Below are 72,089 nucleotides of genomic sequence, written 5' to 3'. Positions count from 1 at the left end.
ACATAAGAAATGGTAAAAGTAATGGAATATAGCACCATATTTCATAATTATATTCACTTGATGCTATTTTTATGTGAACAAATATAAATACATTCATTTGTTTCAATGAAAAATCATTATTAGTTTTACATATGGTCATATAACACCATAACATATGAAGATTTTATGGCACTTGTACCTTAAATTAATCTACTAACAGTTACTCAAAAATAAGTGTTTATGTAATTTTATAATAATAAAGAGTTCTAAGTAGATTGATGTGAGCAGAAGAATTAAAAATCTAAATAAAACCAATAGGGCTGTATATAAGGAAATATGTGTGGAAATGTGAACAGGAGGAACCTGATGTTGTTAGAAGTTAAGCACAGGTTAAGAAGTTGGCTTGGTCCAATAAAAGCTTACCTTTAATTAAAAAAAAACACTTGTATTTGATCCTCACAAACCATATAGAGGCAGCCTGGAGTGGATAGTTGATTGCTTGTAGTCCCTTTATATGGGAAGTAGATACAGGGATTCTTGGAACATTCTGACCAGTCAAGATAGGCCAAGTTTTAAGTTCCAAATCAGTTAGAGACCTTGCATCAAAAAAAGTTAAAAGTACCTTAGTTTGTCCTCCGGAATCCCATGCATCTGCCCACATGTGTATACATGTACAATCACTCAAATGTTCAATGCATATGAAGAAATTATCATGGCATATATTTCTAAAGTATTTGTAAGTAACCAGGTATTAAACAACATGTTTTCTATCTTACTTGTCTATGCTTTATAAAATTTTTAATATGACCTATTTGAAATGCATTAATTTTGTTAGGAGCCATATTATTTATTATTCTAGCATGTAAAAGACCTAATATAATTGATATAAGAACCTGCCTATGTTTTACATACCCAGAAGAATAAAATTGAGTGAAGCTGCATCATTGAAAATAACTTCACACATGAAATATTACCCATTCAGAAATTAATATGTTTAAGTTTGTGTTAAACATTTTATTAATTTTTTTATACTTTTTTTCGATATATTCTTTATTTCCATTTCAAATGATTTCCCCTTTCCTTGATCCCCCCTCCCTGCAACTCTCATAAGCCCACTTCCTTCCCCCTGTTCCGCCATCCACCCCTTCCCACTTCTCTGTTCTGGCATTCCCTTACACTGCTGCACTGAGCTTTTCCAGGACCAGGGGCCACTCCTTCCTTCTTCTTGGACATCATTTGATTTGTGGATTGTGTTTTGGGTATTCCATGCTTCTAGGCTAATATCTGTTTATCTGTGAGTGCATACCATTAGTGTCCTTTTGAGACTTAGTTACCTCACTTAGGATGATGTTCTCCAGCTTCATCCATTTGTCTAAGAATTTCATGAATTTATTGTTTCTAATGGGTGAATAGTACTCTGCATGTATATATACCACATTTTCTGTATCCATTCCTCCATTGAGGGACATCTGGGTTCTTTCCAGCTTCTGGCTATTTTGTTAATTTTTAATACAATATAATCTGATTATAGATTTTCTTCTTCCAACTCCTCTCATACTATGTCCAGTGTCCCACCTACCTAAATCCACACTTTTGGTCTCTCTTCTTAGAATAAAAATTCACCTAAAATAATGATAAATAAAAAAAATCATGTCACACAAAACCAAACAATCCATAAGAGGACAAAACAAAAAGGAGAAAAGCTATTCTTTTATACTTTATTTCTTTAGATATTTATAAGTGTGCCTGTTATGGGGAGGAAGTACTGACAGTAAACATTAAAGCTGAATGTCTAGGACAACTTGCAGTGTTTTCTCTCCTTTTATCACTTATGTTCTTAGATGAAATTCTTGTTGTCAGACTTAGTAGAAAGAGTCCTCCCTCTCAGCCATCATGATAACCAGTGTATGGGTTCTTTACACTCAAATCTATATTCTAATACTGAGAGAGGGCTTTTGTTGATTCTTTCTCAACTTGGTGTTTCTCCAGAGAACAAAGTCTTTTTGATCCAATGTATATATAATGCCTGCTAAAATTATCCGCTTTCTAATGTTCACACATATTGTACCACTGCCAGGTCTAGATGGGGAGCCTTTCTGTGATGAGCATTACATGCTGCCCTTCTGCCTTTGAGTGGGTGAGACTATTTTTTGTCTTTCATATATGCTCATTTTGTACCAAATTTCATTGTTAACTACTCTAGAGTGAGATACGTTTGTAATCACTATTTTCAATGACATCATACAAGATATTATCGTATACATATAAATATAATAGTTCGTGAGTTTAAATGGATTTCCTTAATTTGTTCCTCAAAGTGACCATTTTAAATCAAGCCTGGAGGTTGGTAATTTTAAAAGAGTTTCATTTCTGCTTATTCCAAAACCATGTCATACTATGAATGATGTTCAACATCTTAAGTTCTAAGAGAGGGCTTTTGCTTACTGCCACAGGATATTTGCCATGACTATAACCTTAATGGCATCCTGACACATTCTTCTTTGCTATAGTTCACAGGCATCCTATCAAGTTGAGCTTGTTGGCTGCCTCCCTGCTTTGGAAGCTTGCCTTTGGCCTTCTTATACCATGACATCTAGACTGACATGAGGAGCATTCTACTCATTTCCAGCTCAATAGCCTCTGGGACCTTTGTCTGAACTGGATGGTGTTTGCATCAATAAGGACACACCTAGGAGCATTGCCAGTTCCAGATGAGACATTTTAAAATCTAATGTATGTACATGTATACTCAAACATAAGACCTACTAAACTAATGGGAAGTTATGCCTGGTATTAGAAACCTAGCCAACTGTCCAGGTCTACTGAAGTCTTGAACCATCACTTTGCTAAACCTTAACATTATTATACATAATTGCGTACTCCATATTTGTCTCTATACTCGATAAAAATATAGTCTTCACACCTAATCAGGAAACTTTCTTTGCACTAGACAAAAGCTTCAGCAAACAATTAACAAGTGATCAAAATGCAGATTTATGGGGAACCCCAGTCACAATGAATACATCCAAAGAACTACTGCCACTCCAAATATTCAGGAAACAATGAATGAGAGGGTAGAGAAAAATAATATCCAGAGACTCAGGGAGTATGCTGTAAAATTGTGTATCCTGGTATATTCACAGAATACACATATGAAATCTCACCAACATGACTGCTTAAGCATGAGCTGAACAAGGCCAATGAAAATAGACATGCAATATGAAAAGGATAAAGACCATTATGCCCTACATATTGGACCAAAGGATCAAATGCTTAGAATAGGAGAAATAGTCCTACCTATGGAAGAGCACACTGATTGGTTTTCTAATATCAATTGATCTAAACTGAAAACATACGTATGAGTAACATTATACAGAGTGAGCAGTATATACATGTATGCATGTAATAACAATTAATTTAAAAGAGAGCCCTTGATTTTGAATGAGAGGAAAGAAGCCAAAGAAGAGTGTATTAGAGGCTTTATAGGAATGAAAGAGAAGAGGAAAATAATGTAATTATGTTATGATTTCAGAAATTTAAGAAATAATAAAAACAATGAAGACTACACAATGAGCAGATCTAAAGAATAATTTTGAAAGTGACACAGGGCATAGTATACCCAATTGTAATTATGGCTGAAATTAGCAACAATTGTGAAACACTTTCCCTTTAAAATTTTATGTACCACAAATTATTTGTCCCATTTTTCCTGTAGTTTAATTTCCTAAGTTATAGTATTGTTAGATGTGCCTTATGCCATGGCATCTGTGAGGAGTACAGCTGACAGATACCATTTGGACATTCGCTACAGAAGAAGGCAAATATGTCAGAGTTGCGATGCTGCTACTCTTTGCTAACACAATATAATCATAAGAATACAGTAAATTGCATAAATAAAGGATAGAATTTTCATGTCTTCTGCATTACAAATTAAACTAAGAAGCAGGAGAAATTAAAATTAATAAAAACATGTCCAAGAAAACTTAATTTTCTGAGTATGGATGTTTTATATGTAATTTTAGTGATTATATTAGTATATTTCATATATAAGTATCAGAATACACATGATACAATTCACAGACCACATGAAGCTCAAGGAGAAGGAAGGCCATAGTGTAGATACTTCAGTCCTTCTTAGAAGATGGATCAAAATACCCATGGGAGCAAATATAGACACAAAGTGTGGAAAAGAGACTTAAGGAAAAGCCATCTAGAGACTGTGCCACCTGAGTATCCTTCCCACTTGCTGTTACCAAACCTGGGCACTATTGTGGATGCCAAATAATGCATGCTGATAGGAGCCTGCTATAGCTGTCTCCTGAGATGCTCTGCAAATGCCTGACAAATACAGAAGTTGATGTTCACAACTATCCATTGTACTAAACACAAGGTGCCCAATGGAGGAGCTAAAGAAAGGACCCAAGGTATAGCCCCTTAGGACAAGCAACAATATGAATGAACTAAACCACCACACATGAGTATACATGGAGGGACCTATGGCTCCAGCTACATATATAGCAGAGGATGGTCTTGTCAGACATCAATGAAAGGAGAGGCCCTTGGTATTGAGAAGGCTTGATGCCCCATTATAGGGGAATGCCGGGCAGGGAAGCAGGAGTGGGTAGACTAGTGTACAGGGGGAGGGGGGATGGGATAGATGGTTTTCAGAGGTGAAACAAGGAAAAAAGATAACATTTGAAATGTAAATAAAGAAAATATCTAATAAAAATGAATTAAAAAACACAATTACATACAAATTGAAAATTTGAAATTTAGAATAACAACCTCAGGATTTTGGCCTAAATCTTGTCTTAGCTTTTTCCATTTCTGACTTAATCTAAAGTAGCTATAAAGGAAGTAGTGGCATGTAGTAAGGGAGTGTTCAATATTTGTTCCATTTAGTTCTATCACTATTTAGTCTGAAATTGGTGTCATTTTACCTGAGTTGTTCAATGGCAGAAAATGGTATTTGTGACCTGTGGAGGTGGAAGTTTCTGGATGTGTCATGTGATGTAGACTCACATGATGTTTGGCAAAGGCAGACAAATGTGGTGGTTTCCAGAGGGCCCAACAGACAGTGCTGGCAGTCTTACATAGCTAGCTACATATCGCATTGTTCTCCCACCTTCGCTAAACTTCAGTTCTTTGAGAGGAGGCACTGATGAGAAATCATGGCATCTGGTCTGGTTCTGCTAGCTCCTTGTTGTGATTCAACAGAGGACTGATTGTTTCTTCTGGATCATGCTGCCATTGCAGATTCTTGTTTAGTGAACCTTTTGAACTTGACTGTATTCTGACACATGGATATTGCAATTGCTCTAAGGAACTTTTTCTAAACAGGTCCACATCCCTTTGTCCTCTTTACCATCTTTTCTCCCCTACCATTGGATAGCAGTCTAGAAGTGGGGTATCAAAATATTTGAGACACCTTAATAAAGTAAGTTTTTAAAAATCTAAGCCTACATAATAGTTTGCATTTTTTAATTTATTTTGTATCCTTCCCATCATCATGTCATAGGAAACCTCAAGATTCTTTCAGTAAGGATAACATATATCTTTCAACCAGATCAATGCCAAAACTGAAGGTAGATATATAAATTTTATCATTATAGAAAGAATAAATCTTAAACATGGGATGTAAGTTGTATATGATATATAAATATTAACAAACATATTTTATTTATTTTGCACAATTTGTTTTGAAATAGGGTTTATCATTTATAATACACATCTTATAAATACATTGGTATTATGATCATTGATTTTTTAATTAAAAACTTTTATGTTTTATTGGTTATTTAATTTATTTACATTTCAAATGTTAATCCCCCATCCCAGTTTCCCCTCCACATACCACCTTTCCCACACCCCTGCACACTGCTTCTATGAGGATGTTCCCCCACCCAATCACTCATGGAATTTTTTACAAATTGAGACTGATACTGCTTTCACACAAGTGAAACAAGGCTTATCTGGTTTTCACCTACCCTCACACACTAAGCAATAGCTCTATCTGCATCGTTTTTCCTTTAGGTACCAAGCAGTGTTCAAAACCAAGTTGAAGTAATCTTGTACACCTCTTTTTCCAGATAAAAATGTATTGTCTGAAGATCATGTTAGGATTTCTGCCTAACTGGAGGCAGACATGTTCAAAAGGAATAAAATAATTATTGAATCTGGTGTTCTTATTTCTTTTCTTGTCTGATAACAGTTCCTAGCTGGACTAATAACTTTGAATGTACAGCTTCCTCTTCTAGAAGAGATTGCTTGCAAGGTCTAAAAGAACATTGGACTTACTTGAACATGCAAAAATGTTCCTTACAGTATGCTAATCTGTTACCAGTAAAAAAAACTCTTGGAGTCCATTAAATTATGAGTTTATAGATGGATTTAAGGTTCCACTCCCGGTTCACTAAATAGGAACCTAGAAATTTCATATATATGAAATTAACACTCCAGATTTTATCTCCCTACAGGTCTTCCCTATTACTGTTCCACATCCCATATCTCCTCACCTCCACCTCCCCATCTCCACAAGGATGTCAACTTGCCCCCACAAACCTACCTCATTAGACCTCTCCACTCCTTGGGGCCTCCAGTCTCTTGAGAATCAGGTGCATCTTCTCTGAGTAAACCCAGACTTGGTAACCCTCTGCTGTATATGTGTTTGGAGCCTCATATTAGCTGGCATATACTGCCTGGTTGGTGGTCCAGTCTCTGAAAAATTTCAAGGGTCCAGGCTAAATGTGACTGCTTATCCTCCTAAAGGGTTGCTCTTCTCCTTAGCTTCTTCTAGCTTTTCCCTAATTTAACAACAGGGGTCACCAGTTGCAGGCCAACGCTTGGGTGTAAATATCTTCATCTGACTATTTCAACTGCTTGTTAGGTATTTCAGAGAACAGTATTGGTAGTTTCTGTTCTTGTGAGCTCTCCATAGCCTCAGTATCAGTGTCAGGTCTTGTGGCCTCCCTCCAAGCAGTATAGCACTTTGGGTCTATCTCTGAGCCTCATTTTATTCCTCAGGCTCTTCTCCATTTTTCCCCTGAAGTTCTTTCAGACAGAAACGATTATGGGTCAGAGTTTTAACTGTTGGATGGCAACCCCATTTCTCACTTGACACCTGTCTTTCTGCTGGAGGTAAGATTTACACCTTCCCTCTCCTCACTGTAGGGCATTTTATCTAAAGTCCCTCACTGTGAGTCATGAGAGTCTCTAACCTCCCAGGCCTCTGGAACATTCTAGAGTGTCCCCACTCCTATCTCCTGAGGTTTCCTGTTCCTATTCTTTCTGCTCTCCCTCAGGGCTTCAGTAGTTTTCCCAACCCAATACCTGATCATGATCTCCTCTTCCCCTCCCTGTCCTCTTTACCACCCATGACCCTTCCTCCCCTCTCTTTTTATTGCTTTCTTCTCCATCCCAAGTGGGATTAAGGCATACTCACTTGAGGCCTTCAGCTTGCTAACCTGTTTTAGTTCCGTGGACTCTATCTTGATTATTCTGTACTTTACATTGGATAATATTGACTTAATTACATTTAATGTGCTTAAACTCTGGTAAAAGAATTGCTATTTTACCTAAGAATTTAATATTTACAAAAGTAAATTTCAATTTTCCACAGTGAACTCTTTTAATTTCTCTGATATAAATTTGAAAGGTTTATAGCATAAGTGATAGAATTTGAGATCAGACATGAATCATATATTTTATATGAAACCCAAATGACTAATAAGAATCAACACAGGAGATGATTCTTTGAGAAAATCAACAAGATATAAACCCATAGCCAGACTAAACAGAGGGCACAGAGATATTGTCCAAATTAATAAAATCAGAAATGAAAAGGGAAACATTACAACAGAATGCATGGAAATTCAAAAAAATATCAAATCCTACTACAATATATTATACTTAACAAAAATGAAAAAGTTTTAATGAAATGGACAAATTTCTAGATACATACTAGGTGCCAAAGTTAACACAGGATTAGAAAAACCATTTAAACAGTACCATAACTCCTAGAGAAATAGAAGTTGTCATTAAAAGTCCCCCAACCAAATAAAACACCCAGAACCAGATCGGTTCAGTGGAGAATTTTATCAGACCTTCAAGAAAGACTCTCCAAACTATTCCAAAAATAAGAACAAAAGGAACAGTACTCAATTCATTCTACAGGGCCACAATCACACATATAACTAAACTACACAAAGACCAAACAAAAAAAGAAAACATCAGAACAATTTTCTTCCCTTAAGAGCAGAACTTCTCTGAGAATCAGTATCCAAGACCTCAAACATTACTACAGAGCAATAGTGATAAAAACTGCATAATATTGGTATAATGCCAGGCAAGTGGATCAATGGAATAGGATTGAAGACCCAGAAATAAACCCACACACCTATGGTATCTTGATCTTCGACAAAGGAGCTGGAAGCATCCAGTGGAAAAAAGATAGCCTTTTCAGCAAATGGTGCTGGTTCAAATCGAGGGCAGCATGCAGAAGAAAGTGAATTGATCCATTCTTATCTCCTTGTACTAAGCTCAACACCAAGTGGATCAAGGACCTCCACATAAAACCTGACACACTGACACTAATAGAAAAGAAACTGGGGAAGACCATTGAGGACATGGGCACAGGGGAAAGTTCCTGAACAGAACACCAATAGCTTATGCTCTAAGATCAAGAATTGACAAATGGGACCTCATAAAACTACAAAGTTTCTGAAAGGCAAAGAACACTGTCAAAAGGACAAAACGTCAACCAACAGATTGGGAAAGGATCTTAACCAACCCTAAAGCTGACAGAAGGCTAATATCTAATGCATACAAAGAACTCAAGAAGGTAGACCCCAGAGAAACAAATAACCCTATTAAATAGTGGGGTCCAGAGCTAAACAAAGAATTTTCACATGAAGAACTTTGGATGGCTGAGAAGCAACTTAAGAAATGTTCAACATCATCAATCATTAGGGAAATGCAAATCAAACAACCCTGAGATTTCACCTCACACCAGTCAGAATGGCTAAGATTAAAAAGTCAGGAGACAGCAGGTGTTGGCAAGGATGTGGAGAAAGAGGAACACTCCTCCACTGCTGGTGGGATTGCAAGATGGTACAACCACTTTGGAAATCAGTCTGGCATTTCCTCAGAAATCTGGGCATGACACTTCCAGAGGACCCTGCTATACCGAAACTCCTGGGAATATATCCAGAGGATTCCCCAGCATGCAATAAAGACACATGCTCCACTATGTTCATAGCAGCCCTGTTTGTAATAGCCAGAAGCTGGAAAGAACCCAGGTGTCCCTCAGCGGAGGAATGGATACAAAAAATATTTCTTTAGGCATTATGGGACTGTTTAGATGGTCTAGTTGGTCCTGAGTTACTTTTGGTATTTGGTATCTGTCAAGGAAATTGTCCATTTCCTCCAGATTCTCCAGTTGTGTTGAGTATAGGCTCTTGTAGTAGGATCTGATGATTTTTTGGATTTCCTCAGTTTCCGTTGTTATATCTCCCTTTTCATTTTTAAGTTTGTTAATTTGGATACTTTCTCTGTGCCCTTTGGTCAGTCTGGCTAAGGGTTTATCTATCTTGTTGATTTTCTCAAAGAACCAGCTCCTGGTATTGTTGATTTTTTTGTATGGTTCTCTTTGTTTCTACTTGATTGATTTCGGCCCTGAGTTTGATGATTTCCTGCCTTCTACTCCTCCTGGGCGAAATAGCTTCTTTATGGTATATTTACACAATAGATTACTATTGAGCCATTAAAAACAATGAATTCATGAAATTCTTAGACAAATGGATGGAGCTGGAGAACATCATACTAAGTGAGGTAACCCAGTCTCAAAAGATCAGTCATGGTATGCACTCACTGATAAGTGGATATTAGCCTAGAAACTTTGAGTACCCCAAACATAATCCACATATTAAATGATGTCCAAGAAGAACGGAGGAGTGGTCCCTGGTTCTGGAAAGACTCAGTGCAACAGTATAGGGGATTTCCAGAACAGGGAAGTGGGAAGGGGTAGATGGGGAAATAGAGGGAGGCAAGAGGTTTAATGGGACTTTCTGTGAGTGGGAAAGGGGGAACCATTAGAAATGTAAATAAAGAATATATTGAATAAAAAAATTCATCTGGAAATGAATTTTTCATCTCAAATTCATCTGGAAAAACAAAAAACCCAGAATAGCTAAAAATATTCTCAACAGTAAAAGAACTTCTTGGGGGAATCAGTATCCCCGACCTCAAGTAGTTAAAAAAAAAAAAAAAGAGCATTGTTTAAAAAAATACTCAATAAAATTCATGCCAAAGAAATCCAAGAACAAAATGATTATTCACCACATTCAAGGAGCCTTCATCCCAGGTATGTAGGGATGATGCCATCAATGTAATCCACTACATAAACAAACTCATAGAAAAATAAAACTACATGATCATTTCATTAGATATTGAAAAAGCATTTGACAAAATTCATCATCCCTTTATTTGAAAAGTCTTGGAAAGATCACAATTCATGGCCAATATTGAAATATGGTAAAAGCAATATACAGCAAACCAGTAGCTAACATCTTGCTAAATTGAAAGAAACTTGAAATAATCCAACTAAAATGAAGAACTAAACAAGTCTACCACTCTCCCCCTATCTCTTCAATATACTACTTGAAGTTTTAGCTATAGTAATTAGACAACTAAAGAAGGTCAAATGGATCCAAATTGGAAAGAAAGAATTCAAAATATCACTATTTGCAGATGATATGATTGTATAATCAAATGATCCCAAAAATTCCACCAAAGAACCCCTAAATCTGATAAACAACTACAGCAAAGTGGCTAGATATAAAATTAACTCAAACAAATCAGTAGCCTTCCTATACTCAAAGGATACATAGGCTGAGAAAGAAATTAGGTAAATGACACCCTTCACAGTAGTCACAAATATTATAAAATACATATAGACTCTAACTAAGCAAGTGAAAAATCTGTATGACAAAAACTTCAAGTCTCTGAAGAGAGAAATTGAAGATCTCAGAAGATGGAAAGATCTCGTATGCACATATATTGGCAGGATTAGTATAATAAAGATAGCTATCTTGCCAAAAGTAATCTATAGATTTAATGCAGTCCCTATTAAAATTCCAAATCAATTCTTCATATAGTTAAGAAGAGCAATTTTCTGGAATAACAAATTATCCAGGATGACAAAAGCTATTCTCAAAAACAGAGTCAGCATCCTAGACCTCAAGTTGTACTACTTACAGAGCAACAGTGATAAAAACTGTATGGTACTGGTACAGAGACAGGCAGGAAGATCAGTGGAATAGAACTGAAGACCCAGAAATCACCCACACACCTATGGTTTCTTGATATTTGAGAAAGGAACTAAAAACTGTCCGGTGGATAAATGACAACATTTTTAACAAATGGTGATGGTTCAACTGACAGTTAGCATGTAGACAATTTCAAATTGGACCTTTCTTATCTCTTTATACAAAGCTCAAATCTAATGTGTGGAGGATCAAGGACTTCCACATAAAAACAGATACACAGAAACTTATAGAGGAGTTAGTAGGGAAACGATTGAAATGCATGGGCACAGGAAAAAAGTTCCTGGACAGAACACCAATGTCTTATGCTATCAGATCAAGAATCAACAAATGGGACCTCATAAAATTGCAAAGTTTCTGTAATGCAAAGGATGTTGTCAATTGGAAAAAAAAAACAGCAACCAACAGATTGGGAAAAAACCTGTAACTATCCTCTATCAGATAGAGGGCCAATATTCAACATACATGAAGAACTCCAGGAATTAGACTCCAGAGAATCAAATCACCCTCTTCCATGGATTGGCAGGATTAATATAGTTAAAATGGCCATCTTGCCAAAAGCAATCCACAGATTCAACACAATCCCTATAAAATTCCCAACTCAGTTCTTCATTGAGTTAGAAAGAGCAATTCTCAAATTCATCTTGAATAACAAAAAACCCAGGATAGCTAAAACTATTCTCAACAATAAAAGAACTTCTGGGGGAATCAGTATCCCAGACCTCAAACATTACTGCAGAGCAATAGTGATAAAAACTGCATGGTATTGGTACAATGTCAGGCAAGTGGATCAATGGAATAGGATTGAAGACCAAGAAATGAACCCACACACCAATGGTCACTTGATCTTCAACAAAGGAACTGAAAACATCCAGTGGAAAAAAGATAGCCTTTTCAACAAATGGTGCTGGTTCAATCGGAGGTCAGCATGCAGAAGAATCAAATCGATCCATTTTTATCTCCTTGTACTAAGCTCAACTCCAAGTAGATCAAGGACCTCCACAAAAAACCTGACACACTGAAACTAATAGCAAAGAAACTGGGGAAGACCCTTGAGGACATGGGCACAGGGGAAAAGTTCCTGAACAGAACACCAATAGCTTATGCTCTAAGATCAAGAATTGACAAATGGTACCTCATAAAACTACAAAGTTTCTATAAGGCAAAGGATACTGTCAACCAACAGATTGGGAAAGGATCTTCACCAACCCTAAATCCGACAGAGGGCTAATATCTAATATATACAAAGAACTCAATAGGGTAGACCCCAAAGAACCTAATAAAAAGTGGGGTCTAGAGCTAAACAAAGAATTTTCAGATGAAGAACTTCAGATGGCTGAGAAGCAACTTAAGAAATGTTCAACATCATTAGTCATTAGGGAAATGCAAATCAAAACAATCCTGATATTTCACCCCACACAAGTCAGAATGGCTAAGGTTAAAAAGTCAGGAGACAGCAGATGTTGGCAAGGATGTAGAGGAACAGGAACACTCCTCCACTGCTGGTGGGATTGCAAGATGGTACAACCACTTTGGAAATCAGTCTGGCATTTCCTCAGAAATCTGGGCATGACACTTTCGGAAGACCCTGCTATACCACTCCTGGGCATATGCCCAGAGGATTCCCAAGCATGCAATAAGGACACATGCTCCACTATGTTCATAGCAGCCCTGTTTGTAATAGCCAGAAGCTGGAAAGAACCCAGGTGTCCCTCAATGGAGGAATGGATACAAAAATGTGGTAAACTTACACAATTGAGTACTATTCAGCCATCAGAAACAATGAATTCATGAAGTTTCTAGACAAATGGATGGAGCTGTAGAACATCATACTATGTGAGGCAACCCAGTCTCATAAGATCAATCTTGGTATGCACTCACTGATAAGTGGATATTAGCCTAGAAACATGGAATACCCAAGACATAATCCACATATTAAATGATGTCCAAGAGGAACCGAGGAGTGGCCCCTGGTTCTGGAAAGACTCAGTGCAGCAGTAGAGAAATACCAGAACAGGGACCTGGGAATTGGTGGATGGGGGAATAGGAAGAGGGAAGAGTGCTTATGGAACTTTCAGGGAGAGGGGAGCCAGAAAATGGGAAATCATTTGAAATGTAAATAAAAAAGATATTGAATAAGAAAAAAAAAGCCTTCTGCTGATCAGGATGTTTAAATATTTGGTTGGTTTAGAGTAATTCACACAGCGTTAGACAAAATTCCAGTGGATTTAGAATCTAACAGAAAACAAGTTTTGATTGTGGATAGATTTCAAAATACAGCTATTTTGTTCTAACTCTCAATGAACTTTTATGGCACATTCAAAAATTTGGATGAAGTGCTAAACAAAGAATTTCTCAGTGCTAAACTCAGGAAATTAAAAAGTTTGAGAAGTACTTAAAGAAATGTTCAATATCCTTAGTCATCATGGAAATGCAAATCAAAGCAACCCTGAGATTCTACCTCATACCAGTCACAATGGCTAAGATCAAAAGCTCAGGTGACAGGAGATGCAGGTGAGGATGTGGAGAAAAAGGAACATTCTTCCATTGTTGGTGGGATTGTAAGCTGGTACAACCACTATGGAAATCAGTCTAGATGTTTCTCAGGAAATTGGACATACTACTACCTGAAGACCCCAGTATAACAGCAAAGGGCATGTACACCCAAATCATTATTCAACATATAGCAAGGACACGTGATTCACTATGTTCATAGCAGTCTTACTTCTAACAGCTAGAAGGTGGAAAGAACACAGATGTCCTTCAACAGAAGAATGGTTACAGATAATGTAGTACATTTACACAATGGAGTAGTACTCAGTTATTAAAAACTATGAATTCACAAAATTCTTAGGCAGATAGATGGAACTAGAATATATCTTCCTGAGTGAAATAGCCCAATCACAAAAAGAAGACACATGGTATTCATTCACTGATAAGTGGGTATTACCCCAAAATCTCAGAATACCTCAAGATACATTTCATAGACCACATGAAGCTCAAGAAGAAGGAATACCAAAGTGTGGGTGTTTGGATCCTTCTTAATTATTGGAACAAAATACTCATAGGAGCAAATATGGACAGAAAGTATAGACAAAAGACTGAAGGAAAGACCATCCAGAGATTTTCTCACCTGGGGATTCATCCCAGATACAGTCACTAAATGTAGACATTATTGTGGATGCTAAGAAGTACTTGCTGTCAGAAGCCTGATATAGCTATCTCCTGAGAGACTCACCCAGAGTCTGACAAATACAGAGGCAGAAACTCTCAGTGAACCAATGGACTGAGTGTGCGGTCCCCAATGGAGAAAGAACTGAAGGAGCTGAAGGCGTTTGCAACCCCATAGGAAGAATAACAATATTAATCAACCAGAAAACTCAGAGCTCCAAGGAACTAAGCCATCAAAGAAGGAGTACACATGGCTCCAGCCTCATATCTAGCAGAGGATGGCCTTGCCACACATCAGTTGTAGGAGAGGTCCTTGTTCTAATGAAGGCTCAATAGATACCCCAGTGTAAGGGAATCAAGTGCAGGGAGGTCGGAGTGGGTGGGTTGGTGAAGGAACACCCTCATAGAAGCATGGCAAGGGGTTATGGTATAGACAGTTTCTGGGAGGGGGTGAAAGCAGGAAAGGTGATAACATTTGAAATGTAAATAGAAAAATATCCAATTTTTTAAAAAGTAATTTAAATAAAAATATGCTTTTTATATTTTCTTTATTAAAATATATGAACTTAATATAATAATATGTGTGACCCAAGATACTTATGAAGTTAAAGTCTCAGTCTGGTGAGCCTTATATGAACATCTTGTATAAGAATCAGATAATATCTTTATATCAGAGCAGCCTTGTGGACTGAGATACCATCTTTCAAGGGAGATGAAGAAATTTTGTGTGGGCCCATTGTTTCTCCCTTTGAACTTGCTCTATTTAACTAAGTTATTCAGAATATCGTGAGACATAATCTGACATTTGAAAAGTCTGCATCTTTATTTAGCTGCAAAGATTCTGATGCCAAAATTCCCCACTAGCATTATTGTTGCAGTTTGGATAGCAAACCTCTAGGAGTTTGGCCTTTTAATGTCATCCTAAAGTTTTCACCCTAAAAAAGTATGCAGTAAAAATATATCACTTGTATTAAAATGGAATAATAATGGAAACAATACATTCCAAATTCTCACAATAGTGGTTATAGTGTTTCCACATAAAGCAGTTCTGAGTTGTGAATTTCATCTTGAATCGTTAATACTCATTTTTTTTTGAAAACTCATCCCAGTGATTACTATGGTTTCTTTTACCCTTAAGGAAAACATCTGAAGGTAATAGTGATCTAATTACTGTCACCTGAATCATAAATAGAAGAACAGCACAGAGGTGAGTCAACTACAAATAATGTTCTTTATTTAACTATCAGATGGACTTGATAATGTATTCATAAATTGTAACTGGTAGCAAAGTCAGTTTTTGTTTATTTGTCATGGGAATGCTTACTTTATATCCAACATAATCTATTTCCATTGTACGAAATGTATTCTATTTATAAGTATGTGTGTGTGTGTGTGTGTGTATGTAAATATACCTACTATTTAATATATATATATATATATTAGATAGTAGTTGCATTTTCTATGTGAATACATAACTACTATTGCTATAAGATACAAATAGCTATACTGTCTTCAACAAATTTTTATTAAACTTGACACAGATGTAAAATTCATTGGAAGAAATAAAATATTTTAGTTAATGTAACACAAAAGATTCTTAAAATTAGTTTAAAAAAGAATTTTAAAAATTATTCATTTTTTAAAAATACTGCCCAGAGTTTTCTTTTAAAAAGGGAATGGATTGTCTTATTTTATTTTTATTAATGTGTTAGTTTTCAAAACAACAGTGATGAAAAAATATGCCAATTAGAAGATTTTCTATGGAAATCATTTTCCATAATAAAATTGAAAGTAAATTTCAATTTGAAACATGTTTAATATATTTAATAATAATAATAATAAAGTACAACATATATTCCACGGACACAATGACAGGAGAATGAAGTTAATGAAAGAACAATATCCTTCCTTTTGGAAATAACATGATTTATTCAATGGTGCATTAATACTAAATGAAATGAAGAAAAGAATACATGGTGTAGAAATGATTGAAAAAACATCCATTCACTTATTTAAGAATATTAATTCAAGGCATAAGTATTAACCCCTATTTTACATAGGTCACTATTTGAAACCCTAGATTTCAATCTGTGATAAATGAGGCAGAACAGTTTATGTGCTAAGGTTAGGACACAGGCTGTAAAGGTTGTTCATTCCTTTGTTCATGCTGATGCTGCGGACTGAACTCAAGTCGCTAGGTATTACAGTCAGAATCATTACCCACTCACTGATCCATCACTGGTCCTGTGCCATTTTTTTCTAATATGCTTTTTTGATATTCATTATAACAGAGCAAGATTTGTTAACCTTTCAAAGTATAATTTTCCTCATTCCAAAATTACTTATCTTATAGAAACCTTCAAGTAAATACTAAATGAAATGAAGAAAAGAAACACAATCCAGAAATGATGGAAAATTCATCCCATTCACTTATTTAAGAATATTATTATTAAGACATATATATTTAACCCCTACATTTTTATAGAATACAATTTGAAACCATAGTAATAGGCCTGTGATAAATGAGACAGTCAATGAGTTTTTTGTCTAATTATGTCCTTAAGTTCATATGTGCACTTCTGACAAAAACTATTTGTATGAAAGAAAAGCTCTTTGCCATCAACCCAGCATTGGAGCAGTTGCCTGTCTTCCAAAAATCTGTGCCTAAAAAGCTTGCCTAGGAATGGTTTTCATTCCAGGACCTGAGTGAGTTGCAGTGTTTTGGATGGAACACAAATGAAAATTGGTGGTCAGGTAAGGTATTTCCCTTTTTAATGGCTGTTTTTCTGGACAGAGATAGAAATGTGGTGTGACTACATATTGTGATATTGTAGAGAAAAACCTGGAGAAACTAGAATGAGACACAAAGAATGTGGATTGCTTAGATGGACAGAAAATAAGACATCACCTTATTGAAAGGATGAACTTAATTTAAATACCACTTGATAAATGAGGATTTGGACTGAAGTATAAAGTGAGCTAAAGTTCAAGGTTCCATTTATAGTTTAGCTACTTCTTTAAAATAGGGAAGATAATGTAATTTTTTAGCTTTTAGAAATGTTTTTAATTTAGTAGGTTTTGTTTGAAAAAAGCAATAAGTCAGTATATGTACATATACATATATATATATTTATACATATAAATATATATAAATATCTTCTTAAGATGAAATTCCCTAGTGCTCAATATACTTGAATATATGTTTAGTGATAATCTGGGTATGAATCTATATCTTTTAACTCTGACCCTGAAAATGTACTTATTTTTATTGGAACTTTTGATTATGAAAATGTTTAATGATATTCCATTTTCATTTTTATTGATATATTTATTTACATTTCAAATTATTTCCCCTTTTCTGGACCCCCACTTCCCGAAAGTCCCATCAGTCCCCTTCCCTCCCCCTGTTTTCCCACCCAACGCTTCTCACTTCCCTGTTCTGATTTTGTTCTATACTGCTTCACTGAGTCTTTCCAGAACAAGGGGCCACTCCTCCGTTCTTCTTGTACCTCATTTGATGTGTGGATTATGTTTTGGGTATTCCAGTTTTCTAGGTTAATATCCACTTATTAGTGAGTGCATACCATGATTCATCTTTTGAGTCTGGGTTACCTCACTTAGTATGATGTTCTCCAGCTCCATCCATTTGCCTAAGAATTTCATGAATTCATTGTTTCTAATGGCTGAATAGTACTCCATTGTGTATATATACCACATTTTCCATTTAAATTTTTTATTAAATTCTATTCACACGGAAATCTCTGTTGTATGATATATGTTTTGATTTTAGTTTACTTGTTCACAAGCAGCTAAAATGACAATCAATAGTACTTTAATTATGTCATAGATTATCATTTAAATATTGTATCATTTACATAAGATCAAACATGTGATTAGTAGTAAAATATTACTATGTATGTAATCAATGAAGTATTTTCATATAATGCTCTAATTTACTCCATGGAAATGGTTAGGCTCAGATCTGTAGGGGAGGGGAGCAACAGATTGAGGGAGAGAATTGTGGAGAAACAGTTGGAATTGGGGAGCACTCATGGGTACAGTGGAAACCTAGTGCAGGGCAAGCTTCCTGTAAACTATGAAGGTGACTCTAGCATGAATTCTGTAGAGAAATTGTAACCTAGAAACACCATTATTCTTCTCATCCAAAGACCTTCTAGGTCTTTATTATCCAGCTGTAGTGCAGAAATGCAATAAACTTTAATCCCTCAGCCAGAAGCATTTGTACACATCTTTAAGGTAAAGTTAGTTCATAGAAGAAAGCAGCCATGTTTGAAAGTGACATCTAATCGAGGGGCAGACATTGAGGGATCAGAAAAAAATTTGACAGTATTAGTTAAAGATAGGTTATACCCAACTATCACAAGAACAGCACAGGAAAGAGAAGTTAATTAAGAAGAGCTCAGGAGAAGAAGAGTAAATCAGTTCAGTTGGTTGGGAGTCAGTGTGGAGGATGCAGTTCAGTTGAATTCAGACAATGCATTCGAGTTCAGTTAAGTTCAATTTAGTCAGCTGGGAGTCAGTGCAGTGAGTACAATGAAGTGGAGATCCTGCAGATGCAGTTGAAACCAGAGAATAAGAAGGGGCCAAAAGTTTAAAACAAGTTGCCAGAGATAATTTGAGGAAAGAGGAGCAATTTGGTGAACCCCTGGGAAGTCAGATGGAAGTCAACTTGGAGAGAAGTTTAAGCCAGAATAGCTGAGTTGAACCAGGCAGCTAGCATTATAAAAGAACTAAAAAGGATTAGGTTATTCAGCAGTAAGCCTCTGAGATGGCAATTACATCAGGCAAATAAAAGATAATTTTATAGACTCCTAGTAATAGAGGATATCAAGATTGAATGGGTTACATTTTAGAGCCAGACAAAGGTTGCAGTATTGAGACTGGGTTACATTTATTTGAGCTGTTTGTTGAGTGAATCCACTGAAATTCCTAAACAACCAGGCTTTTGCTAGAACAAAAGTTTGCTCTCTGAAAATTGACAGCATGCCCTATGGTTGAGAACAACATTCTCACAGCTCATTGAAAGTACATATATTGAGCTGGAGTAGGCATAGTGCCCTATATTCTAGTCTCTTTTTTCTAAGAAGGCACTCTGAAGGCTATGGAAAAATATTCATGGACACCAAGTCAGCTACAAAAACCTACACCTACAGTCTGCCATTCACTGACTAGTGGGCCAGCAACCAGAGACTGGAGAGCCCAGTCATTGAGGGTAGAACCAAACACGAGAGGGGAAAATTCAATGAAATTTTTCTAAATGATATTCTGCTGTGCACTTTTCAGTACACTGTCCACTTTTCAAAAGAGGCACATTCTCCATAGAAGATGGCCCCTTTTCCAGAGATATACAGCCAAACATTATGGAGAGAGAGACAGAGAGAGAGAGAGAGAGAGAGAGAGAGAGACAGAGACAGAGACAGAGACAGAGACAGAGACAAAGAGACAGAGAAATGGAGACAGAGGCAGAGAAACAGAGACAGAGACAGAGAGACAGGCAGAGACAGAGAGACAGAGACAGAAAGACAGAGAGAGACAGAGAAACAGATAGAGACAGAGAGAGACAGAGACAGTGAGAGAGAAACAGAGAGATGGAGATAGAGACAAAGAGTCAGAGACAGAGTATAAATTGGAATTCTCCATCCATCCCCTAGACCCCTCCCTTCTGAGACTGAGAGATCTCATAGAAGAGGGAAAGGAAATATTTTAAGAGTTAAAGGGAATTCCAGGAGAAGTTGGTCACCTGAATAAACTAAGCAGGACTCACATGTACTTACAGAGACTGAAGTAGACAACACTATGCCTGAAAAAGTCTGTACTACATCTTCTGTGTATACATTATGGCTGTGAGCATGGTGTTTATGATGGGACTTCTAGCAGTAGAAGCAAGTGTGTCTCTATCTCCTTTGGCTGCTGTTAGAACACATGTTTTCTCCTATTGGGATGCTTTGTCTAGCCTCGATATGAGTCCTTTTGCCCTGTCTTGTATCTTGTTTTTGATGTAGTCTTTTGAAGGCCTGCTCTTTTCTCAAAGAGGGAGTAGATTGGGGAGAGAAGATAGGAGGCAGAAATTTGGAACAATAAACATAAAAATTAAAGAAAAAGAGGTAATGAAAGGAATTATATGCATATAATATGTACAAACATATGACTTGAAACATAAGAAACTTCTCTTACTATATACTTTTGGCTAAGACAAACTTCCTCTACTCTTTTTATCTATCTATCTATCTATCTATCTATCTATCTATCTATCTATCTATCTATCTAATGTATCATCCCTTAATCATTCAATATATTATTTATTAATTAATTAATGTATCTTTTTCTCTATCATCACTATATCATCTATTTGTCAGTCTAGGTAACACTTATCTGTTTGTCTGTCTATCTATCTTCTATCATCTATCATGTGTTCTTTTCCTTCATACTTCCACCTCTTCATAAAACACTTCTCTCTCCATCCTTCCATTCTTTTTATTTGGATATATCTTATAAAACAATGTCTGTATATTATGGAACCAGAGCCACTGGATACTATTTTGAATTTGGCTGCTGCAAGGCTCATTATTCTTTGTTGACAGTTTTTAAAGGTTTCCTCCCTTTCCTCCAAACACATATGATGGTATATATTCCAGTACCTCAGTGTTTGATTGTATTAGGAACAGGGTTTTTCATGAGATAATTAAAAATATAAGAATGGACACTCATCATGTACAGTTTATAAGAATACACGGATTGTCTATTGATAGCCCAGAAAATTAGCAAAGGGAAGAAACAGCAAGTAGGCATCTATTGCAACCACATACAAGAACCTCAACAGAAATAAAACTTGATAACATGTTGATTTTATGCATCTAAGTTTCAAGAACTGTGGTTGAGCCATGTCTTGCCTTAGATCATGCAATATGTAGGGTTAATTCACAATATAATTTGTATCTTTGTGCTTAAAGTTTATAAATTCATTATATTCCCTTCTTTTTTTCTCCTTTGATCCTTGTGTGTGAATACACTCCTTCATAAAAGTGTGAATTTTAACTACTTCAAATTTATAATTTAAACAATTTTAACAGCAAGAATTTAAATATTGTTCATAATTTAGTCTCCTTTGAAAGACTCTCAAAGACTACGAGTCACACACAAAATCTCAGTATGTTACAAATTAATCTACATCTTTTCCTATAATTTCTCTACCTCTTGTATATTTACTCTATCACTAATTGGCTATAGAACCCCCTAAGCATACCTAAGTAGTTTCTGGTTAATCAATATTTCTATGCTTTAACTTTGTTTCTCTTACTATGTTAAAATAGGGGGGGAAAGTCAAAAACTGCATAGAAGAGATGGGACTTGTCTGAGCCAAAATTTCTGGGTTAGAGTATGTCAGAACAGGGAAACGAAAGTACCAGGACCTGACATTGACTACTCACATCACATCCTCAATGATAAGAGAGAAATGGAGGGCTGGAAAGAACCCAGGTATCCCTCAACAGAAGAGTGGATGCAAAAAATGTGGTATATCTACACAATGGAGTACTATTCAGCCATTAGAAACAATGAATTCATGAAATTCTTAGGCAAATGGATGGAGCTAGAGAACATCATACTAAGTGAGGTAACCCAGACTCAAAAGGTGAATCATGGTATGCACTCACTAATAAGTGGATATTAACCTAGAAAACTGGAATACCCAAAACATAATCCACACATCAAATGAGGTACAAGAAGAAAGGAAGAGTGGCCCCCTGTTCTGGAAAGACTCACTGAAGCAGTATTCGGCAAAACCAGAACGAGGAAGTGGGAAGGGGTGGGTGGGAGGACAGGGGAAGAGAAGGGGGCTTATGGGACTTTCGGGGAGTAGGGGGCTAGAAAAGGGGAAATCATTTGAAATGTAAATAAATTATATCGAATAAAAAATTAAAAAAAAAAAGAAATCTCCCACTAGCTTAGTATGAGATGCAATTTGTGCTTTGATCTTTACTAAAGTTTCTTTTATGAAAAAAAAAAGAGAGAGAGAGAGAAAAATGGAGGGAGCTGCGGAAGAAGAGAAGCCCTGCGGCCATATTTGCTGCCTGCCAGGACAGAAAAGGATCACTAGGTACTGTATCACTGAGCTTTAGATCTCTGGTGGTGCAAACTGCCAGGATTCTGCCTGCACTCAGGAACTGGGCAAATAGGCCATGTCCTGCCCAGGGAGCTATGGAAGGAGAGAAGCACCGCAGCCATATTTGCTGCCTGCCAGGAAAGAAAAGGATCACTAGGTACTGTATCACCCTGAGCTTTAGATCTCTGGTGGTGCAAACCACCAGGGGTCTGCCTGCACTCAGGAACTGAGCACATAGGCAGTTTGTCTGCCAGCCCGCCCGGTACAGGGCCTGTGTCCTGCCCAGAGAGCTGAGGAAGGAGAGAATCCCCGTGGCCATACTCGCTGCCTGCCTGGACAGAAAAGGGTCACTAGGTACTGTATCACCCTAAGCTTTAGAATTCTGGTGGTAGAAAACAGCCAGGGGTCTGCCTGCACTCAGGAACTGAGCACATAGGCGGTTCATCTGCAAGCCAGTCCATTGCTGGAACTGTATCCTATGTGAGAATCAACAGAGGGAGTGACCCCCACCACAACATCTTCTCTCCATAATAGAACAGACAGAGAACAACTGGTTGATCTTGACAACCTAAGTATAACATTGCTAGCGGCAAGACTGAGAAGAAATTCAGGAGAATACAAAAGCCAATAAGGAGGAAATGCAAAAATCACTTAAATTAATACAGGAGAACTTTGATCAACAGGCAGAAGTCATGAAAGAGGAAACACGAGGTTCGAGTCCTGAGGCCTCTGGCGGGAGTACTCAGATCTCTCCGCTTCCGGATCCAGATCAGCCTGGGCAGCAACACCACATATCCAGGTCCTGCAAGAGGCAAGAGGGGCTTCCATGCGGCCAGCAGGGAGAAGTCGGTGTGCTCCTGTGAATCCAGTGGGCCCCAGCAGGAGCCTTCAGGTGCCTGCTTTGGGATCTGAACAGCCTGGGCCACAGTACTCAGTATCCAGGAAGTGCAGGAGACCTGGTGTGCACCCAGAGGCAGTCTGGGAGCTCACAGCACAGCACGCTCCTGTGGCACAGAGCTTAGGTTCCAGTCCTGAGGCCTGTGGCTGGAGCACTCAGATCTCTCCACTTCCGGATCCAGATCAGCCTCGGTTGCAACACCACATCTCCAGGTCCTGCAAGAGGCAAGAGGGGCTTCCTGACGGCCAGCAGGGAGAAGTTGGTGTGCTCAGGTGAATCCAGCAGACCCCAGCGGGAGCCTTCAGGTGTCTGCTTCAGGATCTGAACAGCCTGGGCAACAACACCCTGTCTCCAGGCAGTGCAGGAGTTAAGCTGTGCACCAGAGGCCACCTGGGAAGGGGCAGCTTACACTGGTGAGTCCAGCATTGACAAGACCAGCTAACACCAGTGAGAACTAGATGGCAAAAGGCAAACACAGGAACGTCACTAACAGAAATCAAGGCAATATGGCAACATCTGAACCCAATTCACATTTACCAAGATGTCCTGGATACCCCATCACACCAGTAAAACAAGACTTGGATTTAAAATCACTGGTCATGATGCTGGTACAGGAACACATGAAGGACATACTTAAAGAAATTCAGGAGAAAATGGATCAAAAGTTAGAAGCCCTTGCAAGGGAAACACAAAAATCATTGAAAGAAATCCAGGAGAATACAAAAGCCAATAATGAGGAAACTCAAAAAACACTTAAAGAAATACAGGAGAACTTTGGTCAACAGGCTGAGGTCATCAAAGAGGAAACACAAAAATCTCTTAATGAATTACAGGAAAGCACAAACAAGCAAGTGAAGGAGCTAAGCAAAACCATCCAGGATCTAAACTCAGAAGTAGAAACAACTAAGAAAACTCTAAGGGAGACAACTTTGGAGTTAGAAAGCCTTGGGAAGAAATCAGGGGACATAGATGCAAATATCAACAACAGAATACAAGAGGTAGAAGAAAGAATATCAAGATGCTGAAGATACCATAGAAACCATGGATTCAACAGTTAAAGAAAATGCAAAATGCAAAAAGCTTGTAACCCAAAATATCCAGGAAATCCAGGACACAATGAGAAGACCAAACCTAAGAATAATAGGCATAGATGAGAGTGAAGATTTACAACTTAAAGTGCCAGCAAATATCTTCCATAAAATTATGGAAGGAAACTTCCCTAACCTAAAGAGAGAGATGCCCATGAATATAAAGAAGCCTACAGAACTCCAAACAGACTGGACCAGAACAGAAATACCTCCAGTCACATAATAATCAAAACCCAAATGTACTAAACGAAGAAAAAATACTTAGGGCAGTAAGAGAAAAAGGGCAAGTAACATATAAAGGAAGACCTATCAGAATTACACCAGATTTCTCACCAGAGACCATGAAAGCTAGAAGATCCTGGGCAGAGCTCATGCAGACTCTAAGAGAACATAAATGCCAGCCAAAACTACTATATCCAGCAAAACTCTCAACCACTGTATATGGAGAAACTAACATATTCCATGAGAAAACCAAGTTTACCCAACATCTATCCACAAACCCAGCCCTACAAAGGATAATAGGAGGAAAACACCAATACAAGGAGGGAAACTTCACCCTGGAAAAAGCAAGATAGTAACCTTTCATCAAACCCAAAAGAAGTTAACCAATCAAATATAAAAAATAACGTCAAAAATGACAGGAAGTAACAATCACTATTCCTTAATATCTCAACATCAATGGACTCAATGACTCAATAAAAAGACATAGACTAACTGACTGGATACGTAAACAGGACCCTACATTTTCCTGCGTACAGGAAACACACCTCAGGGTCGAAGACAAACACTACCTTAGAGTAAAAGGCTAGACGACAATTTTACAAGCAAATGGTCTCAGGAAACAAGCTGGAGTAGCCATTTTAATATCAGATAAAATTGACTTTCAACCCAAAGTCATCAAAAGAGACTCTGAGGGACACTTCTTGCTGATCAAAGGAAAAATACAACAAGAAGAACTCTCAATCCTGAACATCTATGCTCCAAATGCAAGGGCACACTCTGTCGTAAAAGAAACTTTATTAAAGCTCAAAGCACACATTGCACCTAACACAATAAATGTGGGTGACTTCAACACTGCACTTTCTTCAATGGACCGATCAGGAAAACAGAAAATAAACAGGGACACAATGAAACTAATTGAAGCTTTGGACCAATTAGATTTAACAGATATATATAGAACATTCTATCCTAAAGCAAAAGAATATACCTTTTTCTCAGCACCTCATAGTCCCTTCTCCAAAATTGACCATATAATTGGTCACAAGACAGACCTCAACAAATATAAGAAGATCAAACTAATCCCATGCCTCCTATCAGATCACTATGGAGTAAAAGTGGTCTTCAATAGCAACAAAAACAACAGAAAACCCACATACACATGGAAACTGAACAATATTCTACTCAATGATACCTTGGTCCAGTAAGAAATAAAGAAAGAAATTAAAGACTATTTAGAACACAATGAAAATGAAGACATAACATACCCAAATCTATGGGACACAATGAAAGCAGTGCTAAGAGGAAAACTCATAGCCCTGAGTGCCTCCAAAAAGAAAATGGAGAGATCATATTCTAAAAGCTTAATGACACACCTGAAAGCCCAGGAACAAAAAGAAGCTAATTCACACAGGAGGATTAGAAGGCAGGAAATCATCAAACTCAGGGAAGAAATCAATCAAGTAGAAACAAAGAAAACCATACAACGAATCAACAAAACCAGGAGCTGGTTCTTTGAGAAAATCAACAAGATAGATAAACCCCTAGCCAGACTGACCAAAGGGCACAGAGAAAGTATCCAAATTAACAAACTTCGAAATGAAAAGGGAGATATAACAACAGAAACTGAGGAAATCCAAAAAATCATCAGATCCTACTACAAGAGCCTGTACTCAACACAACTGGAGAATCTGGAGGAAATGGACAATTTTCTTGACAGATACCAAATACCAAAATTAAATCAGGACCAAATAGATCATCTAAACAGTCCCATAATGCCTAAAGAAATAGAAGGAGTCATAGAAAATCTTCCAACCAAAAAAAGCACAGGACCAGATGGTTTCAGTGCAGAATTATATCAGCCCTTCAAAGAAGAGTTAACACCAATAATCTTCAAACTATTCCACAAAATAGAAACAGAAAGAACACTACCCAATTCCTTCTATGAATCCACAATTACGCTGATAACAAAACCACACAAAGATCCAACAAAGAAAGAGAACTTCAGACCAGTTTCCCTTACGAACATCGATGCAAAAATACTCAATAAAATTCTTGCCAACCGAATCCAAGAATACATCAAAACGATCATCCACCATGATCAAGTAGGATTTATCCCGGGAATGCAGGGTTGGTTCAATATACGGAAATCCATCAATGCAATCTACTACATAAACAAACTCAAAGAATAAGAACCACATGGTCATTTCATTGGATGCTGAAAAAGCAGTTGAAAAAATTCAGCATCCTTTCATGCTTAAAGTCTTGGAAAGAAGAGGAATTCAAGGCCCATAACTAAACATAGTAAAAACAATATACAGCAAACCGGTAGCCAGCATCAAACTAAATGGAGAGAAACTTGAAGCAATCCCACTAAAATCAGGGAATAGACAGGGCTGCCCCCTTTCTCCTTATCTTTTCAATATTGTACTAGAGGTACTAGCTCGGGCAATTCGACAACATAAGGAGGTCAAAGGGATACAAATTGGAAAGGAAGAAGTCAAACTATCAGTATTTGCAGATGACATGATAGTCTACCTAAGTGACCCAAAATATTCCACTAGAGAACTCCTACAGCTGATAAACAACTTCAGCAAAGTGACAGGTTATAAAATCAACTCAAGCAAATCAGTGGCCTTCCTATACTCAAGGGATAAGCAGGCTGAGAAATAAATTAGGGAAATGACCCCCTTCACAATAGCCACAAACAGTTTAAAGTATCTTGGGGTGACTCTTACCAAACATGTGAAAGATCTGTATGACAAGAACTTCAAGACTCTGAAGAAGGAAATGGAAGATCTCAAAAAATGTAAAAACCTCCCATGCTCATGGATGGGTAGAATCAATATAGTTAAAATGGCCATTTTTCCAAAAGAAATATACAGATTCAATGCAATACCCATCAAAATCCCATCTCAATTATTCACAGAGTTAGAAAGAGCAATTATCAAATTCATCTGGAATAACAAAAAACTCAGGATAGCTAAAACTATTCTCAGCAACAAAAGAAAGTCTGGGGGAATCAGTATCCCTGACCTCAAGCAATACTACAGAGCAATAGTGTTAAAAACTGCATGGTATTGGGACAGTGACAGGCAGGAGGATCAATGGAACAGGATTGAAGATCCAGAAATGAACCCACACACCTATGGCCACTTGATCCTCGACAAAGAGGTTGAAAACATCCATCGTTTTCAACAAATAGCCTTTTAAACAAATGGTGCTGGTTCAACTGGAGGTCAGCATGCAGAAGAATGCGAATTGATCCATCCTTGTCTCCTTGTACTAAGCTCAAATCCAAATGGATCAAGGACCTCCACATAGAGCCAGACACTCTGAAGCTAATAGAAAAGAAACTGGGGAAGACCCTTCAGGACATCGCTACAGGGAGAAAGTTTCTGAACAGAACCCCAATAGTGTATGCTCTAAGAGCAAGAATTGACAAATGGGACCTCATAAAATTACAAAGTTTCTGTAAGGCAAAGGACACCATCAAGAGGACAAATCTGCAACCAACAAATTGGGAAAAGATCTTCACCAATCCTACATCAGATAGAGGGCTAATATCCAATATATATAAAGAACTCAAGAAGTTAGACTCCAGAAAACCAAACAACCCTATTAAAAATGGAATACAGTGTTAAACAAAGAATTCTCACCTGAAGAACTTCGGATGGCGGAGAAGCATCTTAAAAAATGCTCAACTTCATTAGTCATTAGGGAAATGCAAATCAAAACAACCCTGAGATTTCACCTTACACCAGTCAGAATGGCTAAGATTAAAATTCATGAGACAGCAGGTGTTGGAGAGGGTGTGGAGAAAGAGGAACACTCCTCCACTGCTGGTGGGGTTGCAAATTGGTACAACCACTCTGGAAAACAGTCTGGTGGTTCCTCTGAAAACTGGGCACCTCATTTCCAGAAGATTCTGCTATACCACTCCTGGGCATATACCCAGATCACTCCCCACCATTTAATAAGGGTACATGCTCTACTATGTTCATAGCAGACCTATTTATTTATTTATTTATTTATTTATTTATTTACTTTTTTTTTTCTATTTGATATAATTTATTTACATTTCAAATGATTTCCCCTTTTCTAGCCCCCCCCCACTCCCCGAAAGTCCCGTAAGCCCCCTTCTCTTCCCCTGTCCTCCCTCCCACCCCTTCCCAGTTCCCCGTTCTGGTTTTGCCAAATACTGTTTCACTGAGTCTTTCCAGAACCAGGGACCACTCCTGCTTTCTTCTTGTATCTCATTTGATGTGTGGATTATGTTTTGGGTATTCCAGTTTTCTAGGTTAATAACCACTTATTAGTGAGTGCATACCATGATTCACCTTTTGAGTCTGGGTTACCTCACTTAGTATGATGTTCTCTAGCTCCATCCATTTGCCTAAGAATTTCATGAATTCATTGTTTCTAATGGCTGAATAGTACTCCATTGTGTAGATATACCACATTTTTTGTATCCACTCTTCTGTTGAGGGATACCTGGGTTCTTTCCAGCATCTGGCAATTATAAATAGGGCTGCTATGAACATAGTAGAGCATGTATCCTTATTACATGGTGGGGAATCCTCTGGGTATATGCCCAGGAGTGGTATAGCAGGATCTTCTGGAAGTGAGGTGCCCAGTTTTCGGAGGAACCGCCAGACTGCTTTCCAGAGTGGTTGTACCAATTTGCAACCCCACCAGCAGTGGAGGAGTGTTCCTCTTTCTCCGCACCCTCTCCAACACCTGCTGTCTCCTGAATTTTTAATCTTAGCCATTCTGACTGGTGTAAGATGAAATCTTAGGGTTGTTTTGATTTGCATTTCCCTAATGACTAATGAAGTGGAGCATTTTTTAAGATGCTTCTCCGCCATCCGAAGTTCTTCAGGTGAGAATTCTTTGTTTAACTCTGTACCCCATTTTTTAATAGGGTTGTTCGGTTTTCTGGAGTCTAACTTCTTGAGTTCTTTATATATATTGGATATTAGCCCTCTATCTGATGTAGGATTGGTGAAGATCTTTTCCCAATTTGTTGGTTGCCGATCTGTCCTCTTGATGATGTCCTTTGCCTTACAGAAACTCTGTAACCTTATGAGGTCCCATTTGTCAATTCTTGCTCTTAGAGCATACGCTATTGGTGTTCTGTTCAGAAACTTTCTCCCTGTACCGATGTCCTCAAGGGTCTTCCCCAGTTTCTTTTCTATTAGCTTCAGAGTGTCTGGCTTTATGTGGAGGTCCTTGATCCATTTGGATTTGAGCTTAGTACAAGGAGACAAGGATGGATCAATTCGCATTCTTAGCAGACCTATTTATAATTGCCAGAAGCTGGAAATAACCCAGTTATCCCTCAACAGAAGAGTGGATGCAAAAAATGTGGTATATCTGCACAATGGAGTACTATTCAGCCATTAGAAACAATGAATTCATGAAATTCTTAGGCAAATGGATGGAGCTGGAGAACGTCATACTGAGGTAACCCAGACTCAAAAGGTGAATCAGGATATGCACTCACTCATAAGTGGATACTAACCTAGAAAACTGGAATACCCAAAACATAATCCACACATCAAATGAGGTACAAGAAAAACGGAGGAGTGGCCCCTTGTTCTGAAAGACTCAGTGAAGCAGTATAAAACAAAATCAGAACAGGGAAGTGGGAAGGGTTGGGTGGGAAAACAGGGGGAGGGAAGGGGACTAATGGGACTTTCGGGGAGTGGGGGTCCAGAAAAGGGGAAATCATTTGAAATGTAAATAAATATATCAATAAGTTAAAAAAAGATAGTCCCACAAAAAAAAAGAAAGAAAAAAGAAAGCGGAAACACAAAAATCGCTTAAAGAATTAGAGGAAAACACAAACAAGCAAATGACAGAACTGAGCAAAAATTTCCAGGATCTAAAAACATAAGTAGAAACAATTAAGAAAGCACAAAGGGAGACAACTTTGGAGATAGAAAACCTTGGGAAGAAATCAGGGACCATAGATGCAAATATAAACAACAGAATACAAGAGATAGAAGAAAGAATCTCAGATGCCGAAGATACCATAGAAACCATGGACTCAACAGTTAAAGAAACTGCAAAATGCAAAAAGCTTCTAACCGAAAACATCCAGGAAATCTAGGACACAATGAGAAAGCTAAATCTAAGGATTATAGGCATTGGTAAGAGTGAAGATTTACAACTTAAAGGGCCAGCAAATATCTTCAACAAAATAATTGAATAAAACTTCCCTAACCTAAAGAGAGAGATGCCCATGAATATACAAGAAGCCTACAGAACTCCAAACAGACTGGACCAGAACAGAAATACCTCCAGTCACATAATAATCAAAACCCCAAATGTACTAAACAAAGAAAAAATACTTAGGGCAGTAAGAGAAAAAGGGCAAGTAACATATAAAGGAAGACCTATCAGAATTACACCAGATTTCTCACCAGAGACCATGAAAGCTAGAAGATCCTGGGCAGAGCTCATGCAGACTCTAAGAGAACACAAATGCCAGCCAAAACTACTATATCCAGCAAAACTCTCAATTACTATAGATGGAGAAACCAAGATATTCCATGACAAAACCAAATTTACACAATATCTTTCTACAAACCCAGGCCTACAAAGGATAATAGTCGGAAAACACCATTACAAGAGAAACTATACCTTTGAAAAAACAGGATATTATGCTTCTTTTATCAAACCCAAAGAAGATAACCACACATGTATAAAATTAAAATCAAAAATGATAGGAAGCCATAACCACTACTCCTTAATATCTCTTAACATCAATGGACTCAATTCCCCAATAAAAAGACATAGACTAACAGAATGGTTACATAAACAGGACCATACATTTTGCTGCATACAGGAAACACACCTCAGTGTCAAAGACAAAAACTACCTTAGAGTAAAAGTCTGGAAGAAAATTCTACAAGCAAATGGTCCCTGGAAACAAGCCGGAGTTGCCATTCTAATTTCAGATAAAATTGACTTTCAACCTAGTGTCATCAAAAGAGACATGGAAGGTCACTACTTGCTTGTCTAAGCAAAAATCCAACAAGAAGAACTCTCAATACTGAACATCTATGCCCCAAATACAAGGGCTCCCACTTTCATAAAAGAAACTTTACTAAAGCTCAATGTACACGTTGCACCTAACACAATAATTGTGGGTGACTTCAACACTCCACTCTCACCAATGGACCCATCAGGAAAACAGAAATTAAACAGGGAGACAGTGAAACTAATTGAAGCTTTGAACCAATTGGAGTTAACAGATATATATAGAACTTTTCATCCCAAAGCAAAAGAATATACCTTTTTCTGAGCACCTCATGGTACCTTCTCCAAAATAGATCACATAGTTGGTCACAAGACAGACCTCAACAAATATAAGAAGATTGAAATAATGCCATGCCTCCTATCACTATGGAGTAAAAGTGGTCTTTAATAACAGTAAAAACAACAGAAAGCCCACTTACTCATGGAAACTGAACAATACTCTACTCAATGATACATTGGTCAAGGAAGAAATAAAGAAAGAAATCAAAGATTTCTTAGAATTTAATGAAAATGAAGGCACAACATACACAAATCTATGGGACACCATGAAAGCAGTGCTAAGAAGAAAACTCATAGCTTTGAGTGCCTCCAAAAAGAAATTTGAGAGAGCATACACTAGAAGAGTAACAGAACAACTGAAAACCCAGGAACAAGAAGAAGCTAATTCACCCAGGAGGAGAAGAAGACAGGAAATCATCAAACTCAGGGCTGAAATCACTCAAGTAGAAACCAAGAGAACCATACAAAGAATCAACAAAACCAAAAGCTGGTTCTTTGAAAAAATCAACAAGATAGATAAACCCTTAGCCAGACTAACCAAGGGGCGCAGAGAAAGTATCCAAATTAACAAAATTAGAAATGAAAATGTAGATATTACAACAGAAACCGAGGAAATTCAAAAAATCATCAGATCCTACTCCAAAAACCCTTACTCAACACAACTGGAGTATCTGGAGGAAATGGATATTTTCTTAGATACCAATTACCAAAATTAAACCAAGATCAAATAGACCATATAAACAGACCCATAACCCCTAAAGAAATAGAAGGGGTCATAGATAGGCTTCTGACCAAAAAAAGCACAGGACCAGATGGTTTCAGTCCAGAATTCTATCAGACCTCCAATGAAGACTTAACACCAATACTCTTCAAACTTTTCCACCAAACAGAAACAGAAGGAACACTACCCAACTCCTTCTTCGAAGCCACTATTATGCTGATACCAAAACGACACAAGGATCCAACTAAGAGAATTTCAGGCCAGTTTCCCTTATGAATATCGATGCAAAAATACTAAATAAAATTCTTGCCCACCGAATCCAAGAACACATAAAAACGATCATCCACCATGATCAAGTAGGCTTCATCCCAGGTATGCAGGGATGGTTCAATATAAGGAAATCCATCAATGCTATCCACTACATAAACAAACTCAAAGAAAAAAAACACATGATCACTTCATTAGATGGTGAAAAAGCATTTGACAAAATTCAGCATCCTTTCATGGTCAAAGTCTTGGAAAGGACAGGAATTCAAGGCCCATATCTAAACATCGTTAAAGCAATATACAGCAAACCGGTAGCCAACATCAAACTAAATGGAGAGAAACTTGAAGCAATCCCACTAAAATCAGGGACTAGACAAGGCTGACCCCTCTCTCCATATCTTTTCAATGTAGTTATTGAAGTCCTAGCTAGAGCAATTAGACAACATAAGGAAGTCAAAGGAATACAAATTGGAAAGGAAGAAGTCAAACTATCACTATTTGCAGATGATATGATCGTATACTTAAGTGACCCTAAAAACTCTACTAGAGAACTCCTACAGCTGATAAACAACTTCAGCAAATTGGCTGGCTACAAAATCAACGCAAGCAAATCAGTAGCCTTTATATATTCAAAGGATAAGCAGACTGGGAAAGAAATTAGGGAAATGACCCCCTTCACAATAGCTACAAACAGCATAAAGTATCTTGGGGTGACTCTAACCAAACAATTGAAAGACCTATATGAAAAGAACTTCAGATCTCTGAAGAAGGAAATCGAAGAAGATCTCAGAAAATGGAAAAATCTTCCATGCTCATGGATTGGCAAGATTAATATAGTTAAAATGGCCATCTTGCCAAAGGCAATCTACAGATTCAATGCTATCCCCATAAAAATCCCAACCCAGTTCTTCATAGTGCTAGAAAGAGCAATTCTTAAATTCATCTGGAATAACAAAAAACCCAGGATAGTTAAAACTATTCTCAACAGTAAAAGAACTTCAGGGGCATTCAGTATCCCAGACTTTAACTACTTTACTACAGAGAAATAGTGATAAAAACTGCATGGTATTGGTACAATATCAGGCAAGCAGATCAATGGATTAGGATTGAAGACACAGAAATGAACCAATACACCTGTGGTCACTTGATCTTTGACAAAGGAGCTGAAAGCATCCAGTGGAATAAAGATAGTCCTTTCAACAAATGGTGCTGGTTCAATTGGAGGTCAGCATGCAGAAGAATGTGAAACGATCCACTCTTATCTCCTTGTACTAAGCTCAACTCCAAATGGATCAAGGACCTCCACATACAACCTGACACACTGAAACTAATAGAAAAGAAACTAGGGAAGACCGTAGAGGACATGGGCACAGGGGAAATGTTCCTGAATAAAACACCAATAACTTATGCTCTAAGATTAAGAATTGACAAATGGGACCTCATAAAACTACAAAATTTCTGTAAGGCAAAGGACACTGTCAAAAGGACAAAATGTCAACCAACAGATTGGGAAAGGATCTTCACCAACCCTAAATCCAACAGAGGGCTAATATCTAATATATACAAATAACTCCTGAAAGTAGAACCCAGAAAACCAAATAACCCCATTAAAATGTGGAGTATGGAGCTAAACAAAGAATTTTCACATGAAGAACTTCAGAGAGCTGAGAAACACCTTAAGAAATGTTCAACATCATTAATCATCAGGGAAATGCAAATCAAAACAGCCCTGAGATTTCACCTCACACCAGTCAGAATGGCTAAGGTCAAAAACTCAGGAGACAGCAGGTGTTGGCCAGCATGTGGAGAAAGAGGAACACTCCTCCACTGCTGGTGGGATTGCAAGATGGTGCAACCACTTTGGAAATCAATCTGGCGGTTTCTCAGAAAACTGGGCATGACACTTCCTGAGGACCCTGTTATACTACTCCTGGGCATATATCCAGAGGATTCTTCAGCATGCAATAAGGACACATGCTCCACTATGTTCATAGCAGCCCTATTTGTAGTAACCAGAAACTGGAAAGAACCTAGGTGTCCTTCAACGAAGGAATGGATACAAAAAATCTGGTATATTTACACAATGGAGTACTATTCAGCCATTAGAGACAATGAATTCATGAAATTCTTAGACAAATGGATGGAGCTGGAGAACATCATACTAAGTGAGGTAACCCAGTCTCAGAAGATCAATCATGGTATGCACTCACTGATAAGTGGATATTAGCCTAAAAACTTTGAATACCCAAGACATAATCCACAAATTAAATGATGTCCAAAAAGAATGGAAGAGTGGCCCCTGGTTCTGGAAAGACTCAGTGCAAGAGTATAGGGGAATTCCAGAACAGGGAAGTGGGAAGGGATAGATGGAGGAACAGGGGGAGGAAAGAGAGCTTATGGGACTTGTGGGGAGTGGGGACCCAGAGAATGGGAAATCATTTGGAATGTAAATAAAAAATATATCAATTAAAAAAAAGTAAAAAAGCATATGCTATTGGTGTTCTGTTCAGAAACTTTCTCCCTGTACCGATGTCCTCAAGGGTCTTCCCCAGTTTCTTTTCTATTAGCTTCAGAGTGTCTGGCTTTATGTGGAGGTCCTTGATCCATTTGAATTTGAGCTTAGTACAAGGAGACAAGGATGGATCAATTCACATTCTTCTGCATTCTGACCTCCAGTTGAACCAGCACCATTTGTAGAAAAGGCTATCTTTTTTCCATTGGATGTTTTCAGCCCCTTTGTCGAGGATCAAGTGGCCATAGGTGTGTGGGTTCATTTCTGAATCTTCAATCCGGTTCCATTGATCCGCCTGCCTGTCACTGTACCAATACCATGCAGTTTTTAACATTATTGCTCTGTAGTATTGCTTGAGGTCAGAGATACTGATTCCCCCAGACTTTCTTTTGTTGCTGAGAATAGTTTTAGCTATCCTGGGTTTTTTGTTATTCCAGATGAATTTGTTAATTGCTCTTTCTAACTCTGTGAAGAATTGAGTTGGGATTTTGATGGGTATTGCATTGAATCTGTATATTGCTTTTGGAAAAATGGCCATTTTTACTATATTGATTCTACAGATCCATGAGCATGGGAGGTTTTCCCATTTTTTGAGGTCTTCCATTTCCTTCTTCAGAATCTTGAAGTTCTTGTCATAAAGATCTTTCACATGTTTGGTAAGAGTCACCCCAAGATACTTTCTTTTTTTTTTTTTAAATATTTTTAATTTTCTAACTTCTTTGCTTACATCTCGAATGCTTTCCCCTTTCCCAGTACTCCCTCTCCATATGTCCCATAAGCCCTCTAGTTCCACCCATTCTCCCTCCTATTCCTCTGTCCTGGTACTCACCTACAATGCTGGATTAAGCCTTTCCAGGATCAGGACCCTCTCCTTACTTCTTCATGGCAGTCATTTGATACGCTTGTCTTGGGTATTCAGACCTTCTGGGCCTACTTAATATCCAGTTATCAGTGATTGCATTCCATGTGTATTCTTTATAATTATGTTACCTCACTTAGGATGATACATTCCAAACCTTTGTCTAATTTCCAATTCCAAACATTTGTCTAAAATTTCATGAATTCATTGTTTTTAATTACAGAGTAGTATTCCATTGTGTAAATATACCACATTTTCTGTATCCGTTCCTCCATTGAGGGACAACTGGGTTTTTTCCAGCTTCTGGCTATTATAAATAAGGCTGATATGATCATAGTGGAACATGTGTCCTCATTGCATGCTGGGGAATCCTCTGGGTATATGCCCAGGAAAAGTATAGCAGGGTCCTCCAGAAGTATCATGTCCAGTTTTCTGAGGAAACCCCAGATTGATTTCCATAGTGGCTGTACCATCTTGCAATCACACCAACAGTGGAGGAGTGTTCCTCTTTCTCCACATCCTCACCAACACCTGCTGTCTCTTGAATTTTTACCCTTACCCATTCTGACTGGTGTGACATGAAATCTCATGGTTGTTTTGATTTGCATTTCCCTAATGATTAATGATGTTGAACATTTCTTAAGGTGCTTTTTGGACCTCCAAATTTCTTCAGGTGAAAATTCTGAAGAAATTTCACCTGAAATTTAGATATGTACTCCATTATTTAATAGGGTTTTATATTTGGTTCCCTGGGGTCTAACTTCTTGAGTTCTTTGTATATATTGGATAATAGCCCTCTATCAGATGTACAGTTGGTGAAGATCTTTCCTCAATTTGTTGGTTGCCATTTTGTCCTTTTGAGAGTGTCCCTTGCCTTACAGAAACTTTATAATTTTATGAGGTTCCATTTGTAAATTCTTGATCTTAGAGCATAAGCTATTGGTGTTCTGTTCAGGAACTTTTCCCCTGTGCCCTTGTCCTCAAGGGTCTTCTCCAGTTTCTTTTCTATTAGTTTCAGTGTGTCAGGTTTTATGTGGAGGTCCTTGATCCACTTGGAGTTGAGCTTAGTACAAGGAAATAAGAATGGATCAATTCACATTCTTCTGCATGCTGACCTCCAGTTGAACCAGCACCATTTGTTGAAAAGCCTATCTTTTCCCACTGGATGTTTTCAGCTCCTTTGTTGAAGATCAAGTGACCATAGGTGTGTGGATTTATTTCTGTGTCTTCACTTCTATTCCATTGGTCCACTTGCCTGCCACTGTGTAAATACCATGCATTTTTTAACACTATTGCTCTGTAGTACTGCTTCAAGTCCTGGATACAGATTCCCCCAGAAGTTCTTTTATTGTTGAGAATAGTTTTAGCTCTCTTTGGTTTTTTGTTATTCCAGAAGAATTTGAGAATTGTTTTTTCTAACTCTATGAAAACCTGAGTTGGGATATTGATGGGGATTGTGTTAAATCTGTACATTGCTTTTGGCAAGATGGCCATTTTAACTATATTAATCCTGTCAATCCTCAAGCATGGATATTTCCATTTTCTCAGGTCTTCTTTGATTTCCTTCTTCAGAGAACTGAAGTTCTTCTCATACAGATTTATTTAGTTAGAGTAACACCATGATACTTTATATTGTTTGTGGCTATTGGGAAGGGTGTCATTTTTCTAAGTTCTTTTTCACCTTGCTTATCCTATGAGTAAAGGAAGGCAACTGATTTGCATGAATTGATTTTATAACCAGACACAAGGCTGAAGCTGTTTATCAGCTGTAGGAGTTCTCTGGTGGAGTTTTTTTGGGGTCACTTAAGTATACTATCATATCATCTCCAAATAGTGATAGTTTGGCTTCTTCCTTTCCAATTTGTTTCCTTTTTAACCTCATTAGGTTGTCTAATTGTTCTATCTAGAACTTCAAGTACTATATTGAAAAGATATGGAGAGAGAGGGCAGCCTTGTCTAGTCCCTGATTTTAGTGGGATTGCTTCAAGTTTTTCTCCATTTAGTTTGATTTTGGCTACCGGTTTGCTGTATATTGCTTTAACTGTGTTTAGGTATGGGCCTTGAATTCCTGTTCTTTCCAAGCCTTTTAGCATGAAAGGAAGCTGAATTTTATCAAATGCTTTTCATCATCTAATGAAATGATCATGTGGGTTTTTTCTTTGAACTTGTTTATGTAGTGGATTGCATTGATGGATTTCCTTATATTGAAGCATCCCTGCATCCCTGGGATGAAGACTACTTGATCATGGTGGATGATAATTTTGATGTGTTCTTGGATTCAGTTGGCAAGAATTTTATTTAATATTTTTACATTGATATTCATAAGGGAAATTGGCCTGAAGTTCTCTTTCTTTGTTGGATCTTTCTGTTATTTTGGTATCAGTGTAATTGTGGCTTCATAGAACGAGATGGGTAGTGTTCCTTCTGTTTCTATTTTGTGGAATAATTTTAAGAGTATTGGTGTTAGTTCTTCTTTGAAGGTCTGATAGAATTCTACACTGAAGCCATCTGGTCCCATACTTCTTTTGGTTGGGAGACTTTCTATGACCCCTTTTATTTCTTTAGGGGTTATGGGACTGTTTATATGATCTATTGATCCTTATTTAATTTTGGTGTTTGGTATCTGTCTAGGAAACTGTCCATTTCCTGCAGATTCTCCAGTTGTGTTAGTATAGGCTTCTGTAGTAGGATCTGATCATTTTTTGAATGTCCTCAGTTTTTGTTGTTATATCTCCCTTTTCATTTCTAATTTTGTTAGTCTGGATACTGTCTCTGTGCTCTTTGGTTAGTCTGGCTAAGGGTTTATCTATCTTGTTGATTTTCTCAATGAACCAGCTCCTTGTTTTGTTGATTCTTTGTATGGTTCTCTTTGTTTCTACTTGATTGATTTCAGCTCTGAGTTTGATGGTTTCCTGTTTTCTACTCTTCCTAGGTGAATTAGTTTCTTTTTGTTCCATGGCTTTCAGGTGTGTCATTAAGCTGCTAGTGTATGCTTTCTCCATTTTGTTTTTGGAGGCATTCTGGGCTATGAGTTTTCTTCTTAGCACTGCTTTCATTGTGTTCCATAGATTTGGGTATGTTGTGTCTTCATTTTCATTAAATTCTAAAAAGTCTTTGATTTCTTTATATTTTCCTTGACCAAAGTATCATTGAGTAGAGTATTGTTCAGTTTCCGTGTGTATGGGGGCTTTCTGTTGTTTTTGTTGCCATTGAAGATCACATTTACTCCATAATGATCTGATAAAAAGCATGGGATTATTTCAATCTTCTTATATTTGTTGAGGTCTGTCTTGTGACCAATTATATGATTGATTTTGGAGAAGATACCGTTAGGTGCTGAGAAAAAGGTAGATGCTTTTTGCTTTAGGATGAAATGTTCTATATACATCTGTCAAATCTAATTGGTCCAAAGCTTCAATTAGTTTCACTGTGTCCCTTTTTAGTTTCTGTTTTCCTGATCGTTCCATTGAAGAAAATGGAGTGTTAAAGTCACCCACAATTACAGTGTTAGGTGCAATGTGTGCTTTGAGCTTTAGTAAAGTTTCTTTTATGAATGAGGGTGCCCTTGCATTTGGAGCATAGATGTTCAGGATTGAGAGTTCTTCTTGATGTATTTTTCCTTGACCAGTAAGAAGTGGCCCTCAGTGTCTTTTGATGACTACGTTGAAAGTCAGTTTCATCTGATATTAGAGTGGCTACTCTGGCTTGTTTCCTGAGACCATTTGCTTGTAAAATTATCTTCCAGCCTTTTACTCTAAGATAGTGTTTGTCTTTGACACTGAGGTGTGTTTCCTGTATGCAGCAAAATGTAGTGTCCTGTTTACATAAACAGTTTGTTAGTCTATGTCTTTTTATTGGGGAATTGAGTCCATTGATGTTAAGAGATATTAGGGAATAGTTATTATTACTTCCTGTCATTTTTGATGTTATTTTTTTATATTTGATTATCTTCTTTTATGAGATGAAAGAAGGTTACTATCTTGCTTTTTCCCGGGTGAATTTTCCCTCCTTGTATTGGTGATTTCCTCCTATTATTCTCTGTAGGGCTGGTTTCGTGGAAAGATTTTGGGTAAACTTGGTTTTGTCATGGAATATCTTGGTTTCTCCATCTATGGTGATTGAGAGTTTTGCTGGGCATCATAGTTTTGGCTGGCATTTGTGTTCTCTTAGAGTCTGTATGAGATCTGCCCAGGATCTTCTGGCTTTCATAGTCTCTAGTGAGAAGTCTGCTGTGATTCTGATAGGGCTTCCTTTATATGCCTCTTGGCCTTTTTCTCTTACTGCCTTTAATATTCTTTGTTTAGTCCTTTTGGGGTTTTGATTATTATGTGACGGGAGTTATTGCCATTCTGGTCCTGTCTGTTTGGAGTTATGCAGGCTTCTTTATATTCATGGTCATCTCTCTCTTTAGGTTAGGGAAGTTTTCTTCCATAATTTTATTGAAGATATTTGCTGGCCCTTTAAGTTGTAAATCTTCATTTTCATCTATGCCTATAATCCTTAGGTTTGGCCTTCTCATTGTGTCCTGGATTTCCTGGATATTTTGGGTTACAAGTTTTTTACATTTTGCATTATGTTTGACTGTTGAGTCCATGGTTTCTATGGTATCTTCAGCATCTAAGATTCTTTCTTCTATCTCTTGTATTCTGTTGCTGATATTTGCATCTGTTGCCTGATTTTTTTCCCAAGGTTTTCTATATCCAAAGTTGTCTCCCCTTGCGATTTCTTAGTTGTTTCTACTTCTGTTTTTAGATCATGGATGGTTTTGCTCAGTTCCTTCAGTTGCTTGTTTGTCTTTTCCTGTAATTCTTTAAGAGATTTTTGTGTTTCCTCTTTCCTATATTGTGTGACCTCTTCCTGTTGACGCAATTATTCCTGTATTTCCTTACATGATTTTTCCATTTTTTCCTTATTGGCTTCTATCTTTTGACTCATATTCTCCTGAATTTCTTTAAATGATTTTTGTCTTTCCCTTGTAAGGGCTTCTAAATTTTGGTCCATTTTCTGCTGTATTTCTTTAAGAGATGTATTTATGTCCTTGTTGTGTTCCTCTCACAGCATCATGACCAGTGATTTTGAATCTAAATCTTGTTTTTCTGTTGTGTTGGGATATCCTGGACTTGCTGTTGTTGGAGAACTGGGTTCAGATGCTGCCAAACTGTCTTGATTTCTGTTGGTAAGGTTCCTATGTTTGCCTTTTGCCATCTGTTTATCTCTGTTGTCACTGGTTGGTGCTTGAACGTCCTGTGATCCCATAAGGGTATTTCCATACCACTGGATGACTGGGTTTCCCCTGCCACAGATTGCTGATGTGCTGCCCTCCTCTTGGGTGCTGTTGGAGCTCTGGAGTGTCCTGCCCCAAGCAATGTTATGCTTGGGTTGTCTCTGTGGACCAAACCTGGTGCTGCCTGTCTGCTCTGTCAGGGAGGGAAGATGGGGGCAGAGATCCTGCAGGGCACAGGACCCGCACCTGGCTGGCATACAGATGAACCACTGCCCTGCCCAGGTCCTGGGTGCTGGCAGCAGCCTCTAGCTTGGTGGTCTGTGTTGCCTGAGGTCTTAGACTTGGGCTATCTCATTACCTGGGGTCACCTGTCCTGTCCTACTGGGAGCTAAGATGACAGCTCCTGACTTCTCTGTCAGGCACAGGACCCGCGCCTGGCTGGCACACAGAGGTACCGCTGCTCTGACCAGGTCCTGGGAGCTGGTGGCAGCCCTCAGCTTGGAGGTCTGCGTCCCCAGAGGTCTTAGACTTGGGATATCTCCATACCTGGGGTTGCCTGTCCCATCCTACTCGAAAACTTTTTCTTATATTAAAGTAATAAAGTAAATAATGAATTTGCGATGAAGCCTAATTTAAGGTCTTGCAATGCTTTTTTTCCTATTTGTATAAAATGTAAAATGTTTTATGCCTGTTTTGCACAAATAATATAAAATAAAGATCGTGTGTACTTAAAGGTGATTTTTAAAAATGAAAATAAGTTAATGTATAATAATGTAATATAAGAGTTTATAATTTGTATATAAATATTATACACAAATATTTGTAGCTAATAATTTTGTCAGTAGCTCTGTAGTATTTCAGCACATGTTATAAAATATGTTTTGTTGGATTAAATTAGGTTTACCTACACATATCATTTAAGTTAAGGTGCTTACATTTGAAATATTGAATTGGATGAAATCATATAGACTGGGCATAAAATAATAACAGTATATTGAACAGTAATATTTTTCTAGTCTGTAATATGACAGTTTTAAGAATTGTATGGATTTGACCTTGTTTAGAAGTTATACTTCAGTATCAATCAAGTTTACAGTTTAAGATAATGGAAAAAGATTAATTTTTTATACCATATTAAAAATATTTCTTAAGTTACAAATATTCATAGGCTATACAAGTAATTATGCATCATTAAAATCAGCAGTCATTGAAAACTAATTAGCGAAATTTTTACCAGGAGGTTTTAATTGTATTTTTGAAAATATATTAGCAGTAAAACCTGATTTTAGTAATTAAAAAGGGAACAATATTTGGGAGATACACTAGCTATTACATAAATATAATCTTTACATAGTTCACATGTGTGTTTGATTTATCTCCCTGAGTATTACACAGATACTACCACTTATCTAGTACACATATATATTGACTTCTCTCCCAATTCACAACCAACTTGAATAATCATAGTGGTAGCAGAAATGACAGGCCTTCCCAGTGATACACAAGTTTAATAATGATTTTTTAATTATTAAAAGTAATGTAAAGAAAATTACTTTTGGTGGCGATTTTCAGTGTGTCACTCAAAGAGATTTTTTTCTCTAATTCCATTTTGTATGATATACAGATATGCAAACTCCAATTTTTCTTTTCCTTAGGGATATTCAATTTCATTGTTTTTGATAAGATCCACAATATTTTGTTTGTTTTACATGATAAATACATGTCAATTTACTATCATCTTCAATTTTAGTTTCCTTGTACATCACTATATCTTTGAGAAATATTCTTTTCTCTCAGATGCTTACTTTCTAGTAAGTCAAACTTAATTTAAGTACATGGAGGATACTCTCACTTTCAATCTTCTACTGATGTATATAAATATTTGAGCTTAAATATTTAAGAAGTTACTGATTTTTCCCCTTATATGGATCATTTTTCTTGATGAAGCACATTTGTGAGTCAAAACTCATCATGTGTGTTGTCTCTATAATTATTTTGAATGTTTTCTAAAATTAACTACTAAAAATTACGTAACCTCTTTTTTCATTCCATTGCATTGAGAATATAAATCTCCAATTTAAAATATTAAAATTCATTAAAAATTCTTCCCAAGTTATAGCAGAACTGCTAACATTCAACATTTTTTTCTGAAATTGTTGCTTGGTTGGCAGTTTCCAGTTTGCTAAAGAACAGATATATTTTGATCAAATCATGTTTGAAAGCTTTCCATTGAAAACAAGCATTATTCAAAAGCTTTCATGTATGAAGTCACTATGATGCCTTTCTAACATTGTAAACGATTTTAAAGCAATTTTCATTGTATTTAAGTTACTAGACTATAGAATGAGTGATCAGATTCAAATAGAATTTCATATAGAACTGACATTTTCTTATGACAAATATGACTTGTACTACATGGATGTTATGCAGAAGAATGTTTCCTATATGTTATCTATAATCCTAATTGCAGAAGCTATTGCTTAGTTTGTGTAGTAATCTTTTTAATTATTAGACATAAATCTTAATATTTTAAAACATTTTAAAATTATAATTAAATCATAATTACATAATTTTTACTTTGCCCATCAATTTATCCCATGTAAATTTTCCTGTTGCTGTAACCCTGTTAAATTCATAGCCCTTTATCTTTTGATCATTGTTGCTGCAGTCTACAAAAAACACAGACAGACAGATGGACAGGCATATATAAAAGCTACTACTTTTTGAATCTGATTATTGTTGCTTGTTGGTGTGTGATTTTGGGGCTTATCACTAGGTATTTTATAACAAATTATGAGGTCTATCCCTGTAAAGAATAATTTTCTCTTTTTTGTGCAGCAATTAGTTGCTTGTAGTTCATTGTCTAGGGGTGGCACTTCCAGAAATTTCTGTTCTACATTAGAATGTCTAATAGTGTTATTTTTGTTCATATCATGTTTAGATAGCATTATGGTTGCGATATGCTGGATGTGTATTTTCCTGTTATTTATATATATGTAAAGAAAAATGCTGTAAACAAAAATATCTTGATGTCATCATTTCACTTAGGATTATGTTTTTGTATGTTGGAAGATTTTTTCTAAATCCCCTATCTATAGGGGAATAATTTCACTATTATAATTAAAGATTTAAAAACATGTTATTTTAAATAATGCTAAAACACACAAATTACTCTTAACTCAATCACGTCAGAAGAAATAAAGGCAGCAATACACCTGAAGAAACATAAAGAAAGCAACTACACAGCAGATCTTTCCTCTTTTACCATTTCTCTCTCCCTCTTTAATTATGTTTTCTTGACCCTAATAGCAGGAGTTGTGTTGTAGCTGAATCTATTGGATCAGGGTACCCCATGATCAGTTGTTGCCTGTATTTCAAACAGTTGAGATTTACTGTGATGTCTCCTTCTGCTGCCAAGGGAAACTTCTTTGACAAGGGATGTCAGCTATACTTATCTGTAGTTATAATGATAATGATTTAGAATGCAGTCAGAAAATATGCTATACTAATCAACCTATTGTTGAGCACTAAGACCCATGACTTCAATAGATTCTGGTAGTTGGCTAGGTTTGCAATACCTACATTGATCTCACTTTCTCTAATCAGGCTTGACCAATCAGATAACTATTTATTATCACCAGCAAATGATTGCCAAGATTGTACTTTTAGCAGTTATCTTTGTATGTCATTTTTGTCATTCATATATGTAGCAGTTCCATAGAATTATTGATTACTTATACCTTCTGGCACAATGAAAGCAAAGGACTCACAGAAGAGGTTTACAAGCCAGGTCCAACTCAAATTTTACTAGTCATGTGTCCAAAATATATGAGATCTTCTGCAAAAAGACATATCTTTAACCTCAACCTATAGTGGCAACCAAGTGCTACAGCAAAAAACATGGCTTTTTAGGGAGTCCCTTGGACTTAATTAACTAAAAAACTGAAGAGTGGTTTTTCAGAGATTTTAAAAAATATTTGGATACAAGAAAAAATGAGAAACAGTTCAACAACCATGTTGATTTTTTCAATTTTAATATTATTCTTCAGCACAGCTAATTTATACATTTATTTCAACAAAAAGAAATCAATATTAGCTCTAATAGCCACACATGACCAAAATTAAATTTGGTGTAGCCCGTGAGCTGAATGATTTTTGAATTAAATAGTTCAGAAAATATTGACAGTGCTATGAAAAATAAATTTGCATTTATATGAGGGACATTTTCTTACTTAAGTGTATTGAGATTCATTTATCTATATACTATTAATGTCTATTTTGTATCTGTGATAGTATAGGTGTGTAGTGTGTAGACTGGCCCATGTCACTTTCAAGTGACAGGGATGCTGACAATTCTCCACATTGTGCAGAATATAGGTAGGTATGCAATTTTATATGTAGATTTTGAAAGGCTAGTCTAATTCATGTGGTAAGCTATTTCATCTTAGCTTTGAGCAGGATTATTTCTTAAATTTCAATATAATCTTTATTTACCATAACTTAATTTTCTTCTAAATATTTTTTCATACATTATTTCTGAAGGTAAAACTGCTTATACTATAAATTTAAGCCTTAACTGAATTGGAAATATACATAAAAATATGTGTATACATTTGCATCTATAGGAACAAAAAATATTCCAATATTCTACATGAAGTATGGTTGAAATAACTGATTTTTCAATATTCTCTGTGAGTGATCTATAGGTATATTGAAATAAAACTAATACATTTAACGAGGTACCTCAATTAAAGTAATCAAAATCTGAAGTGAAGTATAGACTTCCATCTAAGTATGTTAAAACTCATGAAATAAATAAATGAACATAATTGGCTAAGAACAACTCATTGCACAGGTTTATATAGGTGAAACAGCAGATTTTGTTGTGGTATCATTGTGTTGATATGCTTGATACATACATAGATAGTTACTTTTTCACAGGAAGTCTAAGGCAGGCTTAGATACAAATAAGAGGTCCACTTAAAAATGTATGATGGCCTTTTGGTTTTCAATAATGCCTGGAGCTTATGCTGAGCTACAGCTCTCTGTATCCAGATCCCACCAGGAGATAGGAGGTGTCACAGGAGTGCTGACACACTTGACAGCACAGGTAAGATTGAAATGTAAATAAATTATATCGAATAAAAAAAATTAAAAAAAAAAAAAAGAGGCAAGAGGGTCTTCCAGGCGGTGAGCCAGGAGAAGTCGGTATGCTCCGGTGAATCCAGCGGGCCCCAGCAGGAGCCTTCAGGTGCCTGCTTTGGGATCTGAACAGCCTGGGCCACAGCACTCGGTGTCCAGGAAGTGCGGGAGACCTGGTGTGCACCTGGAGGCAGTCTGGGAGCTCACAGCACAGCTTGGTCCTGTGGCACAGAGCTTAGGCTCCAGTCCTGAGGCCTCTGGCGGTAGCCCTAAGACCTCTCAGCTTCCGGATCCAGATCAGCCTGGGCAGCAACACCACATCTTCAGGTCCTGCAAGAGGCAAGAGGGGCTTCCGAGTGGCCAGCAGGGAGAAGTCGGTGTACTACTGTGAATCCAGCGGACCCCAGCAGGAGCCTTCAGGTGCCTGCTTCGGGATCTGAACAGCTTTGGCAACAGCACCCTGTCTCCAGGCAGTGCAGGAGGTAACCTGTGCACCAGAGGCCACCTGGGAAGGGGCAGCTTGCACTGGTGAGTCCAGCATTGACAAGACCAACTAACACCAGTGAGAACTAGATGGCAAAAGGCAAACTCAGGAATGTCACTAACAGAAATCAAGGCAATATGGCAACATCTGAACCCAATTCTCCTTTACCAGCATGTCCTGGATACCCCATTACACCAGTAAAACAAGATTTGGATTTAAAATTACTGGGCATGATGCTGGTACAGGAACACATGAAGGACATACTTAAAGAAATTCAGGAGAAAATGGATCAAAAGTTAGAAGCCCTTGCAAGAGAAACACAAAAATCATTGAAAGAAATCCAGGAGAATACAAAAGCCAACAATGAGGAAATGCAAAAAACACTTAAAGAAATACAGGAGAACTTTGGTCAACAGGCTGAGGTCATGAAAAAGGAAACACAAAAATCTCTTAAAGAATTACAGGAAAGCACAAACAAGCAATGGGGTACAGAGTTAAACAAAGAATTCTCAAGTGAAGAACTTCAGATGGTGGAGAAGCATCTTAAAAATGCTCAACTTCATTAGTCATTAGGGAATTGCAAATCAAAACAACCCTGAGATTTCACCTTACACCAGTCAGAATGGCTAAGATTAAAAATTCAGGAGACAGCAGGTGTTGGAGAGGGTGTGGAGAAAGAGGAACACTCCTCCACTTCTGGTGGGGTTGCAAATTGGTACAACCACTCTGGAAATCAGTCTGGCGGTTCCTCCGAAAACTGGGCACCTCACTTCCAGAAGATCCTGCTATACCACCCCTGGGCATATACCCAGATGATTCCCCACCATGTAATAAGGATACATGTTCTACTATGTTCATAGCAGCCCTATTTATAATTGCCAGATGCTGGAAAGAACCCAGGTATCCCTCAACAGAAGAGTGGATGCAAAAAATGTGGTATATATACACAATGGAGTACTATTCAGCCATTGGAAACAATGAATTCATGAAATTTTTAGGCAAATGGATGGAGCTAGCAAACATCATACTAAGTGAGGTAACCCAGACTCAAAAGGTGAATCATGGTATGCACTCACTAATAAGTGGATATTAACCAAGAAAACTGGAATACCCAAACCATAATCCACACATCAAATGAGGTACAAGAAGAAAGGAGGAGTGGCCCCCTGTTCTGGAAAGACTCAGTGAAGCAATATTGGGCAAAACCAGAATGGGGAATTGGGAAGGGGTGGGTGGGAGGACAGCAGGAGATACAGGGGCTTGCGCGACTTTTGGGGAGTGGGGGGCTAGAAAAGGGGAAATCATTTGAAATGTAAATAAAAATATATCAAATAAAAAAAAAAGATCACTACTTTGTTCAAAGACCTGGCTCAAAAGGGACCTGCCCATAGCCACTAGGAAACAGGAACCAAGGATCAACCTGGGGCAGAATCCTCTGGTTTCCATCTGCACCTGGAGCTGAACTTGTGCCACTATACTCCATAACAAAATTCTTCCTGAACAGCAATGTTCTCCCTGGAGTGCTGACACACAGGCTTACAGGAGTTGTAAGCCACAGTCAGAGACAGAAGTCCAGTTAACACCAAAAATAACCAGATGTCAAGAGGCAAGGACAAGAACCTAAGCAATAGAAACCTAGGCTACATGGCACCATAAAAAACCAGTTCTCCTTCCTCAACACAGCAGAAAAACATGACTCTGATTTAAAATCACATCTCATGATGATTATAGAGGACTTTTAAAAGGACATAAATAAATACCTTAAAGAAATGCAGGAGAACACAGATAAACAGATAGACATCCTTAAAGAGGAAAGGCAAAACTCCCTTAAAGGATTAAAGGAAAATACAACCAAACATGTAAAGGAATTGAACAAAACCATTCAGGATCTAAAAATGGAAATAGAAACAATAAAGAAATCACAAAGGGAGACAAGACTGGGAGATAGAAAACTTAGGAAAGAGATGAAGAGTCATAGAGGAAAGAATCACCAACAGAAAGCAAGAGATAGAAGAGAGAATATCAGAGGCAGAGGATACCATATAAAACATTAATACAACAGTCAAAGAAAATGCAAAAAAACAAAAAGCTGCTAACCCCAAAATCCAGGATGTAAGGGACACAATTTGAAGACCAAACCTAAGGATAACGGGTATAGAAGAGAATGAAGATTCTCAACTTAAAGGACCAGTAAATATTTTCAACAAAGTTATAGAAGAAAACTTCCCTAATCTATAGAAAGAGATGCCCATGAACATATGAGAAGCATAAGCATACAAGAAGCCCATAAACATAAAAGAAATTCCTTCCATCACATAATAGTCAAAACACCAAATGCACCAAACAAAGAAAGAATATTAAAATCAGTAAGGGGAAAAATGTCAAGTAACATATAAAGGCAAACCAATCAGAATTACACCATCCTGGGCAGATGTCAAACAGACCCTAATGGAGAAAATATAAGCCAGCCCAAGATACTATATGCAGCAAAACTCTCAATTACCATAGATGGAGAAAACAAGATATTCCATGACAAAATTAAATTTACACCATATCTATCCACAAATCTAGCTCTACAAAGAATAATAGATGGAAAACTCCTAAACAAGGACAGAAGTTATACCCTAGAAAAAGCAAGAAAATAATCTATCAACAAACCAAAAAGAAGATAGCCGAACAAACACAATTCCATATCTAACAACAAAAATAACAGGAAGCAACAATCACTATATATTTAGTACCTCTTAACATCAATGGACTGAATTCCCCAATAAAGTGACATTGACTAACACACTAGATACTTAAACAGGACCCAGCATTTTGCTCCATACAGGAAATGCACCTCAGTGACAAAGACAACCACTTCCTAAGAGTAAAAGGCTGGAAGAAGAAGAAGTCCAAGCAAATGAGTCCAAGAAACAAGCTGAAGTAACCATTCTAATATCAAATAAAATTGACTTTCAACCAAAACTTACCAAAAAAAAAAAAAGAAAGAAAAAGAAAAAAAAAGAAAAGACAAAGACCCTTCATACTCATCAAAAGAAAACTCTACCAAGATGAATTCGTATTTCTGAACATCGATGCTCCAAATGCAAGGACATCCACTTTCATAAAAGAAACTTTACTACAGCTCAAAGTACATATTGCACCTCACACAATAATAGTGGGAGACTTCAACACCCTGCTCTCAGCAATGGACAGAAGATGGAAAAAAGAAAGTAAACAGAAACACAAAGAAACTAACAGAAGTTATGAACCAAAAGTATTTAACAAATATCTATAGGATATTTCATCCTAAAATAAAAGAATATACCTTTTTCTCAGCACTTTAAGGTGCCCTCTCCAAAACTGACCATATGATCACTCACAAAACAGGCCTCAATAGATACAAGAAGATTAAAATAATCCCATGTATCCTATCAGATCACCATGGGCTAAGACTGGTCTTCAATAACAACAACAACAACAAAAAATAGAAAGACAAAATACAAAAGGACTCTGAACAATCTTCTACTGAATGATAACTTGGTCAAGGAAGAAATAAGAAAGACATTAAAGATATTTTATAATTTAATTAAAATAAAGACACAACATACCCAAACTTATGGCATCCAAAGGAATCAGTGCTGAGATGAAAACTCATAGCACTGAGTGCCTCCAAACAAAATTGGACAGAGCATACACAGCATCTTAACAGCATACCTGAAATCTGTAGAACAAAAAGAAGCAAATACACCAAAGAGGAATAGATGGCAAGAAATAATCAAACTTAGGGATGCAGTCAACCAAATGGAAAGAAAAAGAACTATACGAAGATTGAATAAAACCAGGGGCTGGTTCTTTGAGAAAATCAACGACATAGATAAACCCTTAGCTGTTTTAACAAGAGGGCATGAATACATTATCCAAATTAACCAAAGCAGAAATGAGAAAGTAGACATAACAACAGAAATTGTGAAATTCAAAAAATCATCATTTCCTATTACAAAAGCTGATACTCAACAAAACTGGAAAATCTGGATAAAATGGACAATTTTTCTTGGCAGGTACCAGGTACTAAAGTTAAAATAAGATTAGATAAACAATCTAAACAGTCCCATTAACCCTAAAGAAATAGTAGCAGTCATTATAAGTATTTCAAGAGCAACAACAACATTAAAAAGCCAGAATCAGAGGGGTTTAGTGCAGAATTCTATCAGACCTTCAAAGAAGCCTTAATACCAATGCTCTTCAAATTACATCCACAAAATAGGAACAAAAGGAACACTAACCAATTCATTCTATGAAACCACAGTTAGAATGATAGCAAAACCATACAAAGACACAGAAAGTAAAGAGATCTTCAGACCAATATCCCTTATGAATATTGATGTAAGAATACTCAAAAATAAATCTCTAAAACCTGTTGTAAGAACACATCAAAACGATCAAGTAGGCTTCATCCCAGTGATGGTTCAATATATGGAAATCTATCAAAGTTATTCACTGCATAAACAAACTAAAAAAAATAAGCACATGAACATTTCATTAAATGCTGAAAAGTCGTTTGATAAAATTCAAAATCCCTTTATGTTAAAAGTCTTGGAAAGGTCAAGAATTCAAGGCCCATACCTAAACATACTGAAAGCAATATACAAAAAAACCAGTTGACAACATCACACTAAATGTAGAAACTGATAAACTTGAAGTAATCCCACTGAAATCACTGGTCAATATTTTAAAACTGATAAATTACCTAAAAAATAATTGATTATATTGCATCAAGTCATAGGTGATTACTGTTTTCACCAAGAAAATGTAGACCACACCATCTTTTTTTTTAAATTTATTTTGCATTTTTTTTCTTTATTTTTTTATTCGATATATTTTTTATTTACATTTCAAATGATTTCCCCTTTTCTAGACCCCCACTCCCCGAAAGTCCTACCAGCCCTCTTCCCTCCCCCTGTTTTCCCATTCAACCCTTCCCACTTCCCTGCTCTGGTTTTGCCCTATACTGCTTCACTGAGTCTTTCTAGAACAAGGGGCCACTCCTCCCTTCTTCTTGTACCTCATTTGATGTGTGGATTATGTTTTTTGTATTCCAGTTTTCTAGGTTAATATCCACTTATTAGTGAGTGCATACCATGATTGACCTTTTTTTTTAATTTTTTTTATTCGATATAATTTATTTACATTTCAAATGATTTCCCCTTTTCTAGCCCCCCCATTCCCTGAAAGTCCCGTAAGCCCCCTTCTCTTCCCCTGTCCTCCCTCCCACCCCTTCCCACTTCCCAGTTCTGGTTTTGCCGAATACTGTTTCACTGAGTCTTTCCAGAACCAGGGGCCACTCCTCCTTTCTTCTTGTATCTCATTTGATGTGTGAATTATGTTTTGGGTATTCCAGTTTTCTAGGTTAATAACCACTTATTAGTGAGTGCATACCATGATTCACCTTTTGAGTCTGGGTTACCTCACTTAGTATGATGTTCTCTAGCTCCATCCATTTGCCTAAGAATTTCATGAATTCATTGTTTCTAATGGCTGAATAGTACTCCATTGTGTATATATACCACATTTTTTGCATCCACTCTTCTGTTGAGGGATACCTGGGTTCTTTCCAGCATCTGGCAATTATAAATAGGGCTGCTATGAACATAGTAGAGCATGTATCCTTATTACATGGTGGGGAATCCTCTGGATATATGCCCAGGAGTGGTATAGCAGGATCTTCTGGAAGTGAGGTGCCCAGTTTTTGGAGGAACCGCCAGACTGATTTCCAGAGTGGTTGTACCAATTTGCAACCCCACCAGCAGTGGAGGAGTGTTCCTCTTTCTCCACACCCTCTCCAACACCTGCTGTCTCCTGAATTTTTAATCGTAGCCATTCTGACTGGTGTAAGATGAAATCTTAGGGTTGTTTTGATTTTGAGACTGGGTTACCTCACTTAGTATGATGTTCTCCAGCTCCATCCATTTGCCTAAGAATTTCATGAATTCATCATTTCTAATGGCTGAATAGTACTCAATTGTGTATATATACCACATTTTTTGCATCCATTCTTCTGTTGAGGGATACCTGGGTTCTTTCCAGCTTCTGGCTATTATAAATAGGGCTGCTATTTACATAGTGGAGCATGTATTCTTATTACATGCTGGGGAATCCTCTGGGTATATGCCCAGGAGTGGTATAGCAGGATCTTCCGGAAGTAAGGTGCCCAGTTTTCTGAGGAACCACCAGACTGATTTCCAGAGTGGTTGTACCAATTTGCAAACCCACCAGCAGTGGGTGAGTGTTCCTCTTTCTCCACATCCTCGCCAACATCTGCTGTCTCCTGAATTTTTAATCTTAGCCATTCTGACTGGTATAAGGTGAAATCTCAGGGTTGTTTTGAGTTGCATTTCCCTAATGACTAATGAAGTTGAGCATTTTTTAAGATGCTTCTCCACTATCCGAATTTCTTCAGGTGAAAATTTTTTGTTTAACTCTGTACTCCATTTTTTAATAGGGTTGTTTGGTTTTCTGGAGTCTAACTTGAGTTCTTTATATATATTGGATATTAGTCATCTATCTGATGTAGGGTTGGTGAAGATCTTTTCCCAATTTGTTGGTTGCCAATTTGCCCTTTTGATGGTGACCTTTGCCTTACAGAAAGTTTGTAATTTTGTGAGGTCCCATTTGTCAATTCTTGATCTTAGCGCATAAGCTATTGGTGTTCTGTTCAGGAACTTCCTCCCTGTACTGATGTCCTCAAGGGTCTTCTCTAGTTTGTTTTCTATTAGCTTCAGAGTGTCTGGTTTTATGGGGAAGTCCTTGATCCATTTGGAGTGGAGCTTAGTACAAGGAGGCAAGGATGGATCAATTCTCATTCTTCTGCATGCTGACCTCCAGTTGAACCAGCACCATTTGTTGAAAAGGCTACCTTTTTTCCATTGGATGTTTTCTGCCCCTTTTAGACCACATTATCTTAATGGTTGATGGTAAGTTTTGAATTTTTGACAACACATATATTGATTTTATTTTCATATGATATTCATATATACTGAAAAAGAAAATATAATAGCATTTACAGAGACATACTTGAGTGACTATAAATGTTACAAATGTGACATACTATGTATTATATTTGACTCAGTCTCCAGATATAAGCTCTTACTTGATATCATTAATGGATTCTTGTACTCCTGGTCAATGTTTTCAAATGTAAGCATATGATGAGTAATTAATTCAAGTACAATGTATCTATTGCTACAGCAGATTCACTATTGCTAAAGCCCACAAGATTTATAGGTAAGAACAGAATATTACCAATTGATTATTAGTGACACTTTATGCATATCATCAAAAGTAGACTAGGCAGGAGGATACTTAACATGAAGAACAGTGTTGGTGGATTCACACATGTCAATTCATTTAAATTATGGAATAACAAAGATGACATAGTGTGGGCAGATGAAAGAAAATGTTAATTGATATTAAAGAGTTCAAAAATGGGTATTGTCATCTAACAACTTAACCTGATTGTCTTTTACATATTAGTGAAACACTTGGATATTTGTAGATACCCTCAGTATCTGTTTCATGGATAACACAGAGTTTTGTATGGATACATTAGTTTGCTTAAGTGACCAAAACAAAATGCCGTATGTCATCATCAGTGAGGGAGCATATAATAACCAATTTCTAACCATCTGGGTACTGGAAGTTTAATACCAATATAGAACCTGATACTATTCTCTGAGGTATTTCTCTTTGCTTTGGGAATCATGAAACAGCTGCCTCTTAACTGCACATATCTAGTGTTTTTTTTTTTTTTCAAATATCCAGATTTCCTGTGATATAGCACACACCTCTATAGATTTGATTCTTTTGTCCTTTTATATTTAAACAAAAATGTAAATTGATTGTCATCATCTCTAACAAAATATAGGTACATAAATTTAATGTCCAATTATTATGGTGAACTTCCCTGCCCTGATTGTGAAGTCCAATCCAGAAACTCAAAAAATACGCTGTACCAACTCTAAGGTCTTATAAACCATAAAAACAGTTTAATTAAGATTTTGAATTAAATATTGCACACACACACACACATAAACACACCCACATATATGTGTGCCCACACACACACATACATGGACACATACACACAGATTCAAACAGGAAGTAAATGTGAAAGTGAATAATGAGATATTTTGTAATATTTACCTCAGCTATAAATCTGTATTCATATTAATCTCAAATTTCAATAATAATCCAAAAGACAACTTCTAGACATTCTCATGTTTCTCATCCAAGGGTAACCCAGAGATATTTTCTTTAAATTTTCTCAGTGGAATAGAACACAATGGTGCTTTCAGCTCTGATGCCTATTCTGTGATGGCTGAAATCAACATTTAGGGCACCTTTTTTATCTGTTCTTTCTTCATGGTAATGTAGCAAGCTAATTAAAATTGCCTGAAAGTAGGGCAGTAGTTCGAAAATTGTATTTTAAAAAACTGCTTCAAAACTGCTTGATGTGGTATTTAGAGCATCCAGACTCATTTTCAGACAGCAAACTAAAAAACATAGTAGCATTGCCTAACATTCAGACTAATGAGTTTATTAGAATTCATTCAGGCAGGAGAGTAATGAGTGCTTCTGGCAAAAAGAAGATATTCAATTTACTATGAAGTAATACTGAACATGGATGTCTGGAAGTGAATGGCATACATTTGAATGAAATTTTTCATAAATCATAGGTATTTTGCAATGAGCAACCAATAAATGCTGCCTGTCATACGTGTACTCATAGAAGGTATAAAAACATCATTGAAAGATGGCTCACAGCAAGTTCATTTGCTGACCTTGCAGAAGAGCAGGGATTCAGCTCCCATTAAGGCAATTATTAACTGCCTGTACCTCCAGAGAATATCTGAGTCCTCTACTGGTCCTGTAGTTAAGAGGCAAATACATTGTACACAACCATACTTACAGGTACTCACCTATATAGATAAATAAATCTTTTAAATATCACCAAAGGAAAATGGCGAGACATATGATATATCAAGAAATTAAAAGGAAATCAGATCTAGTGCCAGGGAAAAAGCAATTTTTATAATTAGTGTTATATTATTAGTATAATTAATATGTGTTATTAGTACATACCTAATAAGAACAGAATAACTATATCAAGAGCTTGCATCTAAATTACAGTTTATTCTCAGTGAGCATGATCTATTATATTTCATATTTGTGAAGGACATGTTCCATTTAAGACATACTTAGTGTATCATGAGAAAATCCAACAGAATCAGAAAAAAACTAGGTTCTTAAATTTATTTATTTATTTATATATTTATTTATTTATTTATTTATTTATTTATTTATTTCATGTTTGATGATGTTGGGAAAGAGCCAGGTCCCTATCTATTCAAAGTATGTATTATATCACTAAATAAAAAATAATTTATTGCAGCATACCTGGGTATTAAGAAAAATAGTCAAAAGTTGGACTATTTACTTCTAACAACTGCTCATTAGTAGCATTTGATAGTAAATTATATATCAGGTTGTTCCAGAAGCTCTCAATACTTTGTCTGTGTGAAGAAATTCTAACAAAAAATAAAAATATATGCTTATCTTAATGTACAGTAGTAATAAGGGTTCTCCCTTGTTTACAGTATTAGGATGACATTGATAACTAGGAAGTAAAAGGAATAGAGTTTTCTTAAGTTCTATAAAATTTAAACCCACAGGCAATAAAATGAAATTAACATGCAAATGTTACAAGATACATAGTTCTGACTTCTGAGAAAATAAAGCAAAAAATTCTATATAATAATACAATATTTTACATTATTTAAATAAAAAACTGTGTTAAACATGGGTAATAATAAGGTAATATAATTGAGAAATCTTAAGATATTTCTGCAATTTCAAAGATATACAATGTTCAATTATTAAACTTAATATACAAAATATTCTGTGTAAAACTCATTTCCCACAGTATTGAATCAAAGTAGAAGACATACACAATATTTAAATGTCCTCAAGATGCAAAAACATTGGGGAATATATTTCTGTGTAACAGTTTTTAGGGATGAAATAATTCTAGCAATAGCTAGTATTGTATTGAGACATTACTTTGTTGTGTAAGTTGTGATAATAGTGTTACTACTCATTCATATTGAGATAGCAACTTGGCATGTGGTATAAAGCTTTCTTTTGCCAATCTGACAAGTTCTATTATTACTTGCATTTCTATACTTGGGCATCCACTGTTCACACACACACACACACACACACACACGCATGCATGCACGATCCTCTCCTACAAACTTATATCCAACTGCCACATCCACATGTATGAAAAAATATATGTAAATAAAATAACAATAGGAAAGAATATAAAGTATATTCTAATAAGACCAGAATAACTCTATCAAGAGCTTAGATACAAATTATATTTGTATTAGTATAATCTATTTTATTAGTATAATATTTGATTGGTATAATCTATTATGTTTCACATTTATAAACTACATGTTCTATTTTAATCACAATAATCTACTTTCTCATAGTCTTTGAATGTAGTTTTTCCTCTATAATTCATGATTTTTCATGTCCATATTCTTACTCAAAATCAGAATTCTTATAGGAAAAGTGATTATTATAGATTCATATATTATTATTAAAGTCACTTAAATGATCTAATTTTTATTTTTCAACAACCTTAATAGTTAAATAACCATAACACAAAAAGATCATATAACATTAGTATATAATCTGATGGAGAAGCACAATAGTTATTGCAAAACAAATTTTATATTTATTGTCTCTATTGTCTTTCTTGGATTATTTTAATCCTGCATGACACCCCCCCAAATGCACAACTGAAACCCATATAATTTCAGTTTAAACAATGATGCAGGTCATGATGCTGAGTCATGAATGCAGAGGTTATAAAATTTAAATAGGAGTGGGTCAAATGTATAACAATATTTGAAAGACCATATAAAAACATAATACATTTTAAACAAATTTTAAAAGTATGTAAGCTAATAGAGATACACACACACACACACACACACACACACACACACACAGAGGAGAGTGGGATGAGAAGGGATGGAGAGACAGAGATGAAGAGGGAGAGGGAGAAGAGGAAGAAGGAGAGGGAGAGAGAGAGGGAGAGGGAAAGTGAGAGGGAGAAAAGACATCTCACATGCCTGAATAATTCTGGTTTTGACCGTTATGGATCACTAAACAAAACTTGAGTGCCAAAGGTCAACATTCTGAAGAGTTCTTGGTCACTGTGAACCAGAGGCATGCCAAACAATGAAGACTTGCTAGAGGTTCTACATTGATTCAGTTGTTTGTGATAAAACATTTTTTAAAATTTTTTATTAATCATTCCATTTGTTTACATCGCCAATGATATCGCCCTTCACATTTACCCCTCCATCTCCTCTGTCCTCCCTCCCCTTTTCCTCTATAACTGTGCTCCTTCACCCACCCACCTCTGCCTCACTGTTCCAGTACCCCAGTGCACTAGGTATCAAACTTCCACAGGACCAAGGGCCTTTCATCCCATTTATTTCAGACAAGGCCATCCTCTGCTACATAAGTTTCTGGAGATATGATTGCCTGCATGTATACTCCTTCATTGGTGGTCCAGTCTCTGGGAACGCTGCATGGCCTGGCCAGTCAACATTGTTCTTCCTATGGGGTTGAAATGCCTCTCAGCTCCTCCAGTACTTCCCCCAACTTCCCTCAACAGGATCACTGAGCTCAGTCTAATGGTTGTCTGTCAGTATTGGTGAACATTGGTCAGGTGTTGGCAGAACCTCCTAGGAAACTGCCACACCAGGTTCCTGTTAGCAAGTGCTTCTTGGCAACAGCAACAGTTTCTGGTGTTGGTGTGTATAGACAGTGAATTCTCAGGTCCCTGGATGGTCCTTCCTTCATTCTCTACCTCAATTTTATCCCAGTCTTTCCTTTTTTCTGGTTTACATATTTTGAAATGGGTGGGTGGTCCCATCCCTCAACTGAGGGCCATTCCTAATTACTGGAGATGGTCTCTACAGGTCCTATCTCCTCCCATTTGCTGCACATTTCAGATAAAGTCATCCCAGTTGGTTCCTGAGAGCCGCTCACATCTCTGGGATCTGAGAGCCCAGTTCCTCATCCCCTATTGCTACATATTTTTAATTGATTTCCTAACCATCTTTATCTCTCTCATGCTCCCTCCAATACCTGATTCTGCCTTTTTCCCTCACCTTCCTCTCTCCTTTCCAGGTTCTCCCGCCTTCTACCACCCATCATCATCCTGTTTCCCCTCTTTGCAGGACTGAAACCTCCATACTCTGATATTCCTTCCTCCTAAGCTCCATATTTTCCATAGGTTGTGTCATGGGCATTTTGAGATTTTGGGCTAATATCCACTTATCAGTAAGTACATAACACATATCTTCTTTTGTGTCTGCGTTACCTAACTCAGGATAATATTTTTTCTTCTTTTTTCTTTTCTTTTCTTTTCTCTTCTTTTCTTTTCTTTTTCTTGTGTGTGTGTGTGTGTTTGAGGGTTTTTTGAGTTTTTTGGGGGGCTTGAGACAGGGTTTCTCTGTAGTTCTGGCTGTTGTGGAACTCACTATGCAGACCAGGCTGGCCCTCAAATCAGAGATCCACCTGCCTCTGCCTCCCAAGTGCTGGGATTAAAGTTGTGTGCAACCACTGACCAGAGATAATATTTTCTAGTTCTATTCATTTTCCTACAAATTTCATGAAATTATTGTTTTTAATATCTGAGTAATACTCCATTGTACAAATGTACCACATTTTCTCTATCCATTCTTCTATTGAGGGACATCTGGGTCATTTCCAACTTCTGTCTATTATAAATAAGGCTGCTATAAACATAATGGAGCATGCGTCCTTGTTATATGTTCAAGCGTCTTTTAGGTATATGTCAGGAGTGATATAACTGGTTCTTCTACTGCTAAAAGCAACTTCAACAGGCGGTAGAATTAAATTAGCTTACAACTTAGAAGTCAAAAAATTCATCACTGCAGAAAATATCAGCAGAGATTTAAAAGACACATCAGAAGGGAAAATCCAGAAGGCAGCAACCATGGAATAATAAAGATTGTTTGCTTGCTTTCTGGTCACATACAAGTTCATAGTTATCTAGTTTTCATGTACAACCCAGGGCAGCCTACCTAGGAATGATTGCACTCACAGTAGGTCAAAATCTTCTACCTCTGCACATGATCAAGACAATCTGCAACATATTTGTTCACAGACAACTCTGACATAATTAATTCCACAATTGTAATTCTCAAATGAATAACAGATATGTGAAGTTGACAATAAAGTTCAATTAGAACCCCACTCTTCTTGGTTACATACCAGAGTTAATAAAATCTCATTCTGGATATACATCTTGGCTACAGAGTAGGGAACCAAAAAGAAACTGAGTGTGAAAATTTTGCCATGCTAACTTGCATAGTGCTGTAAGATGTTATACAAGCTTCTGAGGAAAAACAGGCATCAGTTGTCTGATCCATCTATGACATCTCATAGTTATCATATAACTAAAGCCAATATGCAACAATGCTGAAACTGTCATGGATTAATCACCAGTTTTCTGAATTTGAATGAGGAGATACATAGGTGACACTGAATACCTGGTTAAAATCCCATACGGCTATTCTAGGCTGTAGAGATTATATTACTACTGTTGGTTAGTAAAATATTTATATATCCAAGATACCATTTAAATGTGCAAGTTTATACATGTAGACGAATGCTTCTTGTTGACACAATCAACGATATCTCTGTAGTGATCACAGTTGAGTATAGGTGAACAGTATTCCAGTTTTAGGTACTGAAAATAAATGACTGTTCCATTCCTCGTACAGACAGTTTACCACCACCACTAAGGATCAGGCATTTGGAGGAGGAGATGGAAAGAATATAAGAGTCAGAAGCTTAGGCAAGGAATGTAACCTTGGGCTATATCTAATGCAGTCACAAGCAGAAACTTGAGATGGGTCTACACAATACTGGATACAATAGTTTTAAATCAAGAATCTGGAAAAGATCCACAATGACATACCTATTCTGCACAAATATCAACTACTGATGGAAGAAGGTGCTGTCTTCAATTCTGTACACATGTAGTTACCCACCAGAATCTAGTGGTTGCTGCAAACCAAGACTCACAATGACTGTACTGATTTAATTCAGTGGGTCTCAAAATAGAAACAAAAATAAGATACGTTGATAATTTTTATCTGCAGAAGTAATAAGCCCACTTGAGCCAAATTAAACATTAAAATGAAAGCTTTATTTGGGAATGGCCTTCTGGGCAAGTTTACCAGCATCAGGGGATCAGACTAGAATATATCTCAGACAAACTATGGTTTGGAAGTATTTTTATAGATTGTAGACAAAGCCCATGCTGGGCTTGGGGGAACGTGCAGGAAGGCTTCGGGTGAAGGGGCTTGTGACGGTTGTCAAGTATGTCAGGAATGCAGGATTGGGCCTTTTGGCACCTGTTATATTCAGACGCTTTCCTAGTGGGTGAAGAAAGAGTGAGAAAGGCAGTTGTGAGAAGCAAGTCAGGGGTTCCAACTCAGCAAAAATGAATGTTTAAGAAGGAGTTTTAGGGTCTAGAAGGATAACAGTGGTGGGAGGAAGATTAAAGAAGGCAGGATGTTACAGTAATCTCAGTGCTTTCAGTTTTTAAGATTATTTTTATTTATTTTTTTCTCAAATTCATCTGGAATAACAAAAAACCCAGAATAGTAAAAACTATTCTCAACAGTAAAAGAACTTCTTGGGGAATCAGTATCCCAGACCTCAAACATTACTACAGAGCAATGGTGATAAAAACTGCATGGTATTGGTACAATGTCAGGCAAGAGGATCAATGGAATAGGATTGAAGACCCAGAAATGATCCCACACACCTATGGTCACTTGATCTTCGACAAAGGAGCTGAAAACATCCAGTGGAAAAAAAGCGTTTTCAACAAATGGTGCTGGTTCAACTGGAGGTCAGCATGCAGAAGAATGTGAATTGATCTATTCTTATCTCCTTGTACTAAGCTCAACTACAAGTGGATCAAGGACCTCCACATAAAACCTGACACACTGGAACTAATAGAAAAAAAAAAAAAACAACTGGGGAAGACCCTTGAGGACATGGGCACAGGGGAAATGTTCCTGAACAGAACACCAATAGCTTATGCTCTAAGATCAAGAATTGACAAATGGGACCTCATAAAATTACAAAGTTTCTGTAAGGCAAAGGACACTGTCAAAAGGACAAAACACCAACCAACAGATTGGGGAAGGATCTTCACAAATCCTAAATCCGACAGAGGGCTAATATCTTATATATACAACGAACTCAAGAAGTTAGAGCCCAGAGAACCAAATAACCCTATTAAAAATTGGGGTACAGAGCTAAACAAAGAATTTTCACATGAAGAACTTCAGATGGCTGAGAAGCACCTTAAGAAATGCTCAACATCATTAGTCACTAGGGAAATGCAAATCAAAACAATCCTGAGATTTCACCTCACACCAGTCAGAATGGCTAAGGTCGAAAAACTCAGGAGACAGCAACTTTTGGAGAGGATGTGGAGAAAGAGGAACACTCCTCCACTGCTGGTTGGGTAGCAAGATGGTACAACCACTTTGAAATCAGTCTGGCGGTTCCTCAGAAATCTGGGCATGACAGTTCCGGAAGACCCTGTTATACCACTCTTGGGCATATACCCAGAGGATTCCCTGGCATGCAATAAGGACACATGCTCCACTGTATACATAGCTGCTCTATTTGTAATAGCCATAAGCTGGAAAGAACCCAGGTTTTCCTCCCTCAACAGAGGAATGGATAAAAAAAAATGTGGTATATTTACACAATGGAGTACTAGTCAGCCATTAGAAACAATGAATTCATAAAATTCTTAGACAAATGGATGGAGCTGGAGAACATCATACTAAGTGAGGCAACCCAGTCTCAAAATATCAATCATGGCATGCACTTACTGATATGTGGATATTAGCTTAGAAATGTGGAATACCCAAGACATAATCCACATATTAAATAATGTCCAAGAGGAATGGAGGAGTAGCCCCTGGTTCTGGAAAGACTTAGTGCAGCAGTATAGGGGAATACCAAAACAGGGTATTTGGAAGGGCTGGATGGGGGAATATGGGGAGGGAAGAGGGCTTATGGGACTTTTGGGGAGTGGGGAGCCAGAAAAGGGGAAATCATTTGAAATGTAAATTAAAATATATTGAATAAATAAAAAAAATCACACATGTATGCCATAGAACTTTGTCATTTTTACCCATGTTTTCTGCTCAGACCTCATCAGAATCCCATATCATCCTCAAAACCCATGCCCCCAAGTTTATGTCTTCTTTACAAAACACAAAATAAAACAAAAATAAAAACAAGACAAAAACAAAAAAGAAAAAAGAAAAAAAAAGAAAGAGAAAAAGAAAAAAGAAAAAGATTTATTTTCATCTTGTGTGGATGCTGGGAACTGAATTAGGTCCTTTGGAACAGTAGTAAGCACTTCTATGAGACAGTCTCTCCATTCCCCATTCCTATTTAAGGTTTTTATTTTGTTTGTTTTGTTTGTTTTTTAAACCAATCGATACAATTACTTATTATTGGTGCTCATAGGTATGGGGTGAATGAGACCATTAACCAGTGTAATATGACTTCTCCCTGTCCCTTTCAACTTCTAATAGCTAATTAGGTTGGGCTAAGAAATTCTGAGTTTCCCCATACTCATTGGAGGCATTTTTAACTGAAGTGATCTTGCACCTTTCTTATTTAGATAACCACAGTTAATGTGTGCTCTTCTGTGTCTAAACTATCGCATCTCCAAAGGCCAACATTTCACAGGGCAGCATGATCCTCATCCTCCCGATCTTACTCTCCTTCACCTGTCCTTGTCTAAAGCCTTTGCTGTAGTGAGATGAAATTGATAGGAAAGTCTCATTTACAGCTCGTCTCATTCAGTAGCTTGTTCTCAGCACTTCAGACAGTAATGAGTCTTAGCCTTTACCAGTATGAAATATCATGAGAAACTTTGCTGGAAACATTGGGTACTGCATGAATCTATGGACACAAACATAAATATTTAGAAATCAGTTTTACCTTGTTATTTAGAAAACCAACAGTTTTAGGTTCTCTCCTAGTACCTTAGACATTCTTTGTCAGGTCTTCTGTTCATGTTATAATGGCAGGCATGATTTTCCTCCTACATAGCAAGTCTCAAATCTAGTTAAAGTAGTGTTTACTCCCATAAACTGTCTTCTTTTTAGCAACAGTCTAGGCAGTTTAGGAATTTCCTTGGGACCTTCTTAGCCAAAACTCAACTGAATACAATCCAGTCTCACAACTAGAAACCAAGCTTGACAGCTAGAGATGGCCAGTGGATATTTTGTATTCTCCATTACTAGGAGGCTTTATTAAGATGACCTTCATATGTACCAAGAGGTTTCTACTGCACTAGGTTTTTATGAGATCCAAATAGTCCCCATTCCAGCTGTTAACATTCCTTCTAGGTTCTGCCCCACAGTTACCTGCTAACAGCCAGGTATGCCTGACTCACTATAAAAGGGGCTGTTTGCTGCCTTCTCACTCTTTTACCCTCTTACCCTCTTATTCTCTTTGTCCCCTCTCTCCCAATTCCCCTCCCTACTTTCTCACCACATGCTCCTGACCGGTTTCTCTTCTCTCCCTCTCCTCTCCTCTCCCCTCCCCTCCTCTCCTTTCTCCTCCCCTCTTCTCTTCTCCCCTCCCCTCTCCTCCCCTCCCCTCCTTTCCTCTTCTCTACTCTCCTCTCCCCTCTCCTCTCCTCCCCTCCCCTCTACTCTCCTCCCCTCACCTTTCTTCCTTCCTGAATTCCTCTTTCTCCATTCCCTCAAATCCTCTCCCCATGTTCTGAAGAAACTGGATTCCATCCTATATCCATCTTATGGCTGGTACCTCATGGGGAAGGGATGTCTCAGCATGGGCTGGCAGATGCGCCTACTTCTATCTTACCATACCTCTAACAAGCATGTTACTGGTTCTTTCTTTCTTTTTTAAAATCACAATATCAGCCATTTTTTCCTAATTTTTACTCTCTGTGTCATCTCCCTAACCATCTTATACCCAGCTCCTTTACCTGTCCTTACACAGGTACCCTTTAAACATCTATTGTATTTTACACTGTCAGGGAATTCCATATATTTCCCCCAAAAGTCTTTGATTTACCTAACCTCTCTGACTATATAAATTATAGCTTGGTTTTGAAAGGATGAGAATTATACCCTAAAAATCCCCAGTGCCTAACTCTCAAATGACCCCAAGAAGTCAGAAGTTTAAAATGCTATCTCTCTCAAAAGAAGCTCTAACTCCAGCCTTCTACACTTGATCTTAGCCAAAAGGCCGAGAAGCCCCAAACACCTCAAATTCTTGAGCCAGCTCTTTGTTAGAAAGTAGGTGAAAGTTCCCATTCCAGAGCCTGCCCTTTGCTAAGAGCTAGGCAAAGGGCCTTGAGTATGTGATCCTGGCATAGGTAAAGAGAAATGAGCTAATTAGCTGCTTATCTTGCTTATGTAAACTGCTTATGCCTTCACCCCCACCGAGAATCTCATGCAGCTATAGACCACCAAGAAAACAGGAAACTGATTGGTCCACAGGGTGCGGGCTCAAATAACTTAAACTGATTGGCCTAAAAACTGTGGAGTGGTACAAATCAACTGTCTCACACTATGCAGGCTCTCCAAGTTAAGGAATGATTGGTTTGTGATTCATGGGCTTTGCTGTAAACCCATAAAAACTGTCCTGATTCTACACTCGGGGTTCCATAGTCCTCTACCCCTGCACAGTGTATGACTGTGAACCCCCAAGCCTCTGGAATAAAAATCCTCTTGCTGTTGCATCAAGACCATTTCTCAAGAATGATTTGGGTATCGGCTTCTGAGGTGTGGCGTGCTGGGGCACCCTTGTTTTTTCAGATCTTACAGTTGTAATTTACTTAACTCAATTAGTATGCTTTTTTTTTTAAATTTTCTTACATTTGCCTTCAAAATTATTATTTTTTTTAACAGCTGAGTAACATTCCATCATAAATTTACCATTATCTTTATTCATTCTTTAGTTGAGAAACATCTAACTTGTTCTCAGTTTCTGGGTATTAGGAAGAAAGTTACAATAAACATAGTTTTAAAATGTCCATGTGGGAAGATGGAGTGTTCTTTGAATACATACAAACTTAGGAGTGTCATAACTAGATCATGAGGCTGACTTTTTCCCAACTTTCTCAGGGACCACCATATTGAATTCTCTAGTGGGTCTACAATTTTTTTACTTTTACCAGCAATGGAGTAGTTTTCTGCTTTTTCCACACCTTTTTCAGCATAAGCTGTCACTCATGTTATTGATATTAGCCATTCTGACATATATAACATGAATATCAAAATAGTTTTTATTTAAATTTCCCTGAGATGTAAGGATAGTGAGTGTTCCTTTATGTTTTTCTCAGTTATTTGAGTTTCCGTTTTTGAAAATTCTGCTTACATCTGTACCCTATTTACAAGTTGAGTACTTAATTTGTGACATCTAGGTAATTAAATTCTTTATATAGTTAGGATATCAGTCCTCTATTATATGCAAAGTTAGCTGGTTAAGATTATTATTTTCTCATTAGTAATAACTGTGGGCTGATAATTTGTACAATTGATGTATCCTTTGCTTTACAGAATATTCTTGGTTTCTTGAAGTTCTTTTTATTAAATATTTACTAACCAAGAGTGTGTCCCCATTGCTAAGTTAAAACCCACACAAATCATTGAACACAGAGAATTAAGAGTATTCTTCTATTGAGCCTTCCTCAAAATAGTCATGGATCTTTAATGTAGCAAGGTACTCTGCAGGCTACTGAAAGAGAAATATAGACACCAACCCAGCTACATAAACGCTAACCTACTTGCTTACAAATTATGCTAGGACAATGGTGGCACAGAATTTGAAGGAGTAGGCAAACAAGTAGAGATTTTATTTAAGAGTTATTCCTTTGAAGGAAAACCTTCTCTGACACTTCTTGGGTAACCAAAACAGAAGTTAGAATGATGAAGGACCCAAGGTAAAATTTAATACTCATTTTTAAAGATACTATTAATAAAATGTCTTTTAATGACATTTTCCTGTATTCCTAGATTAGAGCTAAATCCAATCATTATCAGAAAGACTTTCTCTGGCAGCAAATAGGAACTGATATAGAGACCCACAACAAGATAGTATGCAGAAAGAAAGCATTAATGGAAAAATCTCCATGAAATCCTTCCCGTCAGAGCTCAGAGAATCCCCCAGAAGAGGAGGAGAAAAGATTCTAAGAGTCAGAAGGGATGTGAGACACTAGGATTACAAGGCCCTCTGAATCAATTAAGCAAGGCATATAAGGGCTCACAAAGACTGAAAGAGCAAGAATGGGGCCCACACAGGGCACTAGATCCTCTGCTTAAATGTTGACACTTCTAGTAATTTTATGATACTCCTGTCTCTGTAAAAGAGTTAGTCTTTTTCTACTGTGACTGCTCTTGTCAGTCTTTTCCTTCAGCTTGGTTGCTGTGTTCAATTTAGATATAGTTTTTGTTTCATCTCATTATACTTTATTTTTCTAATGAGAAACAGATAGGTAGTAGATGCAGAGGAGCCCTGATATAGAAAGGAACTGGGAGAAAAGGATGTGCATATATAATAATCAGAATGTATTATATGAGAAAAAGTATATTATCAATAAAAGGGAAAACATGATAAAAGAAAACAAATAGAAAAAAGAAACAACAAAATAAAACAAAACTGCTTTGCCAATTTTGTATCTGTGAGGACATTTTGTCTCACAGGTGTGTATTTTATCAGGAAGATTTTAGTAATAAATGAGACCAAAATGAATTGAATTAAAGCTATACAATTCTTAATAATATTGCTAAAATGTTCATTTTCTTTTTAATTGTGGGTATGAATGGATAGCTTTGTGCAAATCATTCCAAATCCTTATAGATGCTATAGGTCTTAATTCCCTTCTGTGGATATACAGGTGGTCCTGAGATACCTGATGTGGGTGTTAGGAATCAAAATAAGGCCCTTCAGTACATCAGTACAGGTTCCTAACCACTGAGCTATCCCTTCTGGCCTTAATAATAAAGGGTTCAAATGTATTGAGTATATATTGATCATTTCCAAACAAAACTCCATCAAGTGAACTTCACACTGTAACTCCCAGCTTCCTGCTTCTTTTTCTCTTTTGCAATTACCTAATGAATCTTATTAGTGCTTCTCATGTGAATATGTTTGTGTTGTTGCCATCATTAGGTAATATGTAACCTCTCCTAGCTGCTATATTCCCAAACAAGACTGGATCTCCTTTGGTGATGTTTTGTCTGTTGCTATGCACTAGAAATCTAAGTTCTGTATCCCAAAATCTAGTTGTCTCAAGACCAGTGATTTCTCATGTATGCCATCCTGTGTTGTGCAAACCTTGATTTTTTTAATTTCAAACTATTGGATAATGAAAATATCTACTGTAGCTGGGCAGAAGAGAGGTAGGTGGGGCTTGAATTTCTGGTCTTTGGGTGTGAGGCAAACACCAGATGAACAGGTAGAGAAAAGAAGAAGTCACTATGAGGTGAGTGGATTATGAGCACATGACTATGTGGGATGACTTGTTGGAATAGGACTAGCCCAGCCAGTCAATTGCAAGGGATATTTCAGGATTATTGACAAGAAATGGACATTATAGTGTAGAGAACTAAATGTCTGCCCAGCTCTAGTGTTTTACAGATTATTATAAACAAAGGATTTATGCCTGTTATTTGTGAGATATATTATCTAAGGTTAGGTAGAAACCCCTAAATAATATTTACTACAACAATCCTCCCCTCAACAGCTATCAGAAAATTGGGCTTCAAGTATAGCCAACATTTTGCAAACTGATGAATATCCAATTATTATATCTTATGTGAAATAAATATACATTTCTTTCAAATCATTCCCAAGAGTTTTATTTTTGGGTTAGGAGGTTATTTCTGAAATGCCTATGAATACCATAATGTGAGAATGAATAAAACCTCACAGCCTGTGTTTATATAGTTTCCTCAAACTCTGACATGACTGGTTTATAATATGATGCTTGCTGAAGTTGGAAGTTTATCTCATGATTTAAGACACACCTTGAATTTTTCTTGCCTTGGGAATAATTCTAAGCAGCTGAACACAGAGAGCAAAAATCTCCCTTCTTCCTTAGCAGTTTTAATTGATTTCTGCTTTGAGTACAATAAGCTGTCTTTAAGGATATATATATATATATATATATATATATATATATATATATATATATATATATATATATCTTAAGCATAAATCTATTGGTTTGCTGTGAAAAAAATTTTTCTAGACAGTGACATATGTTAAAACTCCAAACTCCTCTTAAAATTTGGAAAATTACCTTTCCACGGAAAGAAACAAGATCAAGCCAAAGTCATAGTCATAGACTTTCAGTGTCAGGAATTTGGATGAAAATTTGTGTTAGTAGATATGTATGAACAAATTAATCATTTTAATAAAAATTATTCGAGGAAAAAAATACACAGTTGCTCAAAATCCTAAAAATCTTTGGCCCCAACTGATAGAAGTATCTTGTTTTTGTTTTCATGTTTTAGAGAAGGGAAGCTATCTTTATGCTAATACTGAGGGGCTTTCAATGTCCAGTCAATTCCTCCCAGAGATCTTGTGATAAGAACAACAGGATTCATTCAATCTCTCAATTTCATTTCAATTTATTTCACATTAATAAGATTAGAAGCAAGACTTAGTAGTATGAACCTACATTTCCAGTGTTTTCCAGGTTAAAATTATCTCAAATTTCTTTGAAATTAAAACTGGATGAAGTCCTTGTACAACATGACTAATTATAATACTTATTTAAGATGACAAACGAGAAAGAAAAATTTTGAGCAGCAAAATTATTTTTATTTTACCTAAATGCTTTTTAAACATAAAGCAATCATATGAAGCTTGAAATATGACACAGAAAAATTGTCCATCCAAATTCAAAAAAAAAAAAAAAACCAAGTCCAATACTTTTGTTATCCACAGTGAAATTCATTCATCTTAACATTTATCAGTGATATCTCTCTTTCAGAAGACTTGTCAGACAGTGATTTTAATCGACTGGACCTGCTTAATCAAATACCTTGGATAACCAGTTCCGATCCCATTCTTCTGAGTAGAATACATGCAAATAGGACCCATTGTGAATTGGTAAAAAAAAGAAAGTAAGAAAATGAAGGCTAATTCAAAGTCCTTTCTCAAAAGTATAAAACAAAATGGAACATGAAAGAAAATAAGATTCTCTTATTTTTAGAGAATCTTAGAAAATGAGATTCTCTTCTCTTTCTGTCATGGAAGATAGCAAAATGAAATTAGTATGCACATGAGTGTATACTACTGCACTACCTAATACGGCTACCAGGATAAAGACCAACAGATTTTTTTCAGATAAGGCATTTTCTGGTTCAGAAAGCAATATACAGCAAACCGGTAGCCAACATCAAACTAAATGGAGAGAAACTTGAAGCAATTCCACTAAAATCAGGGACTAGACAAGACTGCCATCTCTCTCCATATCTTTTCAATATAGTACTTGAAGTCCTAGTGAGAGCAATTAGACAACATAAGGAGGTAAAAGGGATACAAATTGGAAAGGAAGAAGTCAAAGTATCACTATTTGCAGATGATACGATAGTATACTTAAGTGACCCAAAAAATTCCACCAGGGAATGTCTAAAACTGAACAACAACTTCAGCAAAGTGGCTGGTTATAAAATCTACTCAAGTAAATCAGTAGCCTTCCTATACTCCAAGGATAAGTAGACTGAAAAGGAAATTAGGGAAATGACATCCTTCACAATAGCCACAAACAATATATAGTATCTTGGTGTGACTCTAACCAAACAAGTGAAAGGTCTATATGACAAGAACTTCAGGTCTCTGAAGAAGGAAATCAAAGAAGACCTCAGAAAATGGGAAAATCTTCCATGCTCATGGATTGGCAGGATTAATATGGTTAAAATGGCCATCTTGCCAAAAGCAATATACAGATTCAACACAATCCCCATCAAAATCCCAACTCAGTTCGTCATAGACATAGAAACAGCATCTCAAGTTTATCTGTAATAACAAAAAACAGGATAGTGAAAACTATTCTCAACAATAAAAGAACTTCTGAGGGAATCAGTATCCCAGACCTTAAACAATACTACAGGGCAATAGTGTTAAAAACTGCATGGTATTGGTACAGTGACAGGCAGGTGGATCAATGGATTGAAGACCCAGAAATGAACCCACACACCTATGGTCACTTGATCTTTGACAAAGGAACTGAAAACATCCAGTGGATAAAAAGATAGCCTTTTCAACAAATTGTGCTGGTTCAACTGGAGGTCAGAATGCAGAAGAATGTGAATTGATCCATTTTTATCTCCTTGTACTAAGCTCAACTCCAAGTGGATCAAAGAACTCCACATAAAACCAGACACACTGAAATGAATAGAAAAGGAACTGGACAAGACCCTTGAGGATATGGGCACAGGGGAAAGAACACCTGAACAGAACACCAATAGCTTATGCTCTAAGATAAGAATTGACAAATTCGGACCTCATAAAATTACAAAGTTTAGGTAAGGCAAAGGCAAAAAAAATCAAATGACAAAACGGCAACAA

This window comes from Apodemus sylvaticus, chromosome 3 (genome assembly GCF_947179515.1).
Source record: "Apodemus sylvaticus chromosome 3, mApoSyl1.1, whole genome shotgun sequence".
NCBI classification, from domain to species: Eukaryota; Metazoa; Chordata; class Mammalia; order Rodentia; family Muridae; genus Apodemus; species Apodemus sylvaticus.
The sequence above is the reverse complement of the archived record's forward strand: the minus strand, read 5'-3'. Positions refer to the sequence as shown.